Source organism: Heteronotia binoei, chromosome 18, assembly GCF_032191835.1.
Source record: "Heteronotia binoei isolate CCM8104 ecotype False Entrance Well chromosome 18, APGP_CSIRO_Hbin_v1, whole genome shotgun sequence".
Classification (NCBI taxonomy): Eukaryota; Metazoa; Chordata; class Lepidosauria; order Squamata; family Gekkonidae; genus Heteronotia; species Heteronotia binoei.
Window position 1 is genome coordinate 33,456,750 of NC_083240.1, and position 58,840 is coordinate 33,515,589.

A 58,840-nucleotide genomic window follows, 5' to 3' on the forward strand; every position below is an offset into this window, starting at 1 on the left:
TTCCCTTCCCCTCCCCAGAACAGACGCCCTGTGAGGTAGCTGGGGCTGAGAGAGCTCTGACAGAAGCTGCTGTCGAGAGAACAGCTCTTGAAAGAACTGAATGACCCAAGGTCACATCAGCAGAGGCATGTGAAGGAGTGGGGAATCAGAGCTGGTTCTCCCAGATTGGAGTCCAGGCACTGTAGCCACTATACCAAACTGGCTTTCTAGGCTCCACCTACACATACAGAGCCCAATCCGACAGCTGTGTTTGCCTGGGTACTTCCATGGTTGCCCATATTCATGGTCTGGGTCACACTGTGCTTGTACGAAGCAATGTTTGACGGGAGGCAAGGTCTTTGACTAAAGAGAAGCAATGCCCTCACTGGCCTCTCCTTGCAGGAAACGCTGAAGGCAGCAGGAAAAGACAAGCCCCAACATGAGATGGAATGGCTCAACAAAGGAAGCCGCGGCCTTCAGCTTGCAGGACCCGAGTAAGGCTCTTCACGATAGGGCTTTTTTTGAGCTGGAATGCACAGCAACGCAGTCCCGGCTGGCTTGGCATCAGGGGGTGTGGCCTAATATGCAAGTGAGCTCCCGCTGGGCTTTTCCTACCAAAAACCCCTGTGTGAAACAATAGTGATGTCGGGGTGTGTGGCCCGCTGGGCTTTTTCTGCAGAAAGAAAAAAAAATCCCAACAATAGGACATTTTGGAGGTCATTAATGCGTAGGGTCCTCATGAGTTAAAGAGGTGACTCGACGGTATTTAACAGGCACATGTTGTTCTCCAGCTGACTCCCACTGTAAGAAATGCCTTACAGAGCTTTGGGAAAAGGTGTCATCCAGATGAAGCACAAGGATATATGCAAAATAAACTACATGGGGAAGGTAGACTCAGAGAGAGCTGCAAGTAAAATACAGGCAGGGGGAAGGTGAGAAGGGTTCTCACTGTCAAAGAGTTTTCACAGCTTGTCCACTTGTGAATAAGGTAGAAATTGCAAAGAAACTCCAGCAGCCCGAGAAAACCAACCCCATAGTTTTGTCTCTGGAACGTGTCACACCTTCGGGGCACGGCCACCCTTTATCCCTTTTGTTTGCTACAGAGCAATAAAGCACGCATTGAAAACGCAACACCTGTTTTTTTAAAAAAAATCCCAAATGTGGGCAGACGCTACATTAGAGGTGACAGGAGAACAGACAGGTAACACGTGGCTATCGGACATCGGTTTGCCTTGAGCGACCAAGAGACCAGAATGGTTGTGAGTTACCCATCAGAGGCTGCCCTCCCCACCTGAAACACTAGAGGGCACAGCCGCTCCGGCAGGCTGCTGAGTCACCTTCTCCGGAGCCAGAGAATTGATGGAGCTCTGTCTACACCCCCACTTTTGCCTTTGAATTTCTTGCAGCAGCTGTTCTGGCTTGAGGGTAGGGACGTCCACGTGCACGGAGGAGGAGCCGTGAGCCCCTGCCGCCCATGCCTGCCCTCCCTGCTCTGTGGCGGCTCTTCTTGGTAGACGCTGCTCTTTTCGCCAGGCAAAAAGGTCCCCGCGAGAGAAGGAAACTGGTCAGACTGCCCCTCTGCGCTCCTGCCGCAAGATAGACCGGGGCTTCCCCAGCAGCCTTATTTATTGCTTTTCAAAGCTGGTCACTGGCCGCTCCGTGCAGAGAAACGTGTCCACGTGCCCAGAAGCGGCAGCGACACTGCCCCCCTGGCGAGTCTCCAGTCAGTGCCAGTTCTACACCCAGCCACAGTTGCTCTGGAAGCGTCCAGCCCAGCAGGGTGACCTTGCACGCAGCCACCGTTGGCTCAACACGGACGAGTCCAGTCGGGGTTTCCCAATGTGGGTCTCTTACATTGTCCCCCTTTTTCTTTTCCAGTTTTAAAATCCATCCGGTCGAACATGCACAGCAGATATGTGTTCCTCAACGCTACCGAAATCAGCACCTGGTATGCAGCTCCCCTCCCCAGCCATCCCCTCATTGTTGCTCTGTCTCTCTGGGCCCAAACAAGGAAAGGGGTACACTGGTCAGAGGCATGGGGATGAGTTCCCTTGAGGCAGCAGGCAAGGGGGGAAGGGGAGGCTGTGGGGCCAGGGGATGGGCTTGGCTTCTGCCGCAGGGGGAAGCGCAGACGTTCTCCTCCCTGCCTCGGGACATGAGAGGCTCCTTGCCCACCACCCCGGATTGGCTTTAACACTGAGCTGAAAGAAAGGGTTATGCAGGCCACTGGAGGAACAGCCTTTCCAGGCCTCTGGAAGGGCCCAGCTGGGGGAAGGAAGGACAGAATCCGCCAGCTAGAAGCCAGGCTCTGGGACACAGAGAAAATAGCAAAGGTGATACAAGGCCCTCCTGCAGTCATGTACCCCAGCAAGAAGGGAGAGGGCATTTGGTGAGGATAAAGAGCCAACAGGGCAATCCCACCCACCCCCCGTCAGTGCCTGCTGCCACTCCTGCCTTAAGGGTTTCCATCAGATGCCAGGAAAAGAAAGCTGCGGACATCTCTCTCCCTCCCACCCACCCCGCCTTGGTGGCTTTTAGAAAAGACAGCGTGAGCCATGCGGTGGAGAGGAGAGCTGGACAGGCAGTGGAGTGTCGGAGATGAAACGGGCAGCGAGGGCCGGGGGAGATCGGAAGGCAGCCCCCTGCGTGGTCCCCCCTACACAAAGGCCTCCGGGTTGCTTTTCAGAAAGAGTTTGGCATCGTCCTGCTGCTGCCGCTTCTCCCGTTCCAGACGCCGCTGGTAGCAGATCAAGTAAATCGGCAGGCAGAAGCCGAGCATGCTCAGGCCCAGCAGCCCCACGTTGACCTACGAGACAGGGATAAGCAACATGAGCATGGTGCACGTGGGGCGAGGGACCACAGATCCTCCCTCACAGACCAGGCTGGCCTGGTTAGGGTTGCCAAGTCTTACCTGGCTCTGGGAGGTAAGAGGTTTTTTTTACCCGATTGCCAGAGCGTTGCACACTCAACACGCCTGGCGTGATAACGTCGCTTGTGGGTGATGTCATCGTGCCAGGCATGTGGTGGTGTGGCAGAGCTCTGGGGGGGAGGGGCAGGACCGGCCTGTTGTGGGGTGGCAGGTCGAAGGCCCCAAAAGCAGGAGAAACCTGCTGAGTTCCCGCCGGGGGAGGGGGGGCAGGGTTTCTCCTGCTTTTGGAGCCTTGTCCAGAGAGGCCTCTTCTCCATCTGGGTGAATTTCCCCTGCATGCATACGTGAGGGCTGCCTTATAGTGAAGCAGTCTGTCAAAGTCAGTACTGTCTACTCGAGACTGGCAGTGCCTCTGCAGGGTTTCGGGAGGAGGTCTTTCTCATCAGCTGCTGCCTGGCTCCTTTCAACCAGAGATGCCAAGGATTGGACCCGTAACTTCCTGCGTGTCGAGCAGATGCTCTGCTCTGAGCCTCCCCTTAAGAATGTATAGCAGGGGTGGCCAATGGTAGCTCTCCAGATGTTTTTTGCCTACAACTCCCATCAGCCCCAGCCAGCATGGCCAATAGCTGGGGCTGATGTGAGTTGTAGGCAAAAACATCTGCAGAGCTACCGCTGGCCACCCCTGATGTATAGGAAGCTGCCTTATTCTGAATCAGGCCCTTTGTCCATCAAGGCCAATAGTGTCTCCTCAGACTGGCAGCAACCCTCTGGTGTCTGAGGCCTTTTACATGTGAAGCTGCCTAATACTAAAGCAGATGGTTGTTCCATCAAGGTCAGCAGGGCTTTTTTTGTAGCAGGAACTCCTTTGCATATTAGGCCGCCCCCACCCCGATGTAGCCAATCCTCCAAGAGCTTACAGGGCTTAGTCCAGGGCCTACTGTAAGTTCCAGGAGGATTGGCTACATCAGGGGGTGTGTAGGCTATATGCAAAGGAGCTCCTGCTACAAAAAAAAAGCCCTGTCAGTACAATCTACTTTGACTGTGGCTGTCCAGGGTATCAGGCAGAGGTCTTTCGCATCACCTTCCACCTGATCCTTTTAGCTGGAGACACCAGGGACTGGAGGGTCCTCTACTGAGCCGCAGCCCCTCCTCCGCTACACCTGGAGACAAGGAAGGGGAGGGGCTGCAACAGTCTCCTGGCTCTCACTATGGGCTTAGCTGAAGAAGACCAGAATGGAGGTTTAATGCTGACAACGGGCCCGTGGGAAAGGAGGGAGCAGAATGATAAATGGGAACATGTTTGAGACAGTCATTTTCAAGAGCCGCATCATTTCCAAAGCAGTGTGCCGTTGCAGATTTGCAGGGGAAATGAAGTCGTTGAGGCAAAGTGAAGCAGCATCTCTCTCCCCATTTGCTTAGAAAACGGGGTGGGGGGAGACAGCTGTTCCCAGAATGCTCTTCCGACAGCATCAGCTCAGGATTCCCAGTGCTCAGGGCAGTTTTCTGGTAAGCCAGCAGATGCTGGGCCCTGTTGGAAGAGCCGAATCCTCTTCTCCCCTGCCCTGCTACTGAAGGGGCAGCTTTTCCTGTTCTCCCTAAAGCCCCCGGAACCCAACAGAAAGGAGCAGTCCCAAGAAGCAGCTCTGCGGCGCTGCTGACTTGCCATGCCGAGAGCTCCCCAACCACGGAGGGAGCGCTCCGCATCCGTCTCAACAGGGGGTGCCTTTCCCAAAGGCCACCACTTGAAAAGCAGGGAAAGGACCCCTGCACAGTTCTCTTTGAAAACTATCCCAGATCTTCAACTGATTCAAAATGCCATGGCCAGGGGGCAAAGGACACGGGTTTTATTGTCCTAGAAAGACCACCTCCCCCCATCCTTCCTGTCCAGCCCGCCAGCTACGATCCCCCTCGCAAGCCCTGCTTCTCTGCGCCTCCCCTCCTTCAGAGCTGAAGTGCAGACTCTAAGCTGCAGAGTCTTGTGAGCAAAAATTCTACTTTGTGAGCTACTGGTATTAAAGTTGTGAGCTACTGCAGGGGTGGCCAATGGTAGCTCTCCAGATGTTTTCTGCCTACAACTCCCATCAGCCCCAGCCAGCATGGCCAATGGCTGGGGCTGATGGGAGTTACAGGCAAAAAAACATCTGAAGAGCTACCGTTGGCCACCCCTGAGCTACTGCGTAAAGTATTGTGCTCCTCCTGAGCTAAGACAAAAACCTGTGAGCTGGAGACTAAAAATCTTTGAGCTGGCTCACGCTAACTCAGCTTAGAGGGAACATTGACAGCTACCAGAACTAGAGGTTTTCAATGATGTGGTCGTGCCTGCGGAACTCCCTTTCCCTTGAGGCTCATTCTCTAAGTGCCAGGTCCAACTATTTCTCTGGAAGTGTTTCATCTTATTTAGAAGATATTGGATTAATATCCCGCCCTCCACTCCGAAGAGTCTCAGAGCGGCTCACAACCTCCTTTCCCTTCCTCCCCCACAACAGACACCCTGTGAGGTGGGTGGGGCTGGAGAGGGCTCTCACAGCAGCTGCTCTTTCAAGGACAACCTCTGCGAGAGCTATGGCTGGCCCAAGGCCATTCCAGCAGCTGCAAGTGGAGGAGCGGAGAATCAAACCCGGTTCTCCCAGATAAGAGTCCGCACACTTAACCACTACACCAAACTGGTGTTTCATGGGCTGCTGCTAGCTTTGGGGTTTCACATCTTGTTCTAATATTGGTCGTTTCTGTGCCTGCTGAATATGTATTCAGATCACAGAAGCTAATCAGGGTCAGTGCTTGGATGGGAGACCTCCAAGGAAAACTCTGCAGATGCAGGCAATGGCAGACCACCTCTGCTTCTTCTTCCTTTCCTTGAAAGCCCCTTACTGGGGTCACCGTAAGTCAGTTGTGATCGACAGCACAGACCTCGAGTAGGGCTCTGGTGCCACACTTAGAAAATGTAGTGATGTAATTCACGTGTGCATTCTCAGTCTGGTTTCTTTTGACCTCTGGTAAGCCAGAGAGACTGGGAATACGAGCTCAGCAAAGGGGGTGGGAGAGAACTGCTTGACCTCCCCCCCCCCCCCCGCTTGTCTTAAAACTCCCCTCCCCCCTTCTAGCCTTCACAGCTTTTCAGCCTAAGGGTATCAACCTCCCCCCCTCCCCTCTTGGAGGAGAAGGAAACCTGGGATTGGGAAGTTTAGGATAAAAAGGACCAGCTGGGAAAGGGTTAACCTCCCCCCCCCACTCCTCCACTCAAACGTAATACCGTACCTTCCAAAGATGCTTTTGGAGGAAAGATGCTTGCTACTGCAGGTCCCCTCTTCCGCAACTATGAAGCATCCAGCTCTCTGTCTGGCCCACATTTTGAACCTCAGAATACACCACAGACCTTGTTCAGAACAATACCCTGCGCCAATGAGTTCCACAAGCCATTTCTATCCTTAACCTCCACTGGCTATCTTCTCCTTCCTGCACTGGAAGTTGCCATTATAGCCAAAGGGCTGCTTACCCAGAGCGGATCTCCTTCCAGGGGTCCCATCATCACCAGAAACAGGGGCTGCTGGAGAAGAGCAAAGAGGGCGCTCACCAGAGACTGTAACCCCGTTAAGCTGCCGAACTGCGTCGAGGGATACCTGTTCCAAACAAGAAGGAGACTCGTTAGCCGATCTGTACATCCACACCACGCTCTCTGCAGCTGCTTGCCGGGTGACTCCTTCAGTCTCTTATGCTGGATGGAGATTAGGGTTGCCGGCTCCAAGTAGTAACGACCAGTGGGGCACACAGTGTAGATGTAGAACTAATAGAAAATGCTGCAGGAAATAAACTCTCTGGTTTTATACTAATAACTCCAATTATTATAACACTACACAACTTTAGTGTTATAAGCATTTACAAAATGAGACTTTGGTTACAACCTCTATAACAGGGCTGGCCAAACTGCGGCTTGGGAGCCACACACGTTTTGTGTGGCTCTCAAAGCCCACACCACATCGGCCACCTTGGAGAAGGCATTTCTCTCTTTAAATCGCTTCTCCAAGCCAAGCCAGCGGCTTGGAGAATGCATTTAAAGTTGTTTTCTGTCCACCTCTCCTTCCTCTCCCCATCTATTTGCCTTTCTTCCTGCCTTGCGGCTCTCAAACATCTGACATTTATTCTACGTAGCTCTTGCATTAAGCAAGTTTGGCCACCCCTGATCTATAACCTTAATGAGCATCTGTTGGAGTATGAGAATTATGAGATGATGGTCTTGTGTGTGTGTGTGTATAATATATGTGTGTGTGTGTGTGTAAAACCTTTATTCTCAATTGAAATTGCTTTTATTTGCAGGTGAAAATATTTTGTAAATGCATATAACACTTCAGTTGTGTAATGATATAAAATCAGAGTTGTTAATATAAAACCAGAGGTTATTTTATGCAGTATTTTCTATTCTTTCTACTGACCTCGAAGTGGTGGGTGGAGAGTTCCTGGGATTACAACAGATCTCCAGACAACAGAGATCAGTTCCCACGGAGAAAATGGCCACTTCAAAAGGTGGACTCTGTGGACTCCATTGATGTCCCCTCCTCTCTGCAAACCCCACCTTCCTTAGGACCTGCCCCCCAAAACTCCAGGAATTTTCCAGCCCGGAACTGGCAGCCACAATAGGGATCCACCCCTTTCTTTCTGGAAAGCTCTTTGATTGGTCCAGTTCATAACTCAAGACGAGACCTGGTGGGTCCATCTAAAGGGGGCGCAGCCTTCTGCTCCCAACGAAGCCCACAAGCAGAACAGCAACTGGTATTCACAGGTACACTGCTTGTGAACCTGGAAGTTTCATTAACCAGACTAGCTAAACTGGCTGCCGATATAACAATTATCAGTTTATTCAGCTGATTCCTTTTGAAAACCACCTAAAACCACTGTGGCAAATTTCCCCAAGCCGAATATGTGCTGAAGTCAAATTCACAGAGCTTAACATCTTTGTCTCAAGCAGCCCCAGCTAGTTAATCATTTCCGTCCTGTGCAGATACCACTGGAGTCCCTCTAGGGTAAAGAGATCAGGAAGGAATGAAGACGGATTATATCTGCCCCACTCTGGATCAAGCCACAGAGTTTTTTGGTTTTGCACTCAGTTTGCGTTCAGTTACTCAGCAAAAAGCAAGACAAAAATATTTTAAAATCCAGTCGTTTTTGCAAAATGTAGCTGGGGCTTTTTTTCCCAGGAGGAAAACAGAAGGGGTCTTTCCTTTCCACTATTTTCTTACTGCAAGGAGCCACACACACCCAGCTGCTTGAGCCCCTGAGAAAACACCTTTCCTCCCAGAAAAAGGAGCCCAACTGATTGTACTCTTAAAAAAATAGTATTCTAGAATAACATTTAAAATTCCTCGGGAGTCCAGTCTTCACTCATAAGAATGTAAGCGAAGCCATGCTGGATCAGGCCAATGGCCCATTCCATCCAACACACAGTGGCCCAAAACCAGTGACATCAGAAGGTCCCACCAGCAGGGCCAGACTCCAGAAGCCCACCCACTGTGCCCCCTCCCCCGCCAAGCACCAAGAATGCAGAACATCACTGTCGCAGATAGAAGTTCCATCTACACCTTGCGGCTAACAGCCACTGATGAACCTCTGCTCAGTGAGTTTATCCGTTCCCTCTTGGAAGCTTTCTATGCTTGTAGCCACACTACCACTTCCTGCAACAGTGAATTCCACATGTTAATAACTCTTTGGGTGAAGAAGTCCTTCCTTTCATCTGTTTTAAGCCTGCTGCTCATTAATTTCATGGAATGCCCACAAGTTCTTGTATTGTGGGAAAGGGAGAAAAGGATTTCTTTCTCGGCCTTCTCTATCCCAAGCACTCAGCCTCCTTTAGATTAAGCCTTCAGTAGAGATTAACTCTACATCTGTTTTAACAACCACAAGGACTAGTAGTAGCAGATCCAGGTTTTGTGGGGTGCTGGGCAGAGAGAGAATGCTTGCAGCCCTGTTTCCCTGCTCACACCCCTTGCCTCTCCCACTCACCCCTGCGCCCTTCCCCAATGGCCTGTCCAAATGTCCTTCCCTGCCAGCTCACTCCCTTGCAAGCTCTCCAGCCACCCACTCTTTCAGCTGCATATGCCACATTTGTGCACTTTTCCTAATGGTGTGGGGGTGACAGGAGGTCATTTGGGTGGGCCCCGCTGGAAGCTCTGGACCCCAGCGGCTGGCATTCTGACACCAGCCCCGACTAGAAGCTTGACAAATCGTGCGTGCGCATCGGGATCTAAAGACATGATGACCCATTTCTACAGAGATGTTCCTATCCCACACTTGGCAATCCAGGTCAGCGGCACCCACCCCTGATTGAGCTGTCAAAACACGAGGGAGGAGTCCCACACAAAACATTCCAAGCCTTCCCATTGTAACCCTAGAGGTAAAACAACAACACGGGCAAAGAAACCGGCAGTGGTGCCCATCAGTCAAGTCCCAGGGCAGGTTTGTTTACACCCCTCTTCTGGCCTGCTTCGGCACAAAGACAATCCTCTGGAATTCCTCTGGACTCTCATTGCTGCTGCAAATAAAGAGGCATTCATAGCAGCAATGAAGCATTCAGAGAGTAGATTTTGCCATACTTTCCTAGCATCAGCACTCCCCACCCCACAAGAACAGAGGGCTTTTTTAAAAGAAGAAGCAATTGCTAGATCACTATGGCACCCTGGCAACCCATTACCCCCATTCCTCCCATGGGGTAAAACTTGATTGTTCTTTAACGCCATCTGAAATTGGTTTGAAGTTGTTTTAAATTGCTTTGCTTTTAACCAGGGCTTTTAACCAAAGCCCAGCAGGACCTCATTTGCATATTAGGCCATACCCCCTGACATCAAGCATTCCTGGTCAAAAAATAAGCTGCTTTTAGCTGTTTTACTGATTCATGAACATGTTCTCATATTGTCGTTCACCGCCCTGAGCCTTGTGCGTATAGGAAAGAGTGGTCTAAAAGACTAATTTATAAATAAATAGCTCCCAGCTTTCAGTTTCTAAAACAACTCTCCAGCCCATTTTGTTCCTGTTATAAGGAAAAGGTACTGGCTGCACATTTCCCCTTTTAGCTCTGCAAGAAAAGGGCCAAAGACTTGATTTTTTAAAGAATAAGCTGAAGAACCAGCAAACTTTGGCGATAATACACTGTTATAACACAGTATCAAATCAGGAATTGGTAGAGTGAGCCCCGTGGTGCAGAGTGGTAAGCTGCAGTTCTGCAGTCCAAGCTCTGCTCACAACCTGAGTTCAACGCTGATGGAAGCTGGGTTCAGGTAGCCGGCTGAAGGTTTACTCAGCCTTCCATCCTTCTGAGGTCGGTAAAAGGAGTACCCAGCTTGCTGGGGGGAAAGTGTAGATGACTGGGGAAGGCAATGGCAAACCACCCCGTAAAAAGTCTGCCATGAAAATGTCGTGATGTGACGTCATCACAGAGTCGGAAATAGTTCCTCCAAGGTGGGTAGGGATCATGGGCATGGGGAATGATGCAAGGAGAAAAGCACTGACATGGGTCCCACCCATCCAAGTATCATCCATAGACTGTGATCTTTCCAAAAAGATAATGCCAAACAAAGTCAGAGAGGTAACTACGCAATTTGGAGTGGGGGAAATAGAAACAGGGCAGACGTTGTATGAATGGTTCTGAAAATGCTGCCACTATAAAGAAGCCAAAGTAGAGCAAAATATCTGCACGGATACACCTGTGTTCACTTCACTAACTCTTGAGGATTCGGTTACCTGTCAGTCTGCTTAAGATCAGAGAGGGGCTGCAATTCTAAACACCATAAAATCAAGGCACACAGAGGAAACAGGTATGGGTGTACCTTTCCCACCTCTGACCTCTACTCCAACGGCGGCTGGCATACAAACATGCCCTGGAATGTTTGGAAATGCAGAATTCCCACTCATGCAGATGGAACCTGCGTCACTGTGGGATGGAACTCTGTGCTCATGAGCCGGCAGTGGTGTGTAGGTGGGGCCGTGCACTTGCGCCCACTTCTCCCTTCATGTATGTTGATTCCGGCACAAGTCATGCCGTCTGTAGAGGCGACAGCCTCCAACGCCGAGGCCTGCACCCAAGGCTTGCTCAGCTTAGAAAGCCCCAGCCAAGGGAGAGCTTCCCTTGCAAAGGACAAACACGCTCCCCTGCGCACGTCACTGATTGCAAAGTGCTGAATGCTAAGAGATCGGCAATGGAAAACAAGCGCCTGGGAAACCAGCTCAGAGTGGGTTTGTTCCCTCGCCATTGTGCAATGATTAATTGGGCTCTGACAAACAAACGCTGGAACCAGATCAAAGCCTCCATTGATCCGATTGATAGGCGTCCTTGCAAACAAAGTGCTGCTCCCTTCCAGCATGCTGCAACAGAGCGAAGCTACCGCTAGCTCGCAAGTACGCACCGATTGGTGTTACACACACACACACACAACGTTGAAAAGTTGTAGCGACGTTCCAAGAGGGGGGAAGCAAAACTGGCAGGTTAGGACACCGAAAGATACTTTTGGCCCAAGAATGATACTCCTGGCCAAAAAGGACTCTGGAGAAAGAACAGTGTCTCATTGACCCATTCAGAACAAGGGCAGAGCCCGTCCTTAGGACACTGTTTTGCTCTGCGATGGAACGCAGCGGCTGCGGCTGGAGCAGATGCCGAGGAGATAAGAGCCAGCGGGTCACGTCAACCGCCCGCCTCTTCAGCAACGCCCAGGAAAAGTGGGCCAGCCTCCAGGACCCACGGCTATCCTCATTCCAGGTGGGGGAAAGGGGGGGAAAAAACATGACCCAGAAACGGGGAAAATATTTGCATCCCCAATTGGGAGCAACGGTGCAGCTGGCAGCGAGCCACCCACACCCCCGACGCACACAACCAAGCAGCAGCCCACAGCTCCCCTGCGAGGCTTACACAGCTGCGTAGAGGCCGCCCATCGCCGAATGGATGAATCCTCTGACGATCGTGTGCAGGATGAAGGAAAGGATCTGGAAGAGAAGGAGAGAGGACCCTCAGCGGGTAGCCTGAGACGGGCTCGCAAAGCGGCTTGTGCAACCTGTCTGTCCGCATCAGATTACCGCCCCCCCCCCAACCATCACCTCCTCCCCAAGGGGTTCAAAGCACTGTGACACAGGTGAGGAACCTCCCCATTCTCCCCGGAACCAGCCAAGCAAGTGGCTCTTCCCAGTGACAGGGGCAGCACAGAGCACAAGCCAAGACCTCCGGAGCCACCGAACATCACAAGGAAAAAGCAGGCACTGGAATCAGGGCTTGCCTTTGTGTCCTGCTAGAAACGGGGGGGCCCTGCCTCCACCTCTCCCCCCCCCCACAGAAGCTCACAGCAATACAACACAGCCAGGGAACAGGGTTGCCAACTCCAGGTTGGGCAATCCCTGGGGGTTTTGTAGGTGGAACTTGAGGAGGGCGGGGTTTGCAGAGGGGAGGGGCTTCAATGGGGCCTAACGCCACAGAGTCCACCATCCAAAACAGCTATTTTCTCCACAGAATGGATCTTGGCCATCCGGAGACCAACTGTAACAGTGGGAAATCTCCAGGGGCCCCCTGGAGCCTGGCAACCCTACGAGGAGCCTCCCTATTCACCCCCGGCAGTGGCCGGCAGGTGGTTCCTCCCCGTGACAGGAGCTTCTCAGAGCACAGGCCACGGAACCTTGGAAGAAGCCGGAATCGGAGGACAGGCCTTGCCTTTGTACCCTGCTAGGAACAGGGTTGTGGCAAGACTGGTGTTTAGGCAGGCAGGGTGTTTTTTGTACAGACTGCCAAGCAGCAATGCCCCATCAGCTGAAAAGCAAGGCCGTGGCGAGCCGCAGACCAGAACTTGCCCTCCAGAGAGAGTCACTGCGCAAGGGGCGAACACTAGTCAGCCACAAGGAGGTGGTGGGCTCTCCTTCCTTGGAGCTTTTTAAACAGAGGCTAGATGGCCATCCGACAGCAATGAAGATCCTGTGAATTTAGGGGGAGGCATTTGTGAGTTTCCTGCATTGTGCAGGGGGTTGGACTAGAGATGACCCCGGAGGTCCCTTCCGACTCCATGGCTGCTTCCCCAACTGCTTCCCCATGGCTGCTTCCCCAATGCTACTCACTTGCAAAGGCAGGTTGGGGATCAGGCAGGTGATGCCGAATGCCACCAGCAACAGGTTGGTGAAAGCAAAGGCCCTCGTAGCATTGATCACCTTCTGGATCTGCCGGTCCCGAGGCTTCTTTTTGTCACCCCTAGGAAGAGAAGCAAGATCACAGTCACCACATTGGACTTTTGGGGGTCAGCTGCAGCAGCCCACCTCACCAGAAAGGAAGGACCCCTGCCTCCCAGAGCCAAAGTACCTGTCTACACCCTCCAGCCTTCTCCAGACTGTTAATTGTTCGGGGATAAGTTGATGATATTGGATTTATATCCCACTCTCAACTCTGAATCTCAGAGTGGCTCACAATCTCCTTTACCTCCTTCCCCCATAACAGACACCCTGTGAGGTGGGCGGGGCTGAGAGAGCTCTCCCAGAAGCTGTCCTTTCAAGGACAACCTCTGCCAGAGCTATGGCTGACCCAAGGCCATTCCAGCGGGTGCAAATGGAGGAGCGGGGAATCAAACCCGGTTCTCCCAGATAAGAGCCCACACACCTAAACACTACACCAAACTGGCTCACATAAAGGACAACTTGGGCCCTCCCCGGATCGTCGCTCCGTGATGATCCTCATTCCCAGAAAAGGATTATTGCAACCGGCTGCAATTCGTTCCCGGAGTCATTCTGCCCAAGCCCTAAAAGCCACAGTAAGACTCTCCCAACCACAGGCTCTCCTTGTTTCTAGGTCAACAGGGCAAGAGCACGCCCTTGCCTCTGCAGGAAACCTCGACACAGTGACCTGATGCTGCCTCCATTCTCCCACTTCTAGTTAGACTAGACTTTTGTGCGAACCTGCTCTCGGGAGTTATTTGCCCTGCGAGCGCTTTTCTTCTGCAGGGCAAGGTTCTTGCTCTGGGTGGATGTGGGGGAAGGGGGGGGGGAAGGAAAATAGCTGCTGGACAGCTCTACCTTGGCCTTCTTCCTCTTTCCCCTACAGTTCTAGGACTGAAAGAAGTCATGATTATTTTTAGATTCCTCTAGCTAGAAGGACACCCTGACTTGGATGGCCCAGGCTAGCCTGATCCCATCAAGTCTTGGAAGCTAAGCTAGTCCCTGGAAGGGAGACCACCAAGGAAGCCCAGGGCTTCTACGCAGAGGGAGGCAATGGCAAACCACCTCTTTGTTGTCTTGAAAAGTCAATGGCACTTTACATGTAAAGAAGAGCAGTCAGCTATATCAGATCTGCTGGATGTTTTAACACTGAATGCAAGGGGATTTGGGAGGGAAACGGTTAAGAGCGATGTTCCCCCTAAGCCGAGCGTGAGCTAGCTCACAGTTTTTTTAGCCTCCGGCTCACACATTTTTGTCTCAGCTCAGGAAGAATGGCCCTAGAGCGAACTAATTTATGCAGCAGCTCACAACTTCAATGCCAGTAGCTCACAAAGTAGAATTTTTGCACATAAGACTCCATGGCTCAGAGGGAACTTTGGTTAAGAGAATTCTCTCATGAGGCCCCACCCTCTCATAGGCTAGAAGCTGAACCTCTTTGGCCATTGCTCATTGTATATAGGACCTTTCTTCTTCTCTTTCTTACCTAGGTTGTAGCAAGTTAACCTTTCTGAAGTCAATCTGCTCATAATGTTCATTGTACCTACACAAATATGTCATGTAAAACATGCTCCTGGTTTTGTACGTAAAATTTCTTTCTACCAATGGAGTCAGATCATCTTTGTAATTTGAACAGCATTCCCCGCCCCCCCCCCCCCATTTATCCAAGAAATGTGGAGGATCGGGGATACTGCATAAAGTTTCTGTGCTTCCAAAAGCATATGATTTGATTTGATTTTTTTTACATTTAAAAAGGGGTGGAATTCTAGCAGGAGCTCCTTTGCATATTAGGCCACACACCCCTGATGTAGCCAATCCTTCAAGAGCTTACAAAAAAGAGTCAAAAAAGATCTGCACACTTGCTTGGATGGTTTACTAACAAATTGGGCAAGTTATAGGTAAACTGGACCAAGGAAAAGAGATTTATAAAACAAGGCATGGGGTAGAAACATTTGACAAAGAGCAATATGCAAAGAGCCCCGTGGTGCAGAAGGGTAAAGCTGCAGTACTCTGCTCATGACCTCTGCTCATGACCTGAGTTCGATTCCAGCGGAAGCTGGTTCAGGTAGCCGGCTCCAGGTTGACTCAGCCTTCTATCCTTCCGAGGTTGGTCAAATGAGTTCCCAGCTTGCTGGGGGGAAAGTGGAGATGACTGGGGAAGGCAATGGCAAACCACCCTGTAAAAAGTCTGTCCTGAAAACATTGTGAAAGCAACGCCACCCCAGAGTTGGAAACAACTGGTGCTTGCACAGGGAGCTACCTTTATGTTTTAATATGAAAAGGAGCTCCTGCTAGAATTCCACCCCTGCATTTAACCCAATAAGATCATGCCCAGGTGAGCTACGTACGGAGTAGAGTCCTTGTCCTCTGCCTCTTCTGAGCCGTCCGTGCACTCTTTCAGCTTCCAGTCCATGATGTACCCTATCACGGGAGCCGTCACCAGACAAAGCAGTTGCAGGACCCCGAAGATGGAGGTGTAGAGATTCACTGGAAGGGGACAACAGGTCACCCGTCATTGCCGCTGCAGCCCACCAGGAGAACCCACAGCCTTTCCAAAGAGACCCCTTGCTTAGGAACAGCAACCTTTGTGGCACATAAAGCCCAGGCACCTGCCAAGGATTGCTCACCCACATGATGAATATTCAGAAACAGGCACTAAGGCCACCAGACTTAGGAGAGAGAGCAACCAACCTATTCGGCCAGCACAGCATGGACCCAGGTTATTTCTGAATGTCAGGGCAACCCTCTGACACCAGAGTGCCCTCCTCACTGCAACTGTATCTCAGGGCTTTTTTTGTAGTAGGAATTTATTTGCATATTAGGCCACACACCCCTGATGTAGCCAAGAGCTTACAGGGCTCTTCTTACAGGGCCTACTGTAAGCTCCAGGAGGATTGTCTACATCAGTGGGGTGTGGCCTATTAGGCAAAGGAGTTCCTGCTACAAAAAAAGCCCTGGTATCTCTACTGATTGCTTTCCCCCTCTGGTCAAGTAAATGCAGCCCTTCCCTCCCAACCAGTCCCCTCCATTTGTTGAGCAGACTGGAGGCCAGTTCAGGAATTCCTCGCCCAAACAGAGGAGCATCCCTGCACTCCTGGGCTGCTCTTGTCAAACAGATGGCACCGTACCCAGTTTTTGCCCCACAGCGAAGAAGAACTGAAGCACAGTCGATGCTGGAAACCACAGCTCAGCATTAGAGCAAGGAACTGGCGGGTGGCATTTTTCCTTATGGATACCCTCTCATTCACCTGTCCTACATCCCGGTCCCTGAAAGCTTTGCAGATAACCCCTCAACAGAGTCCTCCTCTAGGTACAGCTAAGGGAGATGGAAGGGGATCTCCATGCCTGGATCTCCACGCTTGTTTGCATGGTTTACTAGCAAATTGGGTAAGTTATAGGCAAAGTGGACCAAGGAGTAGAGATTTAGAAAACGAGGCATGGGGTAGAGAGAGTTGACAGAGCATTTTTTCCCCTCCCTCTCCCAAAATACTAGAATTCGAGGGCATCAAATGAAGCTGATCAGCAGGGGGGTTCAGGATGGACAAAAGGAAATACTCCTTGACGCAAAGTAGGAGTCGAATAGCACCTTTCAGGCCAACAAAGTTTTATTAAGAATGGAAGCTTTCATATGCATGCATACTTTTTCAGCTGAGGGGATGGGGTACAGTGAGCTGAAATACATATAGCTGGTGGGCTGAGCTTACGTTCTGAATAAAACTTTGTTGGTCTTAAAGGCGCTACTTGACTTATTTTGTTCTACTGCTTCAGACCAACACAGCTGCCCACCTGGATCTATCTCCTTGACGCAGGGAGTGATTCAAATGTGGAATTCACTGCCGGAGGATGTAAGGAGGGCCACAAGAATATACAGCTTTAAAAGGGGGTTAGATTCATGGAGGAGAGGCCTCTCTGTGGCTACTGCATGTACTCCAGTTCTCTTTCACCATGGAACAAAGACTGGGTAGGGTGCTATCAATGGTGTGTTTACTGGGTTAACAAGGGCATGGTGACCAAAGGGAACCTAGTCCACAGTCGAAGGCAGGAGGCAACATCAAGGGGAAGGCCTCGGCCTCTGCCCTGTTGTTGGCTATCCACGGGTGCTGGCTGGCCACTGTGTGAGACAAGATGCTGGACTCGATGGACTACTGGTCTGATCCACCAGGGCTCTTCTTAAGTTCTTATGAGCAGTGTGGGATGAAGGTGCGGAAAACCCTCCCACACAAGCCCCATTTTTCCTGATGCAAATCACACACGCAGCCAATATTCACATTGTGTGTGTGGGGGGGAGATAAAGAGGCATGATGGATGAGGAATTAGCAATTACCAACAACAGCTATCTAATTACTTTTTATTTAAGCAATCTGATTCCATCCTGTCTATCTTGGCCCTAAACCGGTGCCCAATGAAAAGCAGAGCCCAGGCAGCCCAACTTCTCAGTGGTTAAGAGTATCAGACCAGTATTTGAGAGACCTGAGTTCGAATCCCCCACTCTGCCCTGGAAGCTCTATGGGTGACCTCGGGCCAGTTATACTCTTTCCACCTAATCAACCTGAAGAGTCATTGTGAAGACAAAATGAAGGAGAGGAGAATGACATAAAGTAATTTGGATCCCCAATAGAGGAGAAAGGCGGGGTGCAAATGGATTAATAAATACAGACCCAATGGGCTGCTTGCATCCTGGATGGGAAACCTAAATTTCCAAAGAAAGCAAAAATTGGGACACCAGAAGCAGCAGCAGTCGGGTTAGAACTGATAGAAGTACTTCTTCACCCAAAGAGTGATTAACATGTGGAATTCACTGCCACAGGAGGTGGTGGCAGGTACAAGCATAGACAGCTTCTAGAGGGGACTGGATAAGCATACGGAGCAGAGGTCCATCAGTGGCTGTTAGCCATAGCATATTGTTGGAACTCTCTGTCTGGGGCAGTGATGCTCTGTATTCTTGGTGCTGGGGGGGGGACCACAGTGAGAGGGCTTCTAACCCCACTGGTGGACCTCCTGATGGCACTTGGGTTTTTTCGCCACTATATGACACGGAGTGTTGGACTGGATGGGCCATTGGCCTGATCCAACATGGCTTCTCTTATGTTCACCCGGAGAGCGCTAGAAACCCAAAGGCGGCAAAGAACAGGCAGGGGAGGGCCCCGGCAAGACAGAAGGGCCACCCTCGCTGTCTCCCCTTCGCCTTCCGAGTTGGTCAGAAGAGCTCACAAGAATCCCCTGCCTTAGCAGTTCAGAGCCTGACTCAGTCTCAGCCCCCCCTCACCACCACCACCTCCCCGTTGTTTTCATGACTGTGTCTCTTCCCTGATCTGCTGCACAGATTCCAGATTTAACAAGCCCAGACTGGATCTGACTACGCAAGAGACAAATGGGTTTCGCCTCGGTTGCCTTTTGCAAAACAACCGGCTCATGTAATCTCTTCTCCCTTTCCTGGCTGGCAGCTTGCCAAGTGGCTATAAATACAGGCTGGGAGCCACAGGCAGCACAAAGCGCCACCGGGAAGCAGAGGGGGCTGTTCTCTCTCTCTCTCTCTCTCTCTCTGCTTGGCCTCCAGTAACCGGGAACCTTGAGAGCCAGCTGTTTCCCCCACCCCACCCCCTCACACAACCCCCTTCACATCAAGCCAGTTTCCCTAAGGCAGACACTGCAGATAGTTCAAGGGGAGCCCAGCTCCGAGATCACAACGCTAGCGTTATGTAGCCTGGAAGCGCCGCTAGAAACCAGGAGTGGCCACCTTACGGTTGCCAATCCCCAGGTAGGGGCAGGGGATCCCCCGGTTTGGAGGGGCCCCCCCCCGCTTCAGGGTCATCAGAAAGCGGGGGGAGGGGAGGGAAATGTCTGCTGGGAACTCTATTATTCCCGATGGAGACTTATTCCCATAGAAAATAATGGAGAATTGATCCGGGGGTATCTGGGGCTCGGGAGAGGGGCTATTTTTTGAGGGAGAGGCACCGAATTTCAGTATAGCATCCAGTGCTTCTCCCCAAAATACCCCCCAAGTTTCAAAAAGATTGAACCAGGGGGTCCAATTCTATGAACCCCCAAAGAAGGTGCCCCTATCCTTCATTATTTCCTATGGAAGGAAGGCATTTAAAAGCTGTGCGGTCCTTTTAAATGTGATGGCCAGAACTCCCTTTGGAGTTCAATTATGCTCGTCACACCCTTGCTCCTGGCTCCACCCCCAAAGTCCCCAGATATTTCTTCAATTGGACTTGGCAACCCTAGGCCACCTCTGTGTTTGGACAGTCCAGCCGCCTCCCAGCTCTTCCAAGCCACCCACAAGAACGTAAGAGAAGCCATGTTGGATCAGGCCAATGGCCCATCCAGTCCAACACTCTGTGTCACACAGTGGCCAAAAAAGTTATATATGGACCTCAGCTCCATATTTTTATCTAACCCCCTCTTGAAGCTGGCTATGCTTGTAGCCGCCACCACCTCCTGTGGCAGTGAATTCCACATGTTAATCACCCTTTGGGTGAAGTACTTCCTTTTATCCATTTTAACCCGACTGCTCAGCAATTTCATCGAATACCCAGAAGTTCTTGTATTGTGAGAAAGGGAGAAAAGTACTTCTTTCTCCGCTTTCTCCATCCCATGCATTATCTTGCAAACCTCTATCATGTCACCCCGCAGTCGACATTTCTCCAAGCTAAATAGCCCCAAACGTTTCAACCTTTCTTCATAGGGAAAGTGTTCCAACCCTCTAAGTGTTCCAAGGCTGCTGAAGGAATGGGTTCCTCTGCGTACATCAACACTCATTAAGGGCATTTGCTTTGCTGCTCACACCCCCTTTTCAGAGAGCCTGAAGTTAATGTCGCCTGCATGATGCAAACTGCACAGTGTGACTGAATCTTTCCCTTATGAGCACATTTGGTGAACGGCTTCCCCCCACCACAACAGAGCGCACAGGACAGACAGCCGCTCATAATCATCTGACGAAGCGCTAAAATTAAAACAGCCCTTTCAAAAATATAATAAATCAAATTGAAAAAACGGCACAGCCACTCAGAGGGGAGGGGGAGGAAACAGAAGTGAACAGCCCGTAATCCAGGTTCAGCCCAGGTTGAAAGGAACTGAAATGGCATCATCGTGACCTGGCACTGGTAGGCTCACAAAGAGGGAGCCAAAACCTCCCAGGGCACAGAGGCCCGGGGTCTGGGTGCCAACACAGAAAAGGGGGTTGGTCGGTTGACCTCTGTCCAAGCATGGGAGTCATCTGTCTAGCATATTTTTATCTGTCCCTTCCTCCGCAAAGCTGAAGACAGCACACACCCCGTTTTCCCTTCCCAACTTTTATCTTCACAACAATCCTGTGAAGTAGGATACTTTAACACAGGGACTGTTTTCCATCCCCACCTCCCCATGTCAAGAGTATGTTCCCCAAAGAGTGCTACACTATGCAGAGAACAATTTACTGGTGATCCTCAGTCCAAAAGATGTCCAGCGGTCCTTGACCAGGGCCAGGGCCTTTTCTGCCTTGGCTCCCAACCTGGAGGAATTCTCTGCTGAATAACAGCTGAATAATGCAGTTCCGCAGGGCTTGCAAGGCAGAGATGTTCCGCCAGGTGTTTGGTTGAGGACAGCGACAGGTACCATCCTTCAGGCACTCTCTACCCCTTCTCCTTTCTGCATCTTCTCCACCTCCCCTGCCAGGCAGCAACAGAATTCGGAAACTGAAACATTAGCACCATCTGAGAATGTTTTGTCTCTGTAGTTAACTTGTTTTACTATCTATGAATGTTTTTACTGTCATGTTGTTCACTGCCCTGAACCTTGTGGATTCAGGGAAGGACAGTCTATAAATTTAAGTTATAAATAAATAAATGCATATATATCGCTTTTCTCCCAAGTCAAGACTTGAAACAACTCAGGACACCGTCCTCCTCTCCTCCATTTTCCTACAACCATTAGGGCTTTTTTTTTTTTAAGCAGCAATGCACAAGAATGCAGTTCCAGCTGGCTTGGAATCCAGGGATGTGGCCTAGTTTGCAAATGAGTTCCTGCTATTTTTTTCCCTACATAAAAGCTCTGCAAAACAATGATGGTATCAGGGGGTGTGGTCTAATAACCAAATTAGTTCCTGTTGGGCTTTTCTGTAACCCCCCCCGGGACAACAACCCTGTGGGGTTGGTCAGGCTGAGTTTGTGATGGGCCCAAAGTAACCCATCTGTGACAGAAGTGGGGATTCAAACCCAGGATCCTCATCCCACACTCTATTCACTGCCGTGCCGGCTCTCATCAACTGTCATGTGGAAGCAGCCTGGAAGAGAAGCCAGCAGCCAAACTGTCACATCTGCAACTGAACAGGAGACATGGTGCGCACAAAAGAGACAGCCATGGAGGAAAATTCATGCCGGGTAAAGCCAGCAATGTGGCAAATTCTTCCAGCCTAAGAATCTTGCCCAGCATTTTGCAGCTGGCCACGAGCAAGATGGCTTTCCTCTGGTGCTTTTCATCGCCTGAGACCGTTGGCCAACATGACAAAGAAGGGGAAGGAAGCAAGATACTCACCTGTCCCCAAATCACCATCCACCATGAAATACAGGATGTTGTTCATGGCTCCCATGTAGAAGATGAGCCGCAGCTGGGTCATGCACATGGTGATCAGGCTGAGCAGCAGGATGGGGCTGAAGACGCTGTGCATAAAAGAGGGGGTGGCTGCCAGGGAAGGTGGGAGGAGGAGAAAAGTCAGCCATCAGGACCTCTCTAGGACGGGCTTCCCCAACGTTCCCCTACTTTGAATTTCTATTGCTATTGGACTCAAACTTCTATGAACTTTAATTTATTATGAGTCCAATAGCAGTAGAAATTCAAAGCTGAATTTCTTTTTCAGCGATTCCATTTTTGAACTATAACACTGCATTGGTTTTTTTGCACTAGCACTTTATTGCACTGTATCAAACTGTAGTGAGGAAAGAATTCAGCTTTAAATTTCTACTGATATTGGACTTGAACTTCTATGAATTTTAAGGGATTTACTATAATTCTGATATAATTTTGTGTTCTACTAATCAGTTCACGGTCTATTATTGCTATTTTATTTACCATTTCCATGTACCTCTCCGTTGTTTTAACTTCCAGGTGGGAGCTGAAGATTCCCTGGAATTATAACTGGTATCCGGGCAGCAGAGAAATTCCTCTGGAGAAAATGGCTGCTTCGGAAGTTGGTCTCCATGGAATCACAGCCACTGAAGACCCTCCCCAGGCTCCACCCGCCCAAAATCTCCAGGAATTTCCCAACCCAGTGTTGGCAACCCCAACCCTGAGCAGCACCTGCCATGTCCGGCTGGCACTTCACTTCCAGGTCCACGGTTGAAAGACACAGCTTGTTTCCATCCTGCAAGGCGGCCATCTCCTTGTTGTTCTTCATCGAGCCGCCCACACTGAGGCGGCGGCCTACGGTCGTCACTTGCTTGTAGAACTGCTTCCCAGTGATCTTGTGGTCAAATCCCAGCCAGCTGAACTTGATCTTCACCCTGATCAGCAGAAGCGAGGAGGGAGGCATGGATGAGCGCCACTTGACTCAACCTGGCCTGGCCTCTGGTTTTACAACTGGTGGAAAGACAGCCTTGGCCACTTAGTGGAAAGTGGCAGAGGAAGGAGTCATAAATCAAACAGGGCTGACCCATGCCCCTTCAGAGCCAAGTCACACTGGGAAGGTCTCCGGCAGGGCTTTTTTTGTAGCAGGAACTCCTTCGCATATTAGGCCACACACCCCTGATGTAGCCAATCCTCCAAGAGTTTACAGGGCCTGCTGTAAGCTCCAGGAGGATTGGCTGCAGCAGGGTTGTGTGTGGCCTAATATGCAAAGGAGGGCATCGTCTGCTTAGGGTCCTCCAAAACCTGAAACCTGTCTCGGACTGAAACAAAGCTTTGCAAGAGATGGACCGGGCTTCCGTTCTTTTCGACAGGACTTGTGCAGAAGACATTCCAAGGAGAATTGTGCCTCATGGGTTCCGCCAAGGGTTATGCTTGGAAGCGCTGTGCATTATGAGCTCCCCCCTCCTCCAAGCCAGCATCCCTCCCAGAGAATCCCATTCCAGGGACCCTTTGCTCCCAGGGGGACTCACGTGTAGTCCATGTCTTCGGGGCCTGGGAAAGGCTCAAGCGGCCAGTTGAAGAAGCAGTTGAAGAAGACCAGTCCTGCACAGGCGGCCCAGACCAGTAGGATGAGGATGAAAGAGACCCCAAAGTCATAGATCACCTGGAAAGCAAGAAGAAGGACTGCCTGTTACCAGCCAGGTCACAAAAGGGGGCCAAAAAAGGCAAACCGGCTCTGGCATTGGGAGTCCAAGATTCAAAAGATGCCACAAGACTCTCTACAGCAGAGGGAGGGACAGGTCTCGGGGCCTGCTCATCTGCAACTGGACCAGACTTTCCAGCCAGAGAACAAGGATCCACCTAATTATTTCTTTAATTCATTTACATCCTACCTTCCCCCCACCCACCCAACGGGGACTCAAAAGCATCTTACAACATTCCCTTTTTCTCCATTTTATCCTCGCAACAACGCTGAGAGGAAGGGTCAAGCTGAGAGTGCACGACTGGCCCAACAAAAGCCAGCAAGCCGCCAACAAGTGAGAATTCAAACCTGGGTCTCACAAGTGCTCGCTCAACACACTTTACCACACCACACTGACTCTCTGCCTAGCATTTGCCCAGAGGCAATTCCACCAGCCAACAAACTCTTCGCCTCCTACCCTTGTCGGCTGTCGTTTTGAAAACCACTGAGCATTCCAGAGAAATGCACATTTTAACAGGATGCTAGGAATGTTAGGAATGGGGGAATGCTAGGAATGGGGGCGTCTACGACTCTGTGTCCCGTGGCAGCAAATTCCACAAACTGGAGTGGCCGTTGCCGTCAATGGCTTTAAAAAAGAAACAAGCCCACCAGAAGAGAACCTCCTTGTTCAGAGGCCATGTATGAATGCCAGGTGCTGGGCAACCAAGAGAATGAGCCGGGGCCTTTGATGCCTTCTGTGGGCCCCTGGCAGGCTACTGGTGGCACCGGAATGCTGATCTAGATGAATTCCTTCGGGGCTCTTCCAGGGAATCTCACTTTCCCAAGCAGGGTGTGGCGACTCTTACACAAACAATTTGGGGCTGCCACCTCCGCCGGTTCTTGGACAGCCACTTTAGCTGATGCAGAAATGCTGGTGGTTGCATCAATCTGGCACCGATCAGTCCAGGGTCAGAGATACAGGCTGTGAGCAGACTTCTTTTAGGACCCTGCAGGGCATGGGAATCAGTGACTGGTGTATACACACACGCACACCCCCTGAGCCAGTTTGGTGTAGTGGTTAAGTGCGAGGACTCTTATCTGGGAGAACCGGGTTTGATTCCCCGCTCCTCCACTTGCAGCTGCTGCAATGGCCTCGGGTCAGCCGTAGCTCTCGCAGGAGTTGTCCTTGAAAGGGCAGCTTCTGGGAGAGCTCTCAGCCCCACCTACCTCACAGGGTGTCTGTTGTGGGGGGAGAAGATAAAGGAGATTGTGAGCCGCTCTGAGACTCTGATTCAGGGAGAAGGGCGGGGTATAAATCTACAATCTTCTTCTTTCCATATTAAAAATGCCCTACAAGATATATTTTGTTTAGAGCAGGGACAGCAGATTGGCAATGTTTGCAGATCATTTTCCCCAGCAAGAATTTCCTCCAGTGGCTCAAATTATAGCCCGGTGGCTGGGAGACTGAGAGGTGGGCCAAGGACATCGCTGGTGCCTATCTGACTTTGCCACAGACCCAGCAGGTAGCCTGAGGCAAACCATTTTTTCCCAAAGGAGAATAAGGCCAAGTGGGGTGGAATTCTAGCAGGAGCTCCTTTGCATATTAGGCCACACACCCCTGATGCAGCCAATCCTCCAAGAGCTTATAAAAAGAGTCTTGTAAGCTCTTGGAGCATTGGCTGCATCAGGGGTGTGTGGCCTAATATGAGGAGCTCATTCTAGAATTCCACCCTTGATTCCACCTCCCATGGCAGCCAGGTGGGGTGGCACTCACCAATACCCACTCAAAATTCAAGATGTACCTGCAGCCCCAATAATATTGGGAACCCCTGTGCTGGGCAGATACACCGGAGGGTGCAGTTGAACAGGAAAGCAAAGGAGCCATAGGATAGCGCAGGGGTAGCCAATGGTAGCTCTCCAGATGTTTTTTGCCTACAACTCCCATCAGCCCCAGCCATCAGCCATGCTGGCTGGGGCTGATGGGAGTTGTAGGCAGAAAACATCTGGAGAGCTATCGTTGGCCACCCCTGGGATAGCTGTATGGTTTTACACTGAGGAAATACAGCTGCATTACTCCCCCACACTTAATGGAGTGCTAACACCCCATACAAATCCTGCAGCCTTCTAACCCCACAGTAAGATCCTAAGCAAGTCTGTCTCATGAATAAGTCCCAGTTTGTGCCATTGGACACTGCAGTATCTTCCATTACTTTGTGATCTTGTCCCTTCTTTACAGCCACAGGAGATTTCAAAAGGATCATTTTCTGGGGTAATTTAAAGTGACAGGGCAGTCAGAAAGGGGAGGGGATAGCACCACCCCAACCATGCCTCTCTTCGGTCATGACAGCGGCATAATTGCAGCACTATGGTCGCAAATACAGAACAGATCTGGGGAAAGGGAGGGGGGCAGCAAGGATAACAGTGACCTCTTGGCAGCCTGGATTCTTTGTAAGAAATACTTACATGCAAAAGGTTATAGCCCAGAAACAAAAAAGTCTGGAACTGCTAAACAGCTGCCTATCCATTAAGGCCAAGTAGAAACAAATTGGTGCTTTTTATTTCTTTGATTATCATCTTATGTTCTTAATGTCTGTTAATAAATCTAATTTCTGGGTTTAGGAAGTCTGCATGTTCCAAGCTGGGAGCGGATTCTAACTTTTCACCCCACGTTAATTGCCTTCGTCCTTCCAGCCCAGCCATTAAGAAAGGAAGCCGCTTCTCTGGCCAAGGCTTTCAGGCGTGCAGTAGTGGGCTGGGAAAGCGACAAATCATTGCCACCGTTCGTTTTCTGAACTAAGTACCGACTCCTAAGAAAAGAAAGGCCGGATTTGTAGTGTGTTTCAGGGCATTTTTAACCATCATAGTAAACCCCCATCCAATCCCATCTATCCTGTCCCCCTGGCTGCTGGAGCTATGGCGAGCAGCAAGGTTGCTCTGACTTCCCCCACAAAAACCACACGTCCTTTCATGCTCTTCCAAGCAAAAGCAGCAGCACAGGGCATATAATGTTCCATCCCACCTACCTTGATTCCGGGGAAAGTAACTGCCGAAGAAGCGTAAGAGCCAATCATGAGAGCGATGAAGGTGGAGCGAAGGTCACCAAACATGTTGGGCAGCTGAGAAGGAACAAAGGATGGAGAGAGCGATTAGAAGAGGGCTGTGGAAAGGGAAAAGGAGCAAGAGGAAGGTGTGTGTATGGAGGGGGGTGCTGATTCATATGCCCCATTCAACAGTATGTGTGCCAGATCGGCTGGAGGCCTTTGAATTGCACACTGTTCAAGCCCGAAGGCAGACTGTTGGCTTTCCCAGAGAGTTTCAAGAGTGGCTGCTGTTTCTGGAGGCCCAGATGCATCTCTTTCCCAATTGTAACGCTGGCCAAAGGCTTCTGGTCCACCCCAGGTAAGACCAGAAATGACTCCAGGACAAAAGAAACGTGTTTCCATCTGGAAAGCTCAGGTCACTTTCAGTGCTTGGGCCGGAGGCAACAGCTTTCCAGAAACTGGGAACCGACACACATACAAAATCTCGCAAGGCAAAACCAGGAGTGAAGCATCCTTCAGACTCAAAGAGGGTCCCTCTGAGGCAATGGGCTGAGCTGATCAGCTGGGTTGTCAGACAGAGCTTGATTAACAATTAGGCCAAGTAGGCACTGGTCTATGGGCCCCCACACCTTTAGGGGCCCTGGACTGGCTTTCCCCCCAGTTTTCCCCCTGCTTGCAACCTTCCCAGCCTGCACAAGCAAGCAGCAACTGAGCTGCTCTTTGCTTGACTTGCCTGGTGTAGCTGCTGCTGGCGTTGTCGCCACGTTTGCCTCTCCTCTGCCTCTCCTCCAAAGCAGCTTAGTAAAAGGGGCTATTAAGAAGGTGCCTGCAGGCTGCAGCAGGGGCCATGGGAGGTGGGGTGGGTGCTCAGACTCTGAGATAATTTGTGAGGGGGCCCCCCAAAATTCCTACCTTAACTGAAAAGAGACACGTACTAAGACTATCTGAGAATAACCCTGAGAGAAAAGGATTTTAGTCTGATTTCAGTCTTGACTGAACAGTCTGAATTCAGCATTAGCTGAGAGCACAGACAGAGAACTGGGGGAAAGTTTGGCAAGGAAGTTTGGGTAGTACAGGAGACTCCCATTTTGGCCAAAGGAAATGGAATAGATATTTTAGAGAGATACCCAGTCAATCAAAGAGAGTTATCTCTGAAGAGTACAGAATTCCCTGGTTTGGTGTGATTAGAAAGTGCCTGTGCTAAGGTCTTCTGACTTCTGAGAAAAACTCAAGAATACTGGTGTTCCAAGAGAAAAGTTTTGGGTACTGAGAAGAGAGTTCCAGCCTTCTGGGCACCAAAAGAGTCAGTGATTACTCAAATAAGGTGTATTAGAATGTTTGGGGAAAACACTGGAACAAAAGCCTCTCTATATAAAGATCTAAGTAACTGTGAATAATTTAAGAACCTCTCATTAGCCAGATATAGAAGAACAAAAGTCTGTGCTTGTAACTAGGTTTACCTCAGTAATTTCACCCCTGATTTCACCTGACCTTTCCTCTCAATGTTAAATAAAACCATTGTTGTTTTTGAATTTTAAAGCCTCTCAAGTGCTATTCTCAAGAGTTTAACTTCAAGGGCAATCCTATCTCTTCCCTCAGGTTCCTGGGCTAAGCAAACAGGCAAAATATACTTTACTGACAGGGTGGGTCAGCCAAAGTTTCTTCAGGGGAGAAGAAAACATATTACCAGGGCTGCTCAATTAATGAAAGGATAGAGAAATGGAGGGAAAATTTTGCCTCTAAAGGAGGTAAGTAGAAGGAGTGCATCATACCCCAGCCTCAATGCCCTACAGCCTCCAAAAGGACACAGCTAACCCAGAAATAGTCTCAGAATCCCTGGTCGGGAGTGTGAGGGAGGCTGCCCAGGCTACCACAGGCCAGAGCCGTGCAGAGCCCAAGTCTACTTCCATTTCTGCGGCAGGCAAGGATACCCATTTGGCTTGTTCATTCTGCAACAGCTACACATAACAGGACTGGCCCACGCGCCTAGGGCAACAAAAGAATGATTATGGACCTTTTAAAGTTGCCCTTACTGTGCAGATAAAACTATCATGCTGTGATGCGAAACCAATACACCAACCACTTATGCTTAAAAATCTGAGCCGAAAGAGCACCTTCTCAGCAGGTCAGTCTAGATGTTCTCAGGAGATCTTGAGTGGTGGCAGCTAGTTACCAGAGTACTTGCCAGGGAATTCTTGGTCTAAGGGAGTTTCCCAGCAAGGAAAGTCACCATTTTCCCCCTTCCTACCATAATCATTTATGCTGGTGTAGAAATACATCCACACAAATCCCAAGTTCCAATTTGAAGAGAACCTTTCAGGAAAGATTGTACAGAAAAGAGATATAGGAAAATGGGCAACAAAGTAGGAGAAAGCCTAGACAACAGATGACTTCATGCTGCTGTCATATGGAAGTCCTCTGAAAGATCTAACATTTTAATATTTCCCCCCACAAAAAAATGGGGAAATAACCAACACATATAAAGCAGACATGGGAATCTTCATCATGCCACTGTGGCCACATAGGAGAAAGTAATTTAAAAAGTGTGAGGGGAGCAATGTTCCCTCTAAACTGCAGAGTCTTGTGAACAAAAATTGTATTTTGTGAGCTCCTGGCATTAAAGTTGTGAGCTACTTCATAAATTAGTGTGCTCTGGGGTCATACTCCCTGAGCTAAGACAAAAATCTGTGAGCTAGCGCACGCTAACTCAGAGGGAACACTGAAAGTAAGGTTTTATTATGACAATTATAATTCAAGAAGTATTTTAAGGTAGATGCTGAGCTGATATGATTTAGAACACCTTGTGGTGATGTCAGGGGGTGTGTGGCATATGCAAATGAGTTATGCTAATGAGCTCTGGCACCTCTTTTTCTATGAAGTGACCCCTGGAGACATTTTCCTAGGAGAAACCCATGTCTTCAGAGAGTAAGGAGACAGAAACATGATTGCAGAAGTAGACATTGGATGCATCCCTATTTAATCTCCGAGTCAGCAACAGCAAGTTCAAAAACCAAAAGCAAATGAGTCACCATTCAAAATGTGCCCTGTGCACACAAATCCTTTTGCTGAACCACCATGCACCGGGAAAAGTCAGATAAGACAGCCACCGGCAGAGACAGATTCCAGCTGCTTCCCATGAGCCAGAGGTGGCGCAAAAGGTGATATCATTGCCTTCCTTCCAGGATTTCAGAAATGGTGTTTTTACTGGATGACGCAGGGCTGGCTGCAGAAAGGAAAATGCAGGCCCCCGAAAACTGCCCGGGGCAGGGAGAAGAGGAGAGAATGCAGCCACAGGCTGTGCCCAGTTTCTCTACTGCTTTAGAGTTCCATCTGCCTTTTTCATGTGTTCCAGAGACCAGCAGACGGGACACCTGCAGCACCTTTCCTCTGGCACCCCTCCACGCCACTCCTCCCTGGCTGCAGAATGCTGGATGGAATGCAGCAGCCCTGTCCTCAGACAACCTCAGAACAACTGGTTGCACAGGGTAGAGACTATTCTACAGAGGGAGGGAAGCAGCATCCGAGATTGCACTGCAGTGACGCCCGCCCCCCACCCCCAGATCCTGGACCCCCTCTAGCAAAGGGGTGTCAAACATGTGGCCCAGGGGCAGAAACAGGCCCTCAGAAGGCTCCTATCAGGCCCCTGAGCAACTGACTCTTGTCTGCTTCCTTCTCCCTCTCTTGCTTCATTCTGCACCACAGCTTGTTTTGCCAGGCTTGCTCAATTGCACAGGAGCTGCAGAGAAAAGCCTCTATCTTCTCCAATGGCTGAGGCTTCTCACTTGGGGAGGAAGGTGGAGAGGGAGAGCTTGCTTTGCCAGGCTCTCTCAACTGAACAGTACAGCTACTGAGCCAAGCCTCTCTTCCTTCTATTGGCCTCCCCCTCCTGGCCCCCTGGGGAAGGAATGAAAGAGCCAGAGGTTTCTTGTCCTTTGTCCCTGGATCCCATGGGAGAGATACAAATAAAGCACCTTTAAGACCAACGAGTGCTAATGTTTTAAGCATGTTTTATTTTAAGAGTGCCACATGCGGGTGGTTTCTTTGCCCTGACTCAAAAGACTCTGCTAGGATGTCGCAATTTCAAGGGTCAGGAAACCAGGCCTTTGGAGGGGCATGATGACTCCAATTACATCATACCTTCCAGAGCCATGACAGACCACATGAGGCTGCCTGCTGCTGAGTAAGAACTCTGATCAATTAAGGTCAACATTGTCTCTTCGGACTGGCAGCTGCTCTCCAACGTTTCCAGCAGGGATCCTTCACTTCCCCTCTGATCTTTTAACTGAATGCGCTGAGGACTGAACCCGGGACCCTCTGCATGCCAAGCAGATGCTGTCTCCACTGAGCCGCAGCCTCTCAAACCACAGATCTTCTGTTTCACAGGTAGCCTAGAGCCAAGTGGCTTTTCTGCTGTTGGCGGCAATTTCACAAGGAAGTCCTTTCCTTTCTGGCCAGGAGGCCATTAAGAGCAACCCCGTCTCTCTGGCACAGCTGCTGTTTCCCGGAGCGATTTGCAAACAGAGCTGCAGCAGTCCAAAGACCTCCCCGCTCGAGAGGAGGGGCCACAGCTCAGAGGCAGACCATCTCCCCGGCATGCAGAAGGTGAAAGGTTTGATCTCCTGCTTTAAAAGGGGTCAGGTGACAGGTGGCGAGAAAGACTTTTCCCTGAGACTTTGGAGAGTGGCTGCCAGTCAGAGGAGAAGAGTGACGTTGATGACAAGAAGGCTGACTCATAAGAACATAAGAGAAGCCATGTTGGATCAGGCCAATGGCCCATCCAGTCTAACACTTCATGTCACACAGTGGCCAAAAAAACCAGGTACCATCAGGAGGTCCATAAGAACATAAAAGAAGCCATGTTGGATCAGGCAATGGCCCATCCAGTCCAACACTCTGTGTCACACAGTGGCCAAAAAACCCAGGTGCCATCAGGAGATCCACCAGTGGGACCAGGACACTAGAAGCCCTCCCACTGTTGCCCCTCCCAAGCACCAAGAATACAGAGCATCACTTGCCCCAGACAGAGTTCCAACAATATGCTTTGGCTAATAGCTACTGATGGACCTCTGCTCCATATGCTTATCCAATCCCTCTTGAAGCTGTCTATGCATGTAGCTGCTACCTAAACTCAGCAGACAGCAGCCTGGCATGCTCACCAAAGGCAAGCAACCGGGATACAAACAGTCCAGTCCTTCTCTGAGCTCAGTACCCAAAACCAGAACTTCATTTCCACGGGAGCTCAGTGCACCACAGCCACTGGAAACCAATACTCCCTCTAAGCTGTGGCGTATTCTGAGCAAAAATTATACTTTATGAGCTACTGGCATGAAAATTGTGAGCTGCAGCATAGATTAGTTTGCTCTGGGGCCATTTTCCCTGAGCCAAGACAAAAATGTGTGAGCTGAAGGCTAAAAAACTGTGAGCTAGCTTACACTAACTCAGCTTAGAGGGGACACTGCTGGGAATGCACAAACCTTGAAGGGAAGAGCCAGACCAAGTGAGCCCCTTCGCCTCTTCGTCCGCCACACGGCCATGCCAACCTCTGTGACTTTTAGTCGCTCTTCAAAACGGCATGCTCCTAAAGCCTCTCCTCTGAATTCATGCACACAAACGTACAAAGCAGCTGCTCAATTTTGTTCTCCTTCCCGCTCCAAGAAAAGCAGCAGGGAGAGGTGCACTGGGACAAGCCTTTGCCGAGCAAGTCCCCTCCCCTCCCAGCGCTCTGTGCTGCTGCCAAAAAAGAACTCAGCTGCACGAGACTGCCTTGCGCTCGTTCCTTTGGGCACAAAGCCACTCAAAGCTTTAACCTGGAGTCGGGCGCCCGGCCTCTGCTCCCAAATAAGGGACTGCTTTTGTTGCTCAGGCTTTTATATTGGTGGGGCTGGGTCTTGTCCACTCCACATCAGGAGCAGGAACGGGGGCTGCCCCTTGCCATCCTTCCTACCTCTGCAGGGGCACCGGCTTGCCTTTGCACTTGGTGGATGTTCACTCCACTGACATCCAGTAACAACGAGGAGCGTGGCTTGAAAAGGGATTGAACTCTTCCCCACCACCTCTCTGCACTAGCCAGCCCTTCCCACCTGCCCCTGGAGCAGAAGGTGCTTCCATACCAGCTCTACCAGCCGCTCAGACAAATACCTGATCCCAGTTCTAGCAACGATGCTGCCCTCCATCTGACCATGGGCTATGCTGAGCGGATAAAAGCACTGTGGTTTTTTTCCCCCCTCTGAGATATAAACATGGCCAGTTGCATCGTAGGAAAACAGACACAATCCAAGACACCTCTGTGCTCACAAAAAGCAGTTTACTTATAAAATCCTATCTGGAAAGCCCAGGGTATACAACTGAGCCCTGTGCAAACACCACCCTGCTTTCCTGAGGGCTCAAACAGATGCTTTGTTCTACACATAAAAGGGAAAATGCGGATCCCTGCAAACCTCCATTTAGCTCAGGACCTGCAAGGAAGAGCATTAATCCTTCAGGCTCTGCTCTCTCTTTCCTATTTGAAAGTGGCTCTCCTCACATTTCTCTTTCCGAAGCCAACGGGGGAGCTTGTTTTGAATAGCAAAACGGAGTGGAGGCTGAAGGTTTGACAAGCCTCTCCATATCTGGACAACCTGAAGTTGCAAGAGACTGCAATTTACCTATGACAGACAGAACAAGATGCTTGATCTGACTGAGCCCTTAATTCGTGCTGGTCCTTTGCTCCTCCTGTGCCCTTTTGATGAAAAGCAACAACTAACCACTTTGGACAGCAGCATGTACCTTGCCACTTCTTGGCACAGCAGAACTAGCATAAAACTGCCATAAGCAGGGCTTTTTTTGTAGCAGGAACTCCTTTGCAGATTAGGCCACAATCCCCTGATGTGGCCAATCCTCCTGGAGTTTACAGGAGGCCCTGTAATAAGAGTCCCATAAACTCTTGGAAGACTGGCTACATCAGGGGTGTGTGGCCTAATCTGCAAAGGAGTTCCTGCTACAAAAAAAAAAAAGCCCTGCCATAAAGCACGCTGCTGAAAAATGCAGCAAGATCACGGTCTGCATCCATTTCAGTTGGGGTATAAAAGGAAACACTCATTTGTGCTTGATAAAGACTCCTGCATAGCCAAAAAAGTATGCAATATGGCAAGCCAGCCCCAAACGCATATGATTTACAGGGAACATCATCACTCTCAAGGTTTGTCAACAATATATGGCTTTCAGGACACGTCAGGCCCTCCAATAGCCCTTGTGCAGCCAAAAAGACACACGACCCATCCAGAGCAAGTTCAAAATAAACTTGGCAGCCCAGCATAAAAGCACTGCTGTCTCACACAAGTGGCACATACGTACACTGTCCTCAACAGCTCTCTCGCCTCCCAAATACACACGTCTCACCTGTCCTCACCTATGCCATCTTCCTTTTCATTCATTGTTTCACCCTGAGAAAGTGTGGGCCTGGTCTCCTTGCTTTTCAAGCCCAGACCTTGCTCTCCTTACAGGGTCTGGCCTACTTACAGAAGTCAGGATGGAGGGCTCATGGCTACCTCCCCCAAGGACCTCTTACAGTACTGGGGTGAGAAAGATGAAAAGGAAGGAACAGAAAGCAGAGGACACTGCCCTCAGCCTCCTCCCCCAGCCCTCAATATTATAAAGAAAACATAACGGAAAACACGTCAGCCTGCTCCCATCACACAGAAGTCTCCGTATCATCCTCAAACTACAGTTCCCAGGATTCCTTGGGGAAGGACCATGACAGTTCAAGCAGGCTGACAATGGGCCAGGTGCCCAGGGCCAGCTGAAAGACACAAGTGGCCATCTTGCGGGCCTAGAGAGAACTCACCGTGAGTGATGTAAAGGTCATGCACATCCCCCCAAAGCCATTCAGTGCCAGCGCAAAGAAGATCAGCACGGACAGAGCTGTGGAAGAAGGACAAAACCCATGATGAAACCGGAAGCCCCCGAAGGACGCACCAGCATCACCTGGGTCTCCTAGGAACCAGGCCTCTTCAAGGCACATGACAATGTGGAACACAGGCCAGAGAGGAGCCAAAGGGCTGGGAGCCTGGAACACTCTAGCTGCTGTGAGTGTTGCCTTAGCAACAGCCCTCTGTGAAGCCAGGCCAACTTTTGACCCTTGACCACCACAGAGGGGGCTATGAAGAACCAAGTGACAGCAGAGCTTCCGTGTGGCTTTGACTATAGAAGGCCAAAGACTCATTCTCTAGCAGCTCCAGATAAAACAGGTCTCCCGATGCAGAACCAGCAGAAGCCTTGAAGGGACACTGCCAGGGAGTGCCGGCACTCAGCTACCCAGATTAGTGGTGTGTTTCGATGTCACACAAGACCTTCTACCCACAAAGCGTTCTCTTGCCAAGCTATGGTTCCCCCACCCAGTGACAGCGCAACTCCAAGTAAAGCCACCACCTCCCCAAACCATGGTCAGCTTTGATCATTTAGATGGCCCAGTTTTGCAATGTCTGGTTGGCACAGAGATGGGGTGGAACGAGGCCTTGAACCATCAGCCAAGGCCCTGCGTTCCCCACAGCCACTAGCTCTCCCCACCCCCAGCTCTTTCCTTGAACTATATCTCAGTTTGCAGCCACATACTTACAGTCAGGGTTGCTGGCTCCATAAGCAATCATCACGCAGGATACGGCGAAAGAGGCACTGAAACACAGCAAGGGCCAACCATCAGATGCAGGCACCATACACCCAAGGACAGCTACATAGTTGTATCTCCTTTTGGGGGGAGGGATACACTAAGCACATCCCACATGTAAAGAAAGCAGGGGCAGCTCTGCTTGATTTTCATTGAGACCATCTCTGAAACATCCCTCCTCCAAAGAGGAGAGCCAGTTTGGTGTAGTGGTTAAGTGAGCAGACTCTTATCTGGGAGAACCAGGTTCGATTCCCCACTCCTCCACTTGCACCTGCTGGAATGGCCTTGGGTCAGCCATAGCTGTGGCAGAAGTTGTCCTTGAAAGGGCAGCTGCTGTGAGAGCCCTCTCCAGCCCCACCCACCTCACAGGGTGTCTGTTGTGGGGGAGGAAGGTAAAGGAGATTGTGAGCCGCTCTGAGACTCTTCGGAGTGGAGGGCGGGATATAAATCCAATATCACCACCTTCTTCTGCTTCTTCATTTCACCATCAACTGGAGGTGCAGCGAAGGAGACAGAGGCTTGTGCCCCGCCCTGCCCCTCTTCCACCACTGTACAGCCGGTCAAGTCATCAGCAAAGGAGGTGGGGATGAACGTGCCACAGCAGCCAGCAGGGAAGAGTTCCAGGGCACTGCTACTTAGAAGCACAGCCATTTTGCCTTAAAGGTTAAATAATCAAGATGCAGAAGTCTGTGCCAAACTCTGCAGTGTAGTCTGCAGGTGTGACGTTCTGATTCTCAAAACTCCAGTTAAGCCAAGACAAACTTAAAGACTGCCAGGGCTTTTTTTTTGTAGCAGGAACTCCTTTACAAATTAGGCCACCCCACCCCCCCATGTAGCCAATCCCCCAAGAGCTTACAGTACACCCTGTAAGAAGAAGAAGAATTGCAGATTTATACCTCGCCCCCTCTCTGAATCAGAGACTCATAGAGGCTTACAATCTCCTTTATCTTCCTCCCCCACAACAGGCACCCTGTGAGATAGGTGGGGCTGAGAGAGCTCTCCCAGAAGCTGCCCTTTCAAGGACAACTCCTGCGAGAGCTGTGGCTGACCCAAGGCCATTCCAGCAGGTGCAAATGGAGGAGTGGGGAATCAAACCCGGTTCTCCCACATAAGAGTTCGCACACTTAACCACTACACCAAACTGGCTCTTTTCATCCCTTGCCTTGAAAACCCTAGAGGGTCACAATAAGCTGGTTGTGTCTTGATGATGCTTTCCACCATAGATTAGGCTATCTAGGTCAGGGCATAGCCCTTTCTTGTCAGATCTTGGAAGCTAAGCAGGGTCAGCCCTGGTTAGTACATGGGTGAGAGACCACCAAGGAAGTCCAGGGTCACCATACAGTGGCAGGCAGTGGCAAACCACCTCTGAACATCTCTTGCCGTGAAAATCCTACAAGGTTATCAGAAGTCAGCTGCAACCTGACAGCACTTTCCACCAACTGGAGTATCCTGGGCTTTTAGCAGCAGCTTGTTCTACGGGAATCCAAGCTTTTCTGGACTTGGAACTAAAGCTTGACCCCTGATAGTCAAGGCACAAGAACGGGCTAGGCTGCTTTTTTCCCTTGGCCTCTTTTGTTTTTCAACCTTCAAGAGCAGGAAACTCCAACTCCCCCTCCTCTGGCACTCCAGAGAGTTAAATTAGTGCACTTTACCCCCACAGCATCTGCAAGCTAGGGAGAAATTGTGCAGACGGGTCATATAACAGGCAGGGAGGTAGCTTATGCAGGGACTGGGGCCTGAACTCTCAGCCTCGCTCTTATCAGAGGCGGCTTGCCTGCTTCTGTACCACCTGCTGCTTGGCTGCACCCGTCCCAGGTGCCGTGCACCCATTTCTGCCCCGCGTCCGACAAAAGCCCTGTTCCCGGAACCCACCTGCCCAGCAGCCGCAGCTTGCGGGGGCCATATTTGTCCATGACGATGCCCAGAGGCAAAGTGATGGCGCTCAGCAGAAAGGAGCCCACGGTAAAGGCCAGGTTCAGCATCTCATCCTGCTCCTTGCAGGTGAGCCAGCCGTTCACGCGCACCGGCTCCTCATGCGCCCTCGTCAGGTTGCCGGTGGAGAGGCTGGCATTGGCTGGGATGGTCACATTCTCTGGAGGAGGAGAAGAAAGAGAAGAAACAAGTTAGCCCTAAGCAGGATTTGCTAATTTATGGGGACAGTGAAGAAGACACACTCACAGAAGCTTGCAAGCTGCGACCCAAGCAATCATAAACGGTAGCCCCCTGTGCAAGCAGAGTCATTACTGACCCATGGGGTGAAATCACATCATGAGATTTTCTTGGCAAACTTTTTGTTACGGGGAGGTTAGCCATTGTCTTCCTCAGTCATCTACATTTCCCCTCAGTAAGCTGGGTACTCATTTTACTGACCTCCGAAGGATGGAAGGCTGAGTCAACCATGAGCCAGCTTCTGCCGGGATCGAACTCAGGTCATGAGCAGAGCTTGGACTGCAGTACTGCAGCTTGCCACTCTGTGCTATAGGGCTCCTTAAAGCAATCATGCAAGAGCCAAATTCTATGATACAGTGCAGATTTGAGAATGAAGTTCTCTGGGATTCATTGTTGTTAACCCTAAAAAGAGGCCAGGGACATTCATAACGGGTAAATGACTGGATGAACTCTTCCATCTCCCTTGTAGTTCTACTGATAAATACACCATGCAGAGGGTGCAATCAATCACAGGAAGGAGAGAAAACCCAAAATTGCAGCCCTCTCGTCCATTTGCACAGCACTACAGTACAAATCTCCCCCGCCCCTAAAATGAACGTCTGGAGGACAAGACTTCTAGCATTACAAAAGCACAAATGCATCCACAAGACCCAAACAGATGTCTGCATTGCATCTAACAGACCCGCCTAGATTCTCCCCTGGAGAAGCAAGAACCAATGAGACGTCACCAAGACTTCCCGGCTGCCTCATCTCATCAGGCCTGTTCCAGGACCAGTGAGGACTCTGTCGGCCGGCAAGGCCTTCCACAAAATGTAATGTGCCAGTTCCATATTCTAGAGGGGTGGCAGCGTTAAATCTCTTGCGGCCCAAATCAAAAAAGAAACCTCAGGGCGCCCGAAAGAAGTTTTATTGTGGCAGAATTCTCCATGGGTTAGAGTCCATCAGATGCCCAAAGTAGGACTTAAGTTGGCAAATGCCAACAAAGCCCTCCCTCCCCCACTCCAACCTGGCACGGAGAAAAGAGACAGCAGATGATGAGCCCAAACACAAAGAAGCACACAAGCAATCTAGGATATTTATAGGCAAAGCTCAAATGCGGGGGGGGGGGGGTTATAGCAGGAACTCCTTTGCATATTAGGCCACACACCCTTGATGTAGCCAATCCTCCAAGACCTTACAAGGCTCTTAGTACAGGGCCTACTGTAAGCTCCAGGAGGATTGGCTGCATCAGAGGGGCATGGCCTAATATGCAAAGGAGTTCCTGCGACAGAAAAAGCTCTGCTCAAGTGTATACAAAAGGAGAGCAGGGACCAGAATGAGAGAGACCCTTCTGGAGCATCCTGAGTTTTGCTAAGCTAATTTAACACCAGTGGAGGCATAAGTCTTAATTCAGTGGTTGCTCTTATAACACCACACATACATCCGCCAATGCAGACAACAGAAGTTCTCCGAGCCAAGCCAACCAAAGGGAAACCAAATCTCAGCCTCAATTGGCCATTTGATCTGGCTGTCAAAGGAGCCGAGGAATGATATTTTAATTTCCCTCCTTTGACACCTTCAGCTCCCTATCCTGAGTGAAACAGATTCAAGTCCCCACACATTGATCACTTTTCTTCTGCCTGGATCTCTCTACCAACTAAGGACACCCTTTGAGCTCCTCGGGCAGAAGGCTCTGGACCACAACAGCCGTGTTGGGTCTCTTGGGCGTCACAAGACTTTGTGTTATAAATCACTGTGTTTGCATGAAGAGCTGCACGCTATCGCAAAACCATTGGAAGGGGATCCAACAGCAGGATGGGTGGTCCCGCTCCCTGTCTCCCCCTCCCCCCACTTCGTATGCAAGCTTCCCATTGCTACATTCCATGCCTAAAGCAGCCAGCTCTTTCCCTGCTTCCCACACCCCTTCCCACAGCCATAGAAAGGCTCTGAGTTCTGGACTTTGGCAGATGCCCAGTGAGATGGAGTTAAGCAAGAAAGGCTTTTCCTGACACAGAGAGGAAGGGATGGGGAAAGCATTGCCTCTTCCCTTGTGGTGTCATGGTTAGCATGTCGGACTAGGAACTGGGAAACCCAAGCTCAAATCCCTCCTCCAGGGCTTTTCCAGCAGGAACTCATTTGCATATTAGGCCACACCCCTAACATCACCATTATTTCACGCAGGGCATTTTGTAGAAAAAGCCCAGCAGGAATTCATTTGCATATTAGGCCACACACCCCTAACATCACTATTGTTTCATGCGGGGCTTTTGTGGGAAAAGACCAGCAGGAACTCATTTGCATATTAGGCCACACCCCCTTATACCCAATCAGCCAGAACTGCGTTCCTGCTCAAAAAAAACCCTGCCCTCCTCTGCCATGGGACTTTGAACTAGTCTTGCATACTCAACATTGCCTACTTCACAGGGCTGTTGTGAGCAGGGCTTTTTTTCCCTGGAAAAACAGGTGCCAGAACTCTCAAGAGGGAAATAATGGAGAAACACACAGGTGCCCCTCATGAACTTTAAAACATTTTTTTTTTTAGAATTTTGTTTCCACAAAGAGGTTCTGGAACTCTGCTCCACTGTGTTCCTCCAGAAAAATAGCCTTGGTTGTGAGAATAAAACATAGAAGAGGAGAACGATATAGGCCATTTCAGGTTCCCACTGGAGAGAAAGGTGGAATATAAATGAAGCAAGTCCAATAAATATGGAGTAAAACACAAGATCCCTCCATGAAACAGGTGAAAAACCACAGGCAGGCTGCAGTTTATCACTGTTATCCACCAAGCCCTTAGTCTCTGGGTCTCTGTGTTAGTCAGTATTGAAAAAGAAGATGGTGGAGGGGAGGGGGGTGTTGGCTCTCTCTCTCCCCTCCCCCGGCTCTAACAGCAAGACTGTGGGTCTTTGACATTCCCATTACATAAACTCTCACCAAGGCATTTACAGCTTTTGAACTAGGATTGCCAATCCCCAGGTGGAGGCAGGGGATCCCCCGATTTGGAGGCCCTCCCCTCGCTTCAGGGTTATCAGAAAGTGGGGGAAAAGGAGGGAAATGTCTGCTGGGCACTCCATTATTCCCTATGGAGATTGATTCCCATAGGGAATAACGGAGAATTGATCCATGGGTATCTGGGGCTCTAGGGGAGTTACTTTTTGAGGTAGACGCACCACATTTTCTGCATAGCATCTGGTGACGCTCCTCAAAATAATCCCCAAGTTTCAAAAAGATTGGACAAGGGGGTCAAATTCTATGAGTCTTCAAAGAAGGTGCCCCTATCCTTCATTATTCCAATTGGAGGGAAGGCATTTAAAAGGAGCACGGGTTCCTTTCAATGTGATGGCCAGAACAACCTTTGGAGGTCAATTGTGCTTGCCACACCCTTGCTCCTGGCTCCACCCCCAAAGTCCCCAGCTATTTCTTGATTCGGACTTGGCAACCCTACTTTGAAGCCTTCCCCTGCAAACATGAGCGCCCTGAGGCATCATGCCTGGGGAACAGAAGGCAGAGCAAAAGCAGCAACCGTTACCAACCTCGGTTCAGGTTCAAGCTCAGGGCAGGCTTCTGTTGTCAAAAGCCTACTCAGATACGGATTAATGCCCATCCCCTTCTTAGAGAAGTCTCTTCTGCAGTTTGCGCTGTGCAGGTATTAACTCTACCACACAAGCTCTCTTGCAGATCAACAGAGAGACACAACAGCGAAATGTGTGTTTTCTGAGGGGGGGGGCCTTGGGGGGCTCTTGAAGAAGGAAGGCTGCAGGAAACAGACGGAAGGGAAACTGTTTGACAAAACAGCAGTAACTGAATTCACGGTGTCAGTACGTGGGGGAGGGGTGTTCCGGGAGGGAACGTTGCTCTGTGTTAGGGTTGCCAGCCTCCAGGTGGGGCCTGGAGATCATCAGCTTTTACAACTGCTCTCCAGCTGGCAGAGATCAGCTCCCCTGGAGAAAATGGCTGCTTTGGAGGGTGGACTTCATCACATTGTCCCATGCTGGTGCCCTACCTTCTCCCGGCTCCACCCTCAAAGTCTCCAGGGTTTTCCCAACACAGACCTGGCAACCCTACTCAGTGTCCTGGAACTCTCGCATATAAGCTTGCTCTTGAGCACAGGGACAGCTTTGGTACAACAAAGCAGCTGGTACGTCATCACTACAAACATCCCAGTGTTTATGGTGCAAACAGACCCCAGAAGATGCCCCTCCCTGCCCTTGAAAGCCAGGTGCAGGCCTTCACCTTTCCCTGCCACCATGACAGGCCTCTCACAAGCCTCAGGAGGAGGCCGCAGCCACTCCTAGTACTCCAGTGGTAGTCAGCCCAATTTCGACCCGGTTGCACTTGCCAGTACGGCACACTAGTTTCAGCGTCTGAATAGGACTCGGGCTCAAACCACAACTCAGCCATGAGCTAAGACCTGATAGGGTTGCCAACTTCCGGTCTTAGCTTATGGCTGAGTTGTGGTTTGACTACAAAGATCAGTTCCACTAGATCAAACGGCCGCTTCAGAGGGTAGACTCTGTGGCATCGTACTGCACTGAGGTCCCTCCCCAAGCCTTGAGCTCCCCAGGCTCCAACCCTCATCTTCCAAATCTCCAGGAAGTTCCCAACTTAATCCCAACCTGGGACCAGTCACTCCCACTCATCTTCATTTCCACACAGGACTGCCAGCTCTGGGTTGGGAAATACCTAGAGATTTTGGAGGTGGAGCCTGGGGTAGGGCTGCCAAGTCTTACCTGGCTGCCTGGAGGGGGGGGGATTTCTTTCAGCACGACGACATCACCTGAAGGTGACATTGTGCAATAGAGTTTTTTACCCAAATGCTAGCACAGGGGTGGCCAAACTTGCTTAACATAAGAGCCACATGGAATAAGCACCAAATGTTTGAGAGCCACAAGGCATGAAGGGCAGAGGAAGGAAGGAAGGAAGGAAGGAAGGAAGGAAGGAAGGAAGGAAGGAAGGAAGGAAGGAAGGAAGGAAGGAAGGAAGGAAGGAAGGAAGGAAGGAAGGAAGGAAGGAAGGAAGGAAGGAAGGAAGGAAGGAAGGAAGGAAAATAGATGGAGGGGAGGGAGGGGTAAAGAAAACAACTTTAAATGCATTCTTCAAGTTGCCAGCTGGTTTGGTTCAGAAAAGTGATTTAAAGAGAAATGCCTTCTCCAAGCTGGCCAAATGGGGGGGAGGGGGGAGGCTTTGAGAGCCACATAACATATGTGAAAAAGCCACATGTGGCTCCAGATGTGATGTGTGCCTGGCGCAATGATGCCACTTGCAGGCCAGTTCCGTGCCAGCAGGCTGGAGGCCCCAAAATTGGAGGAAATCTCATCCCCAGTGGGAGGCTGGGAACCTTAGCTTGAGGAAAAGAAAGACTTCAGCAAGGTATAATGTCATAGAGTCCACCTTCCAGAGGAATTGATCTTGCTCTTAAGGAAATCAATAGTAACAGCATGAGATTTCCAGGGGCCACCTGGAGACTGGCAACCCTATCTTCACAGGGACGTTGCAAAGATAAACAGAGAAGGTGGATCAATGTACAGTGCCCCACAGCTCCTCGGACAAGGTGAAAAAGGTGACAGATCAAAATTCATGCAAAACTACAGGAAAGAGATCAGTCAGTGGATTAGCCAGCTGGACTTCCCAATTCCCCTTAGACAGGTCCAGCAAAGAAAGACCATGTGGAAAAGTGAATGCTGGCTTCTTAGAGAGGCAGCGCTGGGAGGTCAACGGAGCTACAGGATATCAGGTTCCCTCTGGCACACAAGGCAACTGCTTGTTTCCTCTATGCTGTTTTAGTCTGTCCGCAGAGTAAGGACACAAGACCGGCCCTGCCAGAGCAGACCAAAAGGTCATTCCAGTTCAGCATTCTGTTTCTCCAACAACTGCCAGGGAGACGCCTGCAGGAAACTCACAAGCAAGGGCAAAACAACACACACACCTGCACAAATGGCATTCCTCAGTATACCCCCTCTGAACTGGAAGGTTGCAATCCTGGCTTGTAATTGCCATTGGATTAATCCACCCAAAGCCTATCCTGTCCCAGCCAATGGCCAATGCTACATCTTGGGAAATGGATTCCTCAAGCTAATTACATGCTGTGTTAAAAATGCTAGTTTTTCCATCTAATACTTACAGCTCTGGTTCTAGTGTAAGGAAGCAACCTGCTTCCTTCATGCCACTCATAATGCTGTATGCTTATCATGCTATCTCCGTGCCTACTCCTCCCTAAAATGAAATGAAGGGCCCAGACAAGTAGGTGTAAAAAAACTCAGCTTGAGACCCTGGAGAGCCGCTGCCAGTCTGAGTAGACAATACTGACTTTGATGGACCAAGGGTATGATTCAGTATAAGGCAGCTTCATATGTTCATATTTCCTTGGGGAGGGATGGTGGTACAGTGATAGAGCATCTGCTTGGTAAGCAGAAGGTCCCAGGCTCAATCCCCGGCATCTCCAACTAAAAAGGGTTCAGGCAAGTAGGCGTGAAAAACCAAAGCTTGAGACCCTGGAGAGCCGCTGCCAGTCTGGTAGACAATATTGACTTTGATGGACCGAGGGTCTGATTCAACATAAGGCAGCTTCATAAATGCCCCTTGATCATTTTCGGTATCCTTTCCTGCACCTGTTCCTGCACTTCTATATCCTTCCTGAGGTGGCACGACTAAAGCTGAATACAGCATTCCACGTGTTGATGCCCCAATGATCAAATGTAAAGAAGAAGAAGAAGATGATGATATTGGATTTATATCCCGCCCTCCACTCCGAAGAGTCTCAGAGCGGCTCACAATCTCCTTTACCTTCCTCCCCCACAACAGACACCCTGTGAGGTGGGTGGGGCTGGAGAGGGCTCTCACAGCAGCTGCCCTTTCAAGGACAACCTCTGCCAGAGCTATGGCTGACCCAAGGCCATTCCAGCAGCTGCAAGTGGAGGAGTGGGGAATCAAACCCGGTTCTCCCAGATAAGAGTCCGCACACTTAACCACTACACCAAACTGGCTCTCCACTTTTGAATAGTTATTTTTAATCCCTTTCTTATGATTTCTTTGACCTATTCACCAGAACCCTACTGTTTCTTTTCTGGTGAGTCACTATCTCCCATTATTACATGTGTGGGACAAAAATCCTACCCAATTAATGCTGAATCACTATTGCCCATTCAGAGATTATTTTCCAGTTCCTCTGAGCCTGATTGGACTTCCTTTCTCCTGAATAATCCTGGTTTCCTGCGCAACCTTACCTACATCAGAACAAGAAGTAACATCACCAGACCCCACTGCAAATCCTCAGGGAATCCTAATTGCCATCTTTGCAAAAATAAATAAATAAATTGCCAATATACCCTGCACTGTTTGGTTAACAACAGCCAAGAAGGCTTGACCTATTCTCCACCTACCAGTTAGACACTTCCACACACATTAAATAGCGTACTTTCAATCCATTTTCCAAGCACTTTGGAACTGGATTTTACTGTGCGAAACAAGAAAAAACCACTTTTCAAATGATCTTTAAAATGCACTGAAAGTGCATATTCAGAGTCTTTGAATCACTAAAGTGCATTAGAAGTGGACTGAAAGCACATTATTCAGTGTCTGTCCATCATTAAAGTGCATCAAAAGTGGATTGAAAAACACATCATTCAGTGTGTGTTAAGAGTGCCGCAGCACGCTTACTCTGCTACGAGGATAGCTTTTAAGCGAAGCTGCAAAAAGATACAATCTGGCCCTCATTTCCATAATCACTGCCACTGGATAGGTTAAAGCCAAACGGCAGGATCAAGCTGCAACACATTAAGTTTCAAGGAAGCTACGGCCCATAACGTATGCACGGCGGCTTTGCCATCCCTGATTTGCTTTGCAATCGAGCACATGCTTAGCCTGCAGAAAGACTCTGGTTCAATCTTCAGCAAAGCTGCTTAAGGATCTCAGAAGCCAGGCCAGGGAAGACTCTCTGCTCAACACCAGGGGCAGCTGCAGCCTTGGTCAACTCTTGAAAAGGCAGCCTCAGAGGTTTCCACCCATATTGCTCTGAACACAGGGGCCCACAAACCCCAGTAAATCTGCGCTTCAGCCATTTCAGTCACTGCCTCCTAGGACTGCCAATCCCCAGGTGGGGGCAGGGGATCCCCCAGTTCGGAGGCCCTCCCCCTGCTTCAGGGTCATCAGAATGCGGAGAAGGGGGGGAAATATCTGCTGGGCACTCCATTGTTCCCTATGGAGACTGATTCCCATAGGGTACCATGGAGAATTGATCTGCTGGGCTCTGGGGGGAGGCCTGTTTTTGAGGTAGAGGCACCGAATTTTCAGCATAGCATCCAGTGCCTCTCCCCAAAATACCCTCCACGTTTCAAAAGGATTGGGCCAGGAGGTCCAAATCTATGAGCCCCGAAAGAAGGTGCCCCTATCTTTCATTATTCCGATGGAGGGAAAACATTTAAACGGTGTGTGGTCCCTTTAAATGTGATGGCCAGAACTCCCTTCAGAGTTCAATGATGCTTGTCACAACCTTGCTGCACCCCACAAGTCTCCTGGCTCCACCCCGGAAATCCCCAGCTATTTCTTGATTTGGACTTGGCAACTCTTACCAGTCCCTCCTCTCGCACCAAAGCGAAAGCGGAGGATGATGAGGCACCAGCATCGCCAGGGCTGACAAGGCGGCACTTCCTCGCCTCCCCCACCCGCTCTTCCACCACTCACACCACCCTGGGAAGGAAAGCCCGTCAGCAACCCTGAGCTCAGAGTCCCAGCCGCAGATAAGGAGAGCTGAGTCAGCATGTCAGGAGGCAGAAGATGCTAAATCAACAGGTTATTACCAGGGCCGGGAACAACAGCTCGATGAAGACGGGCGCAAAGGTGCATTCAGCAGATGCCATGCTGGGGAGGGTGAGAGAGAGGCTGTTTTGCCCTGTCTGGAATACTCTGCTCTTCTCCTTCTGTCCTGGGCCATTCCCTCTGAAACCTTCTGCCAACGGGGCTACAGAAATACAGCAAGTCAGTGAGCCACAGGAACTGAGTAACTCTAACCGTGAGACTCGGCTGCAGTGGCCTGACTGTGGTTTGTGGTTTCTCTTGGGGCTACTTCTGCTCATGGCTCTTTCCCTTTGTCAGCAGAAGAGAAACAAAGGCTCTTACCCCAGGACTGGGGCAGCCCAGGTCAGCACAAAAGGGCCTGGGGAGGAGGCTATGAAAGCTGCTCCCTGGAGGGGAAGGCAGCGCCTCCCAGGCCTGGCCCTGTTGCCGAAGAGGAAATACCTTTGCCACCTATCGCTATCAGATTTATCTGGCTCCCTCCTCCACACTCAGATCAGCAAAAACCTTCTCTCCTTGTGACACCTTGAGACCGAGGCAGGACAGAGGTGGACCTTGCCTCTTCCTGCTCGTAAGTGAGCCGCTGAAGTGGGCGCCTGCTTTCACAACCTGGCTTCACCCCCCCCCCCCCCCAAGTCCCCAGATATTCCCTGAGTTGGGCCTGGCAGCCCTAACAGCCACAGGTTTTAGAAGTGAGTGAGACACATTGCTTAACTCAATAGTTAAGTGTCTTAACTATAATGAACATATGAAACTGCCTTATACTGAATCAGACACTCGGTCCATCAAAGTCAGTATTGTCTTCTCAGACTGGCAGCGGCTCTCCAGGGTCTCAAGCTGAGGTTTTTCACACCTATTTCCCTGGACCCTTTTTTGGAGATGCCGGGGATTGAACCTGGGACCTTCTGCTTCCCAAGCAGATGCTCTACCACTGAGCCACTGTCCCTCCCCCTATAACAGTATTGTTCTTAATGCTCATGTTACTGAAATGTATCTTATGCCAACAAAGGTAGCTGAACTGGAAAAAAGAAAGACACATTGCCAACGGAAAGGAGCATCAATGGTTTAGTGACTACAAGACCCAAATGGAACCTCCACATTCAGCTGCAGGGTGGAATTCTAGCAGGAGCTCCTTTGCATATTAGGCAACACCCCCTGATGTAGCCAATCCTCCAAGAGCTTACTAGGCTCAGGAGCTCCTTTGCATATGAGGCCAAACCCTCTGATATAGCCAATCCTCCAAGAGCTTACAAGGCTCAGGAGCTCCTTTGCATGAGGCCAAACCCTCTGATATAGCCAATCCTCCAAGAGCTTACAAGGCTCAGGAGCTCCTTTGCATATGAGGCCAAACCCTGGCAACCCGATATTGCATATAGCCAATCCTCCAAGAGCTTACAAGGCTTTTTGTAAGCTCTTGGAGGACTGACTACATAAGAGTGTTTGGCCTAATATGCAAAGGAGCTCCTGCTAGAATTCCACCCCAGAATGCTGGTGCTGAAGGGTGGGGCAGGGTTCATGATATGATTGGAAACTCCCTTGAAAGATCTGCCAGGGTCTGTTGAGCTTCAGTAGAAGTGGACTGATTCAGTCTAGACATTCCTTCCATCATGCAGTTCAATGGGTCAATGGCTAACTGGAACTTCCCTGTGCAGAGGGAACACGTCCCCTCCCCTCCCCAAGGGCACCACACGGTGCACAAGAGAGACTTCAGTCTGATCCACGGGTGCACTTGGCATCTTCTCTTCTGCTTAGGTCAGTTTCCTGCCATGCCAGCTTTTTACTAAATCCAGGTCAAGAGACTAAAAGTTTCCTCTTGGTTTGGACAGAGAATCCCCGCAGATCAGCTAAAAAATTGACTTGGTGTCCAAAGTTCAAGCTTGATAATGCCAGGGGAAGCGACCAAGAGCCAGGGCGGGGGTAAAGAAGGTCTGCCTGGTCCAACTCCTGCCAATATCAAAGCTATCACTTCTTTCTCAACTTCTATAGCTTATCAGGAGAGAGTTTAGGGATTATCAGACCAGGTATCACAGCCCTCCCACCCCCGGGAGTCACAGGTTACCCACTGTCTACAAACTCACCCTGTTGTCTCAGAATAAAGACCCTCTCCAGGCCAAAAAGAAGCCCCTGATCTCATCAGGCTTTATCATCACAAGAGAGCTACATTCACTCAGGATAAGAACTGTAGTGGATCCTGCTGAGTGTCACATCCTCCACCCACTCTGGCTTAAGAAAGCCCTCATTTGTCATCCTTCGAAACTGAACCCATTTGTACTGTTGCATCATTCTGGGTTTCCCAACACTGATATCTCCATTACATTGACACAATTTAAAACATCGTTTGTGCATCAAATGCTTAGGGGGCAAAACAAAACATGCGAATCAGAGAAGACGAGCGACAAACACGGGCAAGGAGGTCAGAAGGGCCGGTTACAAAGACAAGGAGAGACCAAAAGGGCAGATTTGTACATGCTGTACCGAGAAGCATCCATACAGCCCTTCTTAAAAACAAGCTGCTCCTGGATTTGCATTAGGAAACCACACCGATGAGGCTGTTCTGGCCTCCGCAAAGGGCCATTAGCTGTCTTCGTTCTAGTGGCCGAACTGGATGAAGCCAGTCATTTCTGTCTCTGAGCAAGCAAGTCTTCCTTCTAAGAAGCCTATTTGCCCAGCTCTTCACGGGAGACAAAAATAGTTCCCCCTCCTCCATGAAGGTATGTTGGAAAGATTCAGGTGGACAGCAAAAGAACAAAGTTTGAGTCCAGTGGCACCTTTAAGACCAACAAAGTTTAATTCTGGCTATAAGCTTTCCTGCGCATGCACACAAAAGCTTATACCCAGAATTAAACTTTGTTGGTCTTGAAAGGTGCCGCTAGACTCAAACTTTGTTCCATTCCTCTCCACGTTATCCTCACAAAAACCTTGTACGGTCAATTAGGCTGAAAAAAGTTTGACCGGCCCAAGGTTATTCAAACAGCTTGATGGAGATTTGAACCCAGGGCTCCAAAGGCAACACTCCTCTCTGTTGCAGGGCAGCCCTTTGCTGTAAAGCTATAGGGCTAAGGATGAGCCTGCAAACAGTGAAGAATCAGACTCCCCTGCTCCCCCCGTCCTACTCCTAGGAAGGCATGAAGCCAGCCACCTTCACTCTAGGGGCGGATGGTTGCTCCCATGGCTTATTTTGTGGCAGAAACTCCTTTGCATATTAGGCCACACGCCCCTGATGTAGCCAATCCTCCAAGAGCTTACAAAAAAAGAGCCTTGTAAGCTCTAGGAGGATTGGCTACATCAGGGACGTGTGGCCTATTAATATGCAAAGGAGTTCTTGCTACAAAAAAAGCCCTGGCTGTTCCTTATCACCATCTCCACAATGCGTGGTCACTGGCACCTTGCACAGAGGCAAAAGGGGGTGGAGGAGAGAGAGATCATGACTCCTCCAAAGTTCCGGGGCCAAATTACAGCCCAAGTGGTCCAAACCAAGACCTTCCAAAGGGATGCCAGCTTTCAGGCGGGACCTTGAGATGCCCCAGAGTTACAGCTCATCTTCAGACTACAGAGATCAATTCCCCTGGAGAAAAGGGATACTTTGGAGGGTGGACTGTATGGCCTTGCACCCCACTGAGTTCCCTGTCCTCCCCAGGCTCCACCCCCAAATCTCCAGGAGTTTCCAAACCTGGATTTGGCAACCCTACTCCCCATCCTCCACCAGTGGCCGGTGGGCACCTGGCAACCTTGGTAGGACCCGATTTAAGGAGCAGCACATAGTACATCCAGAGGAGGTGCGGGCCCTGCGGAACCTTGATCAGTTCCGCAGGGCCTGCAAGACCACCCTTTTCAAACAGGCATTCATGAACGGCTGACCAAGTCCGCAAAGAAACATCAAAATGGTCCAGTCTGGAGATCCGCCATCATTATACAAATTGACAGGCATAGCGTCGATTAATAACGGTACTGTCAGATCTAACTTAATGTTTTTAGACTTAGTAACTGTTTTAACTAATGTATTAATTGGTTTGGGGTTAATTTAATGTTTTGTTAAATGTATTGTTATTTTGCTGTTGTTAGCCGCCCTGAGCCTGCTTGGCGGGGGAGGGCGGGATATAAATAAAATTTTACTTACTTACTTACATCCCACAGGTCTTACCTCTTGGGGATTTGAAGGAAGGCTTCCCGGCCCAGAAAGCATCACTTCCAGCCCCACAGAGTTTCTCTGCTTGGAAACAGAACTGACCCCATGCAGAGCTAGTCCTAGACTGTCTGGCATCCTAGGTGAGGCTAACTTCTGGTGCCCCCCCCCCCACATTGATAACATCACTGATGTGGAGGGTGCCCAATTCAGCACCCCCAGAAGGCCAGCGCCCTAGGCAATTGCCTAGTTTGCCCACTGGCAGCAACACCAACCCTGCCCCTGAACTCTGGTGACCCCAGAAGCAGCATGGGAACCAGCTGAACTTGCTACCCCGCTGTGCACTGTACCCTCCCTGGCTTGAGCAGCCAGCTTAGCATGACAGAGTGAGGAAGAGGAAGCCACCAAGTCAAGGGGAGGGCTTGCCAGCCAGGCTCACCCCGAGATTAAGGTTGCCAACTCCAGGTTAGGAAACATCTGGAGATTTGAGGGTGGAGTCAGGGAGAGTGGGGTTTAGGGAGGGTGGGACATCGGTAGAGTACAACGCCATGCAGTTAACTTTCCCAAGCAGCCGTTTTCTCCAGGAGAAGGGGAAAACGTGGTTAAATGAGATAACGAATGGTTTATGCAGTCTGGAAATTTGCTGTAATTCAAGGAGGCGTCCAGCCCCCACCTGGAGGCTGGGAACCCTACAAGATGCGGTCAGCCGTTGCGCTGCTCTTTGCCATTTCTCAGTTTGCGCAGAGTGAGGGGGAAACAAGACACAAATATAACCAAGGCCCCCAATCCAGCCCCATGGCCCTTTGGCAGGGAGCCAAAACAGGTTCATCTTACCTGGTGGGTGACACAGGTAGGAGTAGAAGCCCTCCGACTGGAGCATGATGAGGAGCGAGGCCCAGCCCAGAAGGACAGCGGAGAAGAAGAGGTTTTCCACCACGGCTGTGCAGGCCATCCACCAGCGGCGCCGGTGGGCAGTGGCGAGCGTGGGGGCCATGTTGATGGTGTGGTTGTTACAGGGAGGCCTTTTTCACCTAGACTCCTTCGGACAGATGAGAAGGAAAAGATTTCTCTTAAGCAGCTTCCTCTTTGAGAGCCAGTTTGGTGTAGTGGTTAAGTGTGCGGACTCTTATCTGGGAGAACTGGGTTTGATTCCCCACTCCTCCACTTGCAGCTGCTGGAATGGCCTTGGGTCAGCTATAGCTCTCACAGTTGTCCTTGAAAAGGCAGTTTCTGGGAGAGCTCTCTCAGCCCCATCTACCTCACAGGGTGTCTGTTGTGGAGGAGGAAGGTAAAGGGGAGTGTAGGCTGCTCTGAGACTCTGAGATAAGGGCGGGGTATAAATCCAATGTCATCATCGTGTCATCTCTTCATTGGAGTGCCCACCCCATACAACACAAGAGTTTAACTGCGAGAGGAATACCAAGAGTGCCAGTTCTCTCTCTAAGCTAAGTTAGTGTGAGCTAGCTCAGTTTCTTTAGCCTCCAGCTCACCCATTTGTCTTGGCTCAGAAAGATGGCCCCAGAGCAAACTGATTTATGCAGTAGCCAAACTGCTCGCTCACAATTTTAATGCCAGTAGCTCACGTAGTAGAATTTTTGTTCACAAGACTCCACAGCTTAGAGGGAGCGTCGGTGGTGACAGATGTCTCTCTCACCACCTCCAGTGTGCGTACGCGCACACACACAGATTCCAGTTTTCAAATGCCAAACCTGTCCCACCTAGAATGAGCAGTAAGTCTACATGCGCACAGAACATAGTTTTATATATGAAAATGTCATGATACTGGAAGCACTGCTTTAAAAAAAGCAAACGGAAGTCACACAACTTTAATTTCAGGGCATTGCCACGTCGGCTCCCTTATTCTAAATTGTCCTGCCCAGAACAATACTAAAAGGCAACACAAGGACAACGAGAAGTGATGTCTGGGTGTAGCTGCGGTTCTTCTCTCTTCCACCACAGATATAATGTCAGAACATGAACCTTGCTGGAAGAGGACAGGCTGCCCCTCTATTCCCCGGTGGTGAAAAGCATCTTAAAGTCACAGCAGGCCTGTAGGGTTTTCAAGGAAGAGACAAACGGAGGTTTCCCATTGCCTGCCCCTGTGTAGTGACCCTGGACTTCCCTGATGGTGGCCTTCCATCTCAGGACTCAACAGAGCGAACTCTAAGCTGAGTTGGCATCAGCTAGCTCACAGATTCTTAGCCTCCAGCTCACACATTTTTGTCTTAGCTCAGGAAAAATGGCCCCAGAGCACAATAATTTATGCCGTAGCTCACAACTTTAATGCCAGGAGCTCGCAGAGTAGAATTTTTGCTCACAAGACTCTGCAGCTTAGAGGGAACACTGGCGCCAACCCTCCTCAGCTTCTGTGCCTCCAAAACCAAGTTCGAGTGCCTGCAAGGGACACTTGCTGTAGGGCAAAGGGAACAGCTCAGATTTCCTAAGGCTGCAAAGCTTGGTGCTTTGCTTGCTACAGGTTGTGTTTGTTTTTTCTTAGGACTGACCTGGCTGGGCTTGCATGTTTCACCCCAAAGTTGAGTGCAGGCTTTGCAGCCTGCATTCAACTTTGGGGTGAAACATGCAAGCCCAGTCAGGTCAGTCCCAAGAAAAACAAACACAACCTGTAGCAAGCTAAGCACCAAGCTCATCTTTCCTGGCCACAACAACCCACGGAGCTCGTGTTTACCCCTCTCATCTCAGAGGATCTTTGCCAGATTTAAGGGAACATTTTAGACCTAGCAAACAAGACACCAAAAGAGTCAACAGGGGCCACGCAGCAGCAGGCAACGAACTCAGACAGGAGGCTGCTGAACTTTCCACTAAAATCTGATATGCGAAGTTACCTTCCTAGAAGACCAGGCAATAACAACTGTAATGGCCATTTAAAAAAAGAGAGAGAGAGAGCAAGCTGGGGACAGACAGCTGTCCATAACCCCAAAGGAAGGGTAGAAAACATGATTAAAACTAGCCTAGATAAACATATTAGAGGAGCAAGGTCTGGACAGGAAATGGTGACCTCAAGGAATTCCTGCCTGAGACCCTCTGGATTTGTCTGCAGGTCATTACAGCCAATCCAGGTTCCAAAAGACAGCTTGTCCCTCAAAAAAAAGACTTAAGTAATCACACAAGAAGATAAAAGTAGGAGTCAAGTGGCACCTTTAAGACCAACCAACTTTTATTCAGAATGTAAGCTTTCGTGTGCTCTAAGCACACTTCATCAGACGAGGAATCAGGCACAGTGAGCAGAGCTACATATAGCTGGTAGGCAGTGGGGTACAAATTTAAGATCCAACGACAGAACAGTAAAATTAACAAATTGAGCAAGCCTTTGATCTGGTCACTGGATCTTAAATTTGTACCATTTTGCATTCTAGACCACTGCTTATCAGCTAGATATATCGCTCTGCTCACTGTACCTGATTCCTCGTCTGATGAAGTGTGCTTAGAGCATACGAAAGCTTACATTCTGAATAAAACTTTGTTGGTCTTAAAGGTGAAACTTGACTCCTACTTTGTTCTACTGCTTCAGACCAAGACGGCTGCCCGCTTGGATCTATCTACACAAGAAGACAGCTTGTTGACGGGTTAAGAAGAAACAGGAAACAGCGAAAGATATTTCCCCCTAAGGAACGGAACTGAGTTCCAGTGGGGGGGGGGCACAACAACCCTGTTCACACAAGAAGCCCCTATCGTTCAAGATGGTGACATGGTCTGATCTGGTGGTGACTCCCCAGAAAAGAAATGTCAGGCTTTGGACAGTCAGCCCAAAGGAAACCAGGAGGGTTGGTGAAAGAACTGAATTCCATGCAAGAGCCTTTTTAGGCAAAGGAATGAAAGGAGAGAAGCGGGACAGGCAGTTTGTAACCTCACCTCAAAAAGAATATCCACCTAGAGCAGGGGAAAAAATGCAGAAAGGGGCAACTCAGACCACAGAGACGTTTGCAGGCCCTCCCTATAAAGAAAGGTTACAAAATTCGCAGCTTTTCCGTTTAAGGGGGATATTTTTAAAAAGTAGCATGACACACGCTTACAACATTGCGAATATCACACAGAGGAAGTGAGCAGCTTGTTTTGCTTCCTTGCACTAGAACTTGGGCAGTCATTCACGGCAGGAAAAAAAAAAGAGCAAGTTCTTTCTTTAGGCAACGCTTAATAACTTCGTGAGCTGTAGTCAGGGCCACTGGGCTTGGGCAAAACAGATTAGCAGAAGGCTGATCTAACATTAAAGGCGAGCCAGGATTGCTTAAGTGGAACCTCCCCGTTCAGAGGCAGTCTACATCAGGACGAAAGGGAAAGGCTTTCCGAGTTTGCTAGGCAGCTTTCTGAAAGAATTGTGGGAGGGGGCAATCGGAGAGATCCCTTGGCCTGATCCTGTGGGGTTAAGGCAAGAAGGGAGCAGCCTCAACTCACCCTCCCTGTAGCCCGACTGCTCCCCCTGAACGCCCAAGCCCTTGACGGCAGAGTCTAGAGCGACCCCCCCCCCCCAAGTCGCGCCCCCTCCCCAGGTCAGTCGCTTTCCTAGAAATCCCCATCTCCGGCTGGCTCCGCCTGGGAGCAAGCCGGCGCTCCGGCCCTCCAATGCGGAGAGGCGCAAACCGGAGCAAGCGCAGCAAAAAGCCCCTCGCCCGGAAAGGCCCGATTCGGCCGCCCCCGGGCAACAGCCCCGGCTGGTCAGCCGTGCTCGGGGAAGCGTCGCCGGCAAGCAAAGAAGGGCCGGCGCCCCCCCACCCTCCAGCCCGCTGCAGGCGCATCTCTGCAGCCGCAGAGCGAGAAGGGCGGCCGCGCACCGGTCGGCGAGGCGCGCAGCGGCTTCACCTGCCTGGCTCCGCTCGGCTCTCCCGGCCCCAGCAGCGCCGCCAAGCCGGGCTTTCTTCCTTCTCCCGACCGCCGGCCGCGGCGCCTCCTTTATTCGGCTGGTGGGAGCCAAGAGGCGGGGCCGCTGATTGGTCCCCCGTCTGTTTCCAGCCCCGCCGCGGCCAATCAGAGCGCGCCCTGCATCTGCCGGCCGGAGGAGAGGATGGAGGTGCTGGCCGGGGCCCGCGAGGTTTTGGCCAGGCATTGGCCCGGGGGAGCGGCTTCTGAGCATGCACAGAGAGCCCCCGTCCGTTCGGCGGGAATGGCTCGCTTGGAGGCCTGCGGGGCAGCGACTTCCCTTCGGCGCGCAAAAAATGGAAAGGCCCTCCTCGCTTGCAAATCGCGCCGTTGTTGTTTTTGGCCCAAAGGGAAGCCAAGGCGGTCAATTCCAGGGCACCTCCAGTGAGACCAATTGGTGGCGTCCCCATTGCGGTAAACACTCCAAACGCCCCCGGAGGGGGGGGGGGTTGTTGAGGTGCTGCCAGCTGCATCCCCCTCTCCCCACCACCCAAAGGACCTTTCCTTGGTACCAAGTTTGCGAACTGCATTTTCTTCCAAGTTTTTGATCTGCCATTTTTGCTATGGTTTTGCCCATGCGGTTGATGCAGCTTATCACACAGCCCTGTCCCCAAATCGGAGTCCCCTTGGCCTGGCCCAGCAGAGCACAGGATCTGGCCACAACAATTAATTGCTCAGCTCTCCCGCTTTCCCCGGTGAAATCTCAGAGGGGCAACCTAAACAACAGAGGCTCCTGATACCTCAAAAGATACATTTATTGGGGCTGATGTTTTTGTAAAACCGAGCTACATGGCAAATGCCCTAATCTGAATGGGCTGGGCAAATCTTCTTCCCCCACAACAGACACCCTGTGAGGTGGGTGGGGCTGAGAGAGCTCTCCCAGAAGCTGCCCTTTCAAGGACAGCTCTGCGAGAGCTATGGCTGACCCAAGGCCATTCCCCAAGGGCTGGTTAGTCCTTGGATGGGAGACCACCAATAAAGTCCAGGGTCGCTGCGCAGAGGCAGGCAATGGCAAACCACCTCTGTTAGTCTCTTGCCTTGAAAACCCTACAGGGTCGCCATGTAAGTCAGCTGCGACTCGATGGCACGTTCCACCACCACCCGATAAAGACCTCTACCTGCCTGAAAAGCTTGCATGCAGAACCCCAGCTAGGGTTGCCAACTCCAGGGTGGGAAATTCCTGGAAAAAGAAAACGACCATATTTTTTATATCCTGCCCTTCTCTCTGAAAGCAGCCCCGTGGCGCAGAGTGATAAAGCTGCAGTACTGCAGTCTGAACTCTCTGCTCACGACCTGAGTTCGATTCCGGCGGAAGCTGGGTTCAGGTAGCCGGCTCAAGGTTGACTCAGCCTTCCATCCTTCCGAGGTTGGTAAAATGAGTACCCAGCGTGCTGGGGGGGAAGTGTAGATGACTGAGGAAGGCAATGGCAAACCACCCCGTAAAAAGTCTGCCGTGAAAACGTCATGATGCGACGTCACCCCAGAGTTAGAAATGACCGGTGCTTGCACAGGGGACCTTTCCTTTCCTTCTCTCCGAATCAGTCTCAAAGCAGTTTACAATCTCCTTTCTCTTCTTCCCCCACAGCAGACATCCTGTGAGGTGGGTGGGGCTGAGAGAGCTCTCCCAGAAGCTGCCCTTTCAAGGACAGCTCTGCGAGAGCTATGGCTGACCCGAGGCCATTCCAGCAGCTGCAAGTGGAGGAGTGGGGAATCAAACCCGGTTCTCCCAGATGAGAGTCCACACACTTAACCACTACATCAAACAAACGGAAGGGGCCTCCCAGCAGGGTATAATGCCGGAGTCCAGCCCCCAAAGTAGCCACTTTCTCCAGGGGAATTGATGTCTTCTCTGGAGACCAGTTGCAATTCCAGAAGATCTCCAGTCCTCAGGTGGAGGTTGGCAACTAGTGGATCCCCTTCATTGACTTGCTTTATCAGGCTTCAGCCATGGGGAGGATTTCTCCAAGGCACTCACTACGCCAGGTTGCTGCCCAGGCCAGCAAGATGCAGGAAGGCAAAGGGAGAGGCTCAGAGCCAGCGGAGGAGTTTAAGCTCACAGCCTTCTTTGGAGGAACAGAGAAGGCCTAGGGACACAGAAACCACTCCCTTTGAAACAACAGAGTGAGACCGGCTAAGTCAAGCTGTAGCCGGTACCAGTCAACGGGCACCCCAGCACTTGGGCACCGATGCCACCTACAGGACAAAGGCTTCCAGCAAGCAGGCCAGTACCAGGAAAAGCAGAAATTGCTGAGCAGTCAGGTTAGAACAGATAAAAGGAAGTATTTCTTCACCCAAAGGGTGATTCACACATGGAATTCACTGCCACAGGAGGTGGTGGCAGCTACAAGCATAGGGGAAGAGGGGAATGGAGAAACATGAAGCAGAAGTTCATCAGTGGTTATCAGATCAGTGACTGGGGCAGTGATGCTCTGTATTCTTGGTGCTTGTGGGGGAGCAACAGTGGGAGGGTAAGTGTCCTGACCCCACCGGTGGACCTCCTGATGGCACGTGGTCGGTTGTTTTTTTTTGGGGGGGGGGCTGCCACTGTGTGACAGAGGTTGGACTGAATGGGCCATTGGCCTGATCCACCATGGCTTCTCTTATGTTCAGATCTGCCAGGTGGTTGAAAAAGGAGAGGTATCCACAGACACTCCAGGTCTAAACAACTCTGTAAAACAAAGAAGGCCCAGCCTGCTCATCAAGTCCATGGCCTTGGACTCTTTTCTCCAACAGGCAGACAAGCTGGCTGAGAACATAAGAGAAGCCACGTTGGTTCAGGCCAGTGGCCCATTCAGTCCAACACTCTGCATCACACAGTGGCCAAAACCAGGTGCCATCAGGAGGTCCACCTGCTGGTCCTGACCTGAGTAGCCCAGTCAGTCTTGGAAGCTAAGCAGGGTTGACTTTGGCAAGTACTTAGATGAGAGACCTTCTTGGAATACCGAAGTTGGAGGCAGGGGCAGGCCTTACCCAGCCACCTCTCTGAATATCCTCCAGGCTCCCAGTAGGGGTCAGTCATCAGAGGTCACCATGACTTCAGGAGCACACACACAAAAAAAATACAAAATACTCCCTCCAAAAGAGGAGGTCCACCAGCTGGGCCAGAACTCCAGAAGCCTTCCATTGTTGCCCCCCAAGCACCAAGAATACAGAGCATCACTGCCCCAGACAGTGTTTCATCTATATCTTATGGCTAATGATGGACCTCTGCTCCGTAGCTTTATCTAATTCCTTCTTGAAGCTGCCTATGCTCGTAGCTGCCACTGCTTCCTGTGGCAGCAATGTGGGAAATGAACTCTATATATACTTAGAGACACTACTGGCGTTTGCATAGCACCCCAAAGTGGGGCAGTTCTAGCAAGGCCTACTGCCACTGTCCCGCTTACCCATGTGGCTGTCACATGCTACCCAGTGCCACAGGGAAACGGCATGCAAGTGATGTATGCAGCTGGAAACACAGGTAGCAGGAAGGAATAATGCACAGTTGGACAGTGGTGGAGAATCACAGAGGCGAATGAGGAAGTGCATGGGAAGAGGGGCAATTGGGGTAGCAGCAGTAGGGAAAGGATCCCCAAGCACTCTCTGTCCAGGGCCCCCTGAAGCCTGGAACAGGCCCATATGATCATTTTATGTCCCGGAACAGAGCACCTTCCTCACTACAGCAACTGCCACCTTCCCTGCACAATAATAATAATAATTATCGTATGGTAGTGTGTGTAGAATAGCCAAAAGATCCTAAGATTGTCTGGCAGCCAGAAGTTCTAGCTCATTTAGCATCGCGCACCACTAGGTCCCTTCTCATAGTCCCTGGTCCTAAGGACATCTGGCTGGCTTCAACAAGGGCCAGGGCCTTTTCGGTCTGGGCCCCTACCTGGTGGAATGAGCTCCCATTGGAGAGCCCGGCCCTGCAGGATTTATCAAGGTTTCGCAGGGCCTGTAAGATGCAGCTCTTCTGCCAGGCTTTTAACTAATCCAGCAGGCGTCCTTTGAAAGTCAT

At 50.5% G+C, this 58,840-nt stretch overlaps 1 protein-coding gene across 1 annotated transcript; it reads right to left on the reverse strand.

Moving 5' to 3' along the window:
• Positions 1-1,098: 1,098 nt before the first annotated feature.
• Positions 1,099-51,008, reverse strand: SLC43A2 (solute carrier family 43 member 2). Its single transcript, XM_060259265.1, has 13 exons — positions 50,806-51,008; positions 36,786-37,005; positions 34,866-34,921; positions 34,095-34,171; positions 26,255-26,347; positions 23,080-23,213; positions 22,283-22,485; positions 21,521-21,667; positions 15,355-15,493; positions 12,923-13,052; positions 11,736-11,809; positions 6,342-6,465; positions 1,099-2,785 (listed from the first exon to the last, which is right to left on the reverse strand). Exons 1-13 carry the CDS (start codon positions 50,963-50,965, stop codon positions 2,636-2,638), a joined length of 1,707 nt encoding a protein of 568 aa, XP_060115248.1. The 5' UTR covers positions 50,966-51,008; the 3' UTR covers positions 1,099-2,635.
• Positions 51,009-58,840: the final 7,832 nt, after the last annotated feature.

What these genes read in the sequence shown, in the direction of transcription:
- SLC43A2 (XM_060259265.1), bottom strand. Translation starts at nt 50,965, where the DNA reads ATGGCCCCCACGCTCGCCACTGCCCACCGGCGCCGCTGGTGGATGGCC. An exon ending in GGATGGTGATTTGGGGACAG is followed by an intron (nt 15,494 to 21,520) that starts GTGAGTATCTTG and finishes GTCCCCTTCCAG; the next exon opens with TGAATCTCTACACCTCCATC. An exon ending in TCCCCAACCTGCCTTTGCAA is followed by an intron (nt 11,810 to 12,922) that starts GTGAGTAGCATT and finishes CTTCTCTTCCAG; the next exon opens with ATCCTTTCCTTCATCCTGCA.